Raw genomic sequence first — 72,089 nt, forward strand, 5'->3', positions numbered from 1 at the left:
TTTTAGGTTTACTGCTATTTTATGGACTTTTTTCTTTTTTTTTTTTTTTAATTGATCTATTTGCTTCTCCTCATGTCAACACTCTCCATAAACTCAGCTTTTACAAGCCTTAAATTTTTTTTTTTTAAAAAGCTAGGATTCTGATGAGACTCTGTTTAATCTCTATACTAATTTAGGTAGACTAGATACCTCAATCATAATGAATCCTCCTGTCCTGACACAAAACCTAGCTCTCTATCTGTGTGTCTCTCCATTTGTCTCAGCATTTTAAATCTCTTCTCTGCACTGTTTTTGTAGTTGCAGGAATAGTGGGTTTGTTCATCGATTAAAGTTTTGCCCTTAGGTATTTGATACATTTTGATGTTATTATGGATGTTACTTAAAATTTTCTTCCCTTTGTATATCTTTTTTTTTTTTTTTTTTTTTTTTTTTTTTTTTTTTTTTTTTTTTTTTGGTTTTTCGAGACAGGGTTTCTCTGAAGCTTTTTTAGAGCCTGTCCTGGAACTAGCTCTTGTAGACCAGGCTGGCCTCGAACTCACAGAGATCCGCCTGCCTCTGCCTCCCGAGTGCTGGGATTAAAGGCGTGCGCCACCACCGCCCGGCTCCCTTTGTATATCTTTGTCTTTGTCTCTGTCTCTCTTTCTCTATCACTCTCCTCTGTCTCTTATCTGTCGGTTGTTGATAGAAGGGAGAAGCACACGTTGATTTCTCGCAAATTGCCATTGTATTTCATTGTGTTTTCATGGTTCAAATCCATTCACACATTTTTATACATTCTGGTTTCATTGCTACTGAGAACAAAATATTTTATTAAGTTTACAGTTACTTCTTGCTCTTTTTTCATGGCACATCCTAGGCAATTTCCTATGCCAAGATTAAGCTGAATATCTCCTTCCCAGCCACCGGCTGTCAGAAACTCTCTGAAATGGATGATGAATGCAGACTTCATACTTTCTGTGAGAAGTGCATGGCCACACTCATGCTCTGAGTGACGAGTGGAAGGGTAGTGTGGTCCCAGTCAAGGGTGGGAATGGCACATGAGGTTTCCTCATGAAGCAAAGTGTCTTGATCTTTGGCAGAGTTCGCCTGCTCTTGAATAAGGGGCACTCTTGTTATAGAACAAGAACTGGGGGGAGAAAGTGCAGTTCTGTTTATTGGATGCATTGCGCATGCCAATCTGAGTGTTCTCAACTTGACTATTGTTTTTTAATCTCTCTCAAGAAGATGACGTCCACCACTATGTTGTCAGACAGCCCTTAAAAAAGAAGGTAAGAAGCCCAGGACCGAAAACAGCCAAGAATCAGCTTCTTGTTATTCTGTGTGTCCTGCAACACAAATGCCAACACATTGCTCTAAAGAAACAATCCCCTAAGAAAACCAAGGAAGATGCTACAGAATATGCTAAGCTTTGGGCCAACGGAGTGAAGGAAGTCAGAAAAACACCAGGAACAGACTGCCAAGAGACACAGGCTGTCCTTGCTGAGAGCCTCTACTTCTGAGTCCAGTCAAGAACAAGTCTTTAACAAATAAATGGTCAGACCTTTTTAAAAAAAAGTTTGTCATTTCTTCTTTAACTTATATCTATTTAGAAGTGTGAGATTTACTGCCTAAATATCAGATGTCCTTGAGGTTATCATTTTAATATCAACTTCTAATAGATTAGAGTTTGGAGAAAATACACTAGTGGTTTCAATTACACATATATAATTACATATATATAGGGCATCATTTTCTGTTAACTCATTTGTCCCTGATAGTATATTTTGCATTTTGAGCTCCTTTTTTTCTTTTAATACTTCAAATTGGCTATTTGTATTGATCTCTCCTTGCATTTTTGTTCTCTCTTTTGTTTCTTGTTTGTTTCATATTTTTGTTGTTTCAGGCATCGTGTTTTTCTGTTCTAGAATATTTCTCTAGATTTTCTTTAGAACTTTATTTTTTGATGAAATTCTTCTCTGTTCCTCTGTTCATTGCTATTTCTAAACCTCTAAACATATTTACAATGGTTACTTCAGAAACGGCTTCTAGATTCCAAGCGCTGTCATCGAGGAGTCTGTCTCTATTGACTGTTTACTTTTTGATTATAGGTTACATTTCCATTCTTCTTTGTGCATCTCATAGATTTCATTTTCATAATATTTTAGACATTTCTACCAAGTTGCCAGTAGAAAGTAAACCAGATTTTTTATAACAAGAGATACAAATACAATTATATTTTTGTTGTGTTCTTCCCAGAAAAGAATTTCCTATTTTTCTTTTCCAAAAACTTGGGGAGCAGACTTTTGTTTGTTTGTTTGGTTTTGGTTTCTCTGTGTAGCCCTGGCTATCTTGGAACTAGCTTTGTAAGACCAAGCTGGCCTGGAACTCATAGAGATCAGCCTGCCTCTGGCACCCAAGTACTGGGATTAAAGGCGTGTGCCACCAAAACCCATCTGGGAAGCAGATTTTTTTCTGAGAGCCTACCTGATCTGGGAACAAGATGCAACTTTAGTTAGTCTCAGCTTCCTCCTTGCCAGTGGGATGCTGGTGACTGTCCTTGTCTGGAAGGAGCTTACCCCAGACTTTTTGTTGGGGGTGTGGAATTCTGAACCTTTTGTCTTTTCAAGTTTTGAGCTAGAGGACATTCAGTGGCAGCTCCCTTACTTAGATTTGTCTTCAGATAGCACAGCAAAGGGCTCTGGGAGTTGATGCATGTGAGGGAGAAGGAGTGGCAGAGAACTCCCCGCTTTCTCACTCTGCCCCAACTGCTGCTGAGCTGGCAGATTTCCCAGGGTGGAGAATTGTTCTGAGAAATTTATTTTTGTGTTTGGGATTCTTCCAGATTCCAGTATTTCGTGGAGTCCACACTGCTGTTAAAAGGTCAGCTGACTTTTCTGCATCCCAACAAAGTTTTATCCACGCTTATGGGCTGATTGACTACCTGACCCATGCTCGGTAAGTTGTCCCAAGTCTGAAAAGAGCTTCCATTTTACCCTCTTCCTTGATGTATTTATCTCCATAGTTGGGTTATTTAAGTGTGCATATATGTATGGCGTGTTTTTTGTGGCTTTAAAGAATAATGTAATTTTCAGCTTCTCTATTATTTTCTCTTGTTATATTGAAGGCGACCATCTTTATGCTTATGTCTTAACAGAAAAATAGAGCTTCATAGCTTTCTATTTTCTAGTTTCCAAGAGTTTTGTTATAGATTAATTCTAAAAGTCCAGTGTCAGGCCTCTGAGCAGCAAGCATAAACTGTTCAGAATTTTGGATTCAGGCTCCGAATGCCACTCGCCTGAGTCATGAGCAGTGCTTGGCACTGGAAGTGTTGTTGTTTGGCCCCTTCCATGCCAATCCAAAGCAGTTGCTTTTCATGCACAGGCCTGGTCTATAGATGCCCTTTTCGTTCTTCAAATCCAGTTCAGTTCCTGCTGGTTTTCCTGTGATCCGTCCCTATTGACTTCATCTTGATCCAAAGTTTCATCTGCGGCAGAGAAGGACATTTTGATTTCCCTCCTGTCCCTGGGTGGTCCTTCCAGTTGAGCCCCACGCTCATCAGCCGATGGTGACGAAACCATAATTCTGACCTTCTCACACTCCTCTTTCAACACTCCTGGTCACCTCCTGCTGCACAACCGTTAATAAGGTGCAGACAAGATAGAGCAGGGTGGTGTTCTCCAGCTCCGTCTTGCACACTCTGCCCTGCTCTTCGGTGTTTTGCTAGTGTTCTTTGGCTTTATACCTTCTCTGCTTTCTCCTGCCATGTAGGCTCCTCTCTCTACTGAGCGTCTCGCTCCTTCTTCTCACCTAGTTAGTGCCTTTCAAGTTGTACCTCAGCAATCACTTCTCAGTGAAGCCTTTCCTGACCCCCCCTGGCTGTGTCTCATACGCTCCCTCATATTTCCCCTCTTAGTTTTAGGCATTTGACTTAGTGATCAATTTTGTATTATTTGTAAGATTATCTACCTATTGTCAGTCTCTTTCATTAGAGTAGAAGCTTTAGTGAGGGAAAGAAAAATAAATTGTTTCCTGTATCATTTTACCTCCCAGGTCTAAACTTTAGAAGATCCCCATGTGTATTATCTGTCTGTCTGTCTGTCTGTCTGTCTCCATCCATCCATCTATCCATCCATCCATCCATCCATCCATTATACATCTGTCTATTTATAATCTTCACATCCATCTACTTATTTAGTTTTCTAAAGCCCTTAGAAAAAGGCTTTTGGACTGTGTAGCCTTGTCTTAAATCAACTTGTAAACTTAGAACCATACGCCAAGCAGGAAATAAACTTACTTTTGAGCTCCAAGTTGACCATGGTAAGTGTGTCATTTGGTGTACCACAGCAAAGAAATACGCTCCGCAGAGCCATAGAGGGTGTCTCTGATTCTTCCTATGCTGACTGCATTGATGTGTTTACTTTTCTTGACCTAGATAACTGAACTGGATGGGGACTGAACATTTGCCAATTAATTAGTGGCTTAAATCACTTGTGAAAATGGCTGTAAAAATCACTTCAAGCTGACTCCCCAGACGCCGTGTAAACATAAATTGTGTTTTCTTTTTCTGTGGTGGTGTCCAAGGAGTTGTGGTCAAGACTCAAGATCATTTGAGACCTCCCCTAGAGAGTTTGTCTTCAAAGACTGGGTCCAGTTACCTAAGCTATTCTTAAATTATCTCCAGGTTTTCAATTCCATTCTCCATCAGTCTTCTGATTCAGTGTACAATTACTGGTATTGAAAATGGTGGGATTATAAGGGACTCCTCCCTCCTTCAAAAGTCAAGACGATCAAGTTTCACACTCACATGGGAGTAATTTCGATGTTTTGGTTTTTGATAATTCTTTGGCACAACATCCCAAATGCTACTGACATCCCCAAGATGACTCAGGGTTGAGAGAGTCACAAGTGTCTAAATGACCTAAAATGTACAAGCTCGGGGAAACGATTATACACAGTCATCCGTTTTACCCTCTAAGTTAAATTCTTTGCTATCTCATTTCGTAACTTTTACTTTTGCTTTCTTATGCTTTACTTATTTACTTATTTTTGCGCAAATGATGGGCAATGTTGCTTGAGTCTAAGCAAGAAGACACAATCAGACTGTCTGGTGGAGGGAAGGGAGCTCTCCACTGCTCCTTGTTCCATCTTTACTTTATAAAAGAATAAGTAACTAAGTTCCAAAAGACCAGATTGGGTCTTTAATACTTAATTTATTGACATTTCAATATGATAGTTGGGAATGAGCCTATTTGGGATAGTTTGAAAGGTCAGGAAATGTCTGTTTGTGGTTTGTGTGTATGAGCATGTACACGCATGTTTGCATGTGAATGTGTGTTACATATGTTATTAAAGAGAATTATTGTGCGGTGGTAGATTGTATTATTGTTTGAATGGACTGCTAATTCTAAAGCATTTCTCCCTTTTCTAACATGTATATAAATATGCAATTATTGCAAGAAAAGGAAATACCAAAAACGTGAATGAGAAACTCAAAACCTCTTCGTTAACTTAGAGTGAAGTCTTTTTTTATTTATTTATTTATTTTTTTCGAGACAGGGTTTCCCTGTAGTTTCTAGAGCCTGTCCTGGACCTAGCTCTTGTAGACCAGGCTGGTCTCGAACTCACAGAGATCCGCCTGCCTCTGCCTCCCGAGTGCTGGGATTAAAGGCGTGCGCCACCACCGCCCAGCTTAGAGTGAAGTCTTTATTCCAATATTTGCTTTGAGTGAAATCCTCAGTGGTATACAGACCGAAAGACAGTATGTGTTCTTTATCCCTCTAGTTCAACTTTGTTTGAGAAGCCTGTTAGCCTGGTGTACTGTACCTGCCTTCCATTCCAATACAGGGGAGGCAAAGGGAAAAAAGGATCTCCGTGAGTTCAAGACCATCCTGGGTTACACAGTGAGACTCTGTTTCCAGAACAAACAAACCCTCAAGTGATGTTGTATTACCTACTATTAATTATCTATTAACATGGAAATATTTATAACTTTACTAGAAAAATACCTTTATCCTCTTTTTCCTTTATTTTCTTTGTTTCATATATATATATATATAATATATAATATATAATATATAATATATAGTTGTTTGTTCAGCCCATTAATGATGGTCTTATGGACTTATGGCATTATAAAGGTAACAATAACATCTAAAGGTAATAATAAAACATCATGACCAATAGCCAGTTGAGGACTGTGTTTGCCATGTGCTCTGATTTGAATGTGCAGCATCTCCCACAGACTCATGTATTGAGTGTTTGGCTTCTCTTGGTAACTCTATTGTAAGAGATGCTGAAATTCAGGGTATGGGGTCTGTTCGTGGTACAGATCATAGGAACAGGTTCTTAGAGAGATCTTTGCCTCTGAGCCCCTTTCTGTTTCACTCCTTGCTTCCTGACCTTCCTCAAGTGCAGAAGCTGCTCTGTCACTTGCTCTCACTTTCGTGATAATTTGCTCAAGTGCACGGGGTCAAGCAACCACTGACTGAATTCTCTGTATCCAAAATCCAAGACTAATCCTTCCTCCTGGGGATGGTTAACATCTGCTGTTTAGTTAATGGGACATAAAAGTAACTCAAATACAATGCTAAGTGCTTTACATACATTATTTTAGGTATTCTTTGCAGCAGCCCTGTGAAATTCTAACTATAGGCACCCCACTTTGCAAAGGGAGTGACTAAGGCAGAGAGTTTAGAAAACTATCCCAAGGTTACAGTTAATAAGAAGGAGGGCTTGAGACTGGACAAACTGGAGAATCTTCCATAGGGCTGGGGGAGGAGACCTAATTTTTACAAAACAGACATGAAACATGCAGGAAAGAAATGACTTTTAAATACTTTCAGGAATAAGAAATCACGGCATTATAAGAAGTCACTTGCTCATTTATACAAACTTTAAAAAAAATAAACAGAGAGATAAAAAGTAAACAGACTGAGAAGAAGGCAAAAAATTCCGGAAATAGATATACATATAGATAAGTATCTAGGAGCTGTAAAGAAGCGAAAAGTCAATAAATAGTAGAAGCAATGCCTAACATGTGCTATGCTTCGGGCAATATTCTAATTCTTTTTTCCTTAATGCACTTCACCTCTGGGTTCCCCTATAAAATAAGCACCTTTATTTTCTTCTCTGTTTTGTAGTCATGGAAACGATGCCCCAACTGTCAAAGGTACACACTCGCCAGCATGTTCCAGAGCTTTAGCTGCCAGGGTTATTGTAAAACCCACAGCTCTTGTCTCAAAGGGAGAAAAGACAGTTTATTCTGGGGCCAAATATGAACGACCATGGGCTGGCATCACAGGTTTGTTACCCCAAATTCCATATTCCAACACGGTAATGATTTCACGAAGTTTTCACAGGAACAGAACAAAGCAAGGCTTAAATCAAAAGCGCTTCTTCATTAGAGTCTTGGAAACATTAGTTAAGTTGGTATAGGTTAATCTTGGTTGTCAGGTTGATTGGATCTGGAATCAGCTGACAAGCCATTGGGCACACCCAGTTCTTCTCAGTTTTGAGAATACCCTGAGTTTGTTGGAATCAGGTATTATGCCCCATCTTAGACTTCTCAGAGCATGAGTCCACTAATTCCCCTCTGTTCTGATTCCCACCTACCAACCTCCATACTGGGGAATGAACCCAAGGCCTCCAGAACACTTGGTAAATGCCCTTAGCTACATTCCCAGCTCCTCTAGACTTTGTTAAAGCCAGCTTGGGTTGGAGTATCTTTCCCATATAGATGAAGGCACAAATAAACATTTCTCAGTTTTAAACACAATGAATATACATCCAGGACTTCATTGAGTTCTGAATAAAATGTAAATGGCTAAAGATTAAAATATATATTTGCCAAAGAAGAGGCTACAGTAAAATACCATAATCATTGAAATTATTCCTGGAGCAGAGGCTAAGCAGGAAATTTTATGCAAATGTTCAAATAGTTAGAGTTCGTTGTTAATATTTTAAAGGGAAAATCAGGGCCTGGAAAGGTGGCCTAGCGTTTAAGGGAACTGGCTGTTCTTCAAGAGGACCTGGGTTTGAGTCCCAGACCTGGCCTCTGTTCACACTGCATCACATGCTATATAGACACACAAGCAGGCAAACACTCATGCATATAAGACAAAAGAAATTTGAAAATAATAATTAGGCGAAAATCAAATATTCTTTTTTTTTTTTGTAGTAAAGGAGCAGCTTGGTAGCTTCTGTCAACTGCTAGGCAGTCCTTGCTGGCCCTGTTTTACACATTTCCGTAGTAAGAGGTGGAGTTCTTTGGGGACATTCACTCATCTCTGCAATCGTTTGTCTACAAGAGAATGTCAAAGGGTTCTTAAAAATATGTTTTCCAATAGGAACTCCAAACCCCAGCTTCACAGCTTTAGCAAATTTAAAAATCATTTGTCTTCAGCGGGCAAAAGTGACAAGCTGCAATGGAGATAAATGTAATTTAATTTTATTTTTTATAAAAGTATGACGTTATTTTTATAAAAAGATAATTTTTTTATTATTTTAAATGATAGTCTCTGTAATGTTAAAGGCTGTCGAACCTTGCCATTGTCGAGAGTTCCCTTGACGCTGGTAACTTTAAAATTAGGGTGGTGCAAAAATATGTATGCCTTTTTTTTGCTAGTGTGTGCTCTTGTTTATACTCTATATTTCTTATTATTTCTGGCTAAAATGTAGTGACTATGGATAGGATGGTCAAGATCTGTTAACTATTTTTCTCTTTGCAAGCGTTTAATGTGATAGTTTGCATAATTATATAATTTCACTTTTGAAAAAGGGAAAAATTCAAAAACAACTTTTTCTTTAATAATTCATAGCCAAGTAGAATAAAATAGGTGAATAAAAGTCTGCCCTATCATTTAAACTTTTATAAATGTACTTTGGTTTGAAAAGGATATGATGATCATAAATTATCTAGCTACTTTATTATTTATTAACATTATCTTAATAGTTTGATATTGGCAGACTGTTCTTAATTTAATCTTTTTAAGGTTTATAAGAACATTTTAATACATAAAATTAACAATTAAAAAGTAATTCCTAGTTGTAGCATTTTGCTCTCATATATATATATATATACTTACAATATTTATATGTTAGACTTTTAATATATAAAGAAGTCAAGGTTAATTTTACTCCAAATTCTATATACAATGCTCACACATAGTTGTATGCTATTATTCAGAGATCTCCACTTATACAATTGCTAAGCAAGTTCAAGGTGACCAAACAGAGATGAAGCTACCATTCAATGCCTCTCGCCAAGGCCAATATTAGAGATGGAACCCAAGGGCAGACTTGAAGCAAACACCCAAGTCAAGACCAGTGCTGGTTCATCAGGTGCTATCATCCTTAGTAGCTACGTTTTATGACTGGAAAAGACCAGGCCACACATACCCAGTCTCCCAGAGATGAAATGTCTGAAAGCCCAGCCCCATGAGATAAGCAGTAGCTAACTCTGGGGGCTACAGTTACAAATCATTGCTTTTCCTTATTGTTTACCATTAGTTCCCCTTTTCTGTGACACATTATTTGGATAACAAAGACAAGACACAAAACTCTAGAAGTTCTATAATCTAAGAGTGACAGCACAGCAACAGAACCCCACATTTATAAAAGCAACACCACATCAAAGTTTTTAGAGTAGTGTGCTGGGCGATTCCATCTGGCAAGCCAGCAAGCCCCTCCCGGAACGGGCTCTCAATTCCTTGTGCAGTTAGTTAAGCCCCTTCATCAAAGGAGTCAGGCTCCTGCTAATCCTGTCTTCAACCAGACTGCAACTTTATTTCCTTCCCTCAGACTGCTCAGGGGAGGTAAACAAGCTTTCCTTGTGTTCATCCCCCTCCCATGCCCCTTATCTGAACACTTGGGAAACTGGATGTGAGAGAGGAAGTTCCTCTTTCAAGGCTGAACTTGCAAGCTGCTTTGTGGCTTCAAATGTCATTGGCAGGATAAGATTAAAAACGTGGGATGTCCTTCTGGGTATGTGTTGCTCTTATTAGTTAATGAATAAAACTGCTTTTGCCTATGACAGGGCAGAATATAGCCCTGCTGGAAGAAATAGAGAGAGAGATAGTAGACAGAAGCAAGGAGATGCCGTGTAGTTGCCAATGGAGAAAGACATCTGAATGCCAGAACCTTACTGGTAGGCCACCTCCTCATGGTGAAACACAGATTAATAGAAATGGGTTAATTTAAGAGGTAAGAGTTAATCAATAAGAAGCATGAGCTAATAGGTCAAGCAGTGTTGTAATAAAAAAAAGTTTCTGTGTGATTATTTGAGTCTGGGTGGCCGGGAACAAATGAGCAGTCTCTATTTACAAATGACCCCTGATAAATAAATCTTTGTTATACTTCATTCTGGGCTATTTTGGAACTGTAAATCATATACCAACAGATTTTCTTTTTTCCCCCCCAAATCTGTTAGTTAGAGACATGGCTAGGAACTCTTATTGCAGAAGAATTCTAGGATCAAGACATAAATGGAAAGCCAGGTTGATTTGTGTTTTCCTATCCCAATGTATCTTGGAAAGCTCAAAGATAGAAAAATTATTTGAGAGGAAAGGGGGGAATCTCAACACACACACACACACACACACACACACACGATTTCCACATATATCATGTTTCATATTCCCCTCCAAAAATGCATGAAAAGTCATTGCCAAATCAATTGGTCTGGTCCCCACCTCTTTCTCAGGGTGGCGGCAGATAGGGAATGAGGATTTGGGGTCTGGCATATACTTTGCAGTTAAAACAGTTAGTTCCTCATGGTCTACTCTACACAATGTGGGTTCAACTTCTGGCCACGTTTGTATAATCTGGGGGGAAAAAGCCAAGCAAACTGCAAACAAATTTTCCAAAGAAAAATGACCGCCTCCTCATTTGTCAGTGTTGTCTCCTTTGGTGTGTGGTTGAATATCAGGGAAGTTCTGCCAATCCCTGACCTGGTTTGGCCTGCCAGACCACTGCTGTAGGGAGTGTCTATCATGACTTTTGAATATATAAAGCCTATGAGGAACTTGAACCAACGCCTGTGCGTTTACCTCAGTTCTGGGAAGGAGGCTGGGGCTGACCAAGGCATGTCAGTACATTCTTAGCCTAATTAACCAGTGGACAAGACGATGTAGCGAGTGCCTATAGGAAAGAGCTGACTCACTTACCCCACAACTGTGAGAGGACATTGAACGATGATGAACACGGGCCTCCACAGAGGGGGTTGGGATGTTTGCAGATTGAAATAAAACTTGAAACTGTGTTTGGTACATTAGAAGAAATGATTCTAATTGGGAGAATCCAAGGCACAAATACAACTCAGAATCCAGCGAGTTTGCTTGGCATAGACTGTTGTCTGAGATTCCTGCCTTCTCCAAAATTAGACCCAAGAACCTTTGGGCACAATTTAAAAGAACAAACCTCCTTTCCAGTTCTTCAATGCATTGTTGTTTCTCTTACTTTATGGGGCAAATATAAAATGTATTAATTTAAAGCTGCACTTTCATAGATCTAAGCCAGCTGTTCCATCATGGAAAATATCATGTCCCAAGCTTTCTTCCCTTCGGTGCGGAAGCATGTGGGGTGGGAAGAAAGATGGTTCATCCAATTCGTCAAGACGTGATTATCATCTTGCTCAGAACCCCCCAGCCAAATGGCTGCACCAGGTTGTCATCAGCCAATGGGTTTGGTCCCAAGATGGACCATGCCCATAGATGGAGCTGTGCCACGAAGGGCTTCTGTCCAAGAAAACAGTGGGACTGTGGCCAGAAGCTGAGCTCCCAGTGCCCCGTGAGCTGGCACTGAGACAGTTATGTGGTGATTGTTGCTGTCTAGGACCCTTGGCTTCTTCTTACAACAGGGGCAGAGAACAGCAAAGTGTTTGTGTTTGTGCCAAGCGCAAGGCGGGGGCTGTGGGAGAGGTAGTCTGAGCGGGGCTCCTGGGGCAGGCTTCTGCAGAATCTTGAGCAGGGAGGCTGATTAGAGCTGACATACCATTGTCCTCTAGAAACCTAAATAGGACACACATTTTTTTCCAGTAAGTGAGACAACTGAAAAATCCATATTTCTTAAATGCTCAAAAAGGGGATCTCATACACATCAGAGAGTAAGCTCATAACTACATCCCTTTGGGGGGGGGGGAAATCCTATTTTCAATCACTATACTCACATGCTCTTTCACTTAGTCTTGAACACTATTGTCGGAACTGGGATGGAAGCCAGTTCTCAAAATAGCATAAATGGGAAATATTTAGGCAAGCCCTGTGATATACACTAGGTATGTTTGGTTATTGTAACACATTTCCTTTTAGTGCTTTTGAAGGATGTGTGATGGATTACGGGGATTGGGGTTATTAAAGTAGGTGTCACTTCCCTTACGTGACACTGCCAGGCTAGAGGTCACAGGGTCAGAATTTAATACGAAAAAATCAGGCTAAACTTGCTTTACACGGAAACTGGGCTCAGAAGCCGGCAAAACTTCGAAGTGGGGGAGGGACACCGAAAGGTAGTTACTACATCTGTGACCTGGGGAACTGTGGAGTTGGAAGGCGGTTTGCAGCCCTAACACTGCAGACAAATGCATTTCTAGCTCGCTAACTTCAGATTGGCTGTGAAACAGGGCAGACAACCATTACTTCCTTGGGCCTCAACCTCCGTTCTGACATGGAGATTAAATGAGTTGATACATGAAAATCACCTACACGGTGCCTGGCCCGTGGGAAGAGTTTAAGAGGAGCCAGGAGCTGTGGCTGCTGTTTTTGCTTCTGCTTTGAGAAACTTTGAAGCGGGCCAGAGCTTCTGCTCCAAGGCCCCATGCTCAGCCTCACAGAAAGTATGTGTCCCCTGCTGCGCTGTTGCCATGGCTCACAAAACCCCAAGTTTTGAGTCTAAAGTTAAAACAAGTCACCAGTAGGTTGAAAATTCCTGAGAGGAGCCATGAGAGATGGTTTACTGGTTAAGAGCCGATGTCACTCTTGCGGAGGACCAGAGTTTGGTTCTCAGCACCTTTGTTAGGTGGTGTAGTTCCAGGGAATCCAATACCCTCTTCCTCCATGGGCACCTGTACACTGTACACACACACACACACACACACACACACACACACACACACACACTTTTAAAAATCTTTCAAACAATTAAGAAAATGTTTATATATCAATGTAAACACATATGGGCTGTTTGGGACTGGCTATCATTAGTGTAGATATCCCTACATAGAATTCTCCACAATATCCATTTGATTTTATCATTCTGGTATGGTAAGCCCAACAGTCCAAATGGCAGCTGATATTAATGATTTGTAACAATTCCCAAGAAGTGAGGGCGTACCATTCCACCCAGGCCCATATGAGGAAGCATCAGGGTAAGTCTAGCAGTAGAAAGCATGAGGGTCAAGCACAGACAAGAGCTTCTGTGGTGCCATTGTCTGTATGGATGCCTTACCGTCTCTGGGAAAAAGTGGTCAAGACAGAGTAAGTTAGTCTGGGCTGATTTGGGGTTGGTCACTGGAGATGGTCCCTAGTTCCCTAGTGCCTGGCCCTGGGTGGTCGGCACAATAGGATGGAGCCTTACCCATAAAGCCTTGCCAAGTAGACAGTAGATACAGGCTCTGTATTGTTGCCAACAGTGTACTTACTTACAGAGGAGTTATTGCTATCTATGGGAACTGGTTATGGGCAGGCAGCTTCTCCAGGACTGGGAAAGCCTCAGTTCCACAGTAGCAGAGAAGAAGACAACAAAGAAACCCAGGAATGAACAGCAAAACTTAGAAATTGTGAAAAGCAAACCTTAAAAAATGCAGTGATCGTGACCTTCCATATTCTTTAGGCTTTTTTGGCTGCAGAGGCCCCAGAGAGTTTGCAAGGGGATGAAAATAGAAAAGCTTAACTGGGGGTGAAAGGCAGCTGTCTCTAGCAGTCCCCTGGGTCTGTTCTGAGCGCCATGTGAATCCCAGGACTGACTGGCACTCCGATGAAGCTTGGCCAAGTCGGCACGGCCTTATGGAGTAGAGAGGAACCTGGCTTCACCTCCTCTACCTCCCAAGATTTTGGCTTGCTTGGCAGGTGTCAGAGGACAGGGAGCAGCTTGGAGTGCATCTGTGCCACACTGTGGGGCACTGGTGTCCCTAGGGTTCATGATGACGCAATGACAGTCATGGGCTTCCTCCCTTGACTACATCAGTAGGTGTGAAGAAGAGGAAGACATGCTCATGAGCATCTGGGCAACACGAATTGGACGCACTAAGAAACTGTAGATAATAGAAGAAGATGCGAATCTGAGGGGGTGTCTAGAGGGGCTGTAGTGAGGGAGAAAGTAGTCGATATGACCAAAAGGCACTCACCTATGAAATTATACAAAGAAGAGAAAGAAAACAAAGTAATGGGAGGCATAAAATGAGAATAAAACAGACTCCAGGACTAGCCTGGTTCACCCCTAGGGATAAGTAGCCATCCATAAGTTCCTGACATCCCCCGCCCCCGAACCTAGGCGTTTAAACCATTTACGGAGCATCATTTTATTTCAGGACAGTATTCACTAATGCAGTACTTAGCCCATATTTAATAAGCACTTTTTATCAATTGCAGAAAAAAAGCACATCTTGCTTTTTTGTTTTGTTTTGAGACAGGGTTTCTCTGTGTAGCTTTGGAGCCTGTCCTGGCACTTGCTCTGTATCCAGGCTGACCTCGAACTCACAAAGATCTGCCTACCTCTGCCTTCTGCCTCTTGAGTTCTGGGATTAAAGGTGTGAGCCACCACCATCCGTGGTTCTTTCCTAAGTCTGAATTGAACAAACAGGCCAGCCTTCTCTTCGGCAGACCTAGCTCTGTACTCTGGATCCGATGAGATGACCCCAAGATAGGATGCGATATTCAAGGTGAAAGGGGAAAGCAAGAAAAGCAGGAAGTCTTCAGACTGTCTCCTAGATCTGCACCTGAGACAGGAAAGAGAAAGACCAGAGATAGCCAAGGAGATCCTCATACTGCAGCACAGTTCCAGTAACTTCTATCTAGGCCAATAGAAAGTCCTTCAGTTACGTGTTTTCTAAATGGGACCTGCCTTCACATTATGATCAGTCATGGGCTGGAGGGTGCATGGTGGAAGTGTGGTAAAGGGATAACAGTGCGGGGGTTGGGGCGGGAGGCTGGGCATCGGCTAATTATGTTCCTGGAAACAGATTTGAATGATGCTTTTTCCCTGCCATTACATCTGGAATCAAAACAGTTTTGGCTGTTGTGATAGCTATTCCTAGTTGTCAACTTGACTGTATCTGGAAGGAACTACAATCCAGAAACGGAGGGCACACTTGTGGTCCAGACCTTAAGATAAGAAGACAACATGCCTTTGATCCGGATCTTGAGGCTAGATGAAACGTACCTTTAATCCAGACATTAAGGCTGGAAGACACATCTTTAATCTGGGAGGACAATGGAAGAAGGAAGGGGGTGTGTTTATCCTTTGCCTGCTTACTTCTGTCAGAACTTCCATTTCTTTACTGGCATTGGCACCTACTTCTTGGGGATTCCAGCAAATACAGAAAACCAGCTGAGACATCCAGCCTCATGGGACTGAGCAGCTACTAGATTCTTGCTTTCCATTCACAGCTAACTATTGTTGGACTACAGCCTAAAGAATCACTGTATCTATATGTCCATATCTATCTATCTATCTATCTGTCTGTCTGTCTGTCTGTCTATCATCTATCTATCTATCTATCTATCTATCTATCTATCTATCTATCTATCTATCATCTATCTATCTATCTATCTAATCTCTTTCTATATAGAGAGAAATCTCTCTATAGAGATTTATATAGAGAGAGATAGAGAGATCTCTGCATCTATCAGACAATTGGGACCTATCTATATTGGCTAGCCCCCCACCCCCCCGGTCAGATAACTGACAGCAAATGTAAGAGCAAGTGTCAAGCCACACCAAACACAGCAGAACTTCCCAGTCAATCTAGAGAAGAAGAAGGAAGAGGAGGAGGAGGAGGAGGAGGAGGAGGAGCGAGGGAGGAGCAGGGAGGAGCAGGAGGAGGAGGAGGGGATGAGGATCGTCTTCTTATGGCTCATCGTCCCTTTCCGTCTCCCGCCGTTCTAGAACCTCATCCTTCGCAAATAAGACTGACGAAGACAGACGACGCCCGGAACGGCATCAGACACCTGAAGCGCTCCCGCAATCAAGAATAACTACTACTCACTTTTTTTCGCCACTGACTTTGGCAAGTGATACCCTTGTTCTAGTGATGTAGTCCTGTAAAAAGATTAAGCGATCCATAGTCAACTGTCTTTGCTTTGAGGCCAAGTCTGTGTCTACTGACGGAGGTTTAGGGTCACACCTTCCGTTCTCCAACTTCCTTGGTAGCTGGGTAGATCCAGTTCTCACAGATGTACTATGGGGCTAGCTGGATAGAGGTGGGTGTGGTGCTAAGGTAAGGTGGGACTTCTGAAGGACATTTTCTTCCTGAAGAGAAGTGGGATAGAATACTCCTTTCCTCCCTCTGCCTTGGGCACCATCATTCAGGAGCACATGAAAACCATCATCCACCTTGTGGCCGTGGAGCAGCTGGTCTTGAGAACAGCAACATAACATTAGGAACAGCAACACAGGAAGCTGGAAAGAGCCTCGGTTCCTACCACATCACTCTGTGGTGGGAGCAATTCCAGAACACCTTCATCTTCTAGCTTGGGTACCATTTAAGCTATTGTGTGTCGGTTAACCTTGATGCCACAAGACAAGAACCAGAGTCCTATCCTGGCCAGTCTAGTTTGTCGTCGCTGGACTATGCTCATGGGTCAGTGAGTCCTGGCAGGAGAAACAGAGCTTGGATCCAAAGCCCTACTGTGCGAGGCTGAGTGGTGGTAGCACTGGGTAGAAGACCCACTGACAATGCATGAGCTGCTGTGGTCTCTGATATAAATCTTCAGTGCCTTTTGCAGTAGCAGCACTGAGGTCAGGCCATGAGCCCCAAAGGGGAGTGGGAAGGTTCCCCTTGAAAGAAGCAGAGCAGTAGCATGGAGGGGCAGCCAGAAGCCCTGCTTGTCCACTTGCCCTGTCCTGCCCTGACCCATGAGCCTGATGTCCCACCATCTATATATCTGACTTAAATTCAATTTAAAATCCCTTCATATTTTCCAGGTTTGTTCAATTATCCTTTCCTGAAATTATGAAAAACAGATTTCCCATACACAGAGAAGCCTATACCAGACTTGGAACTTGGGCCCTGGTTACTAATCACATCCTTTGAAAGTACGAGTGGAAGGAGGGAGAGAAGAAAGGGGAGAGGGAGAGAGAAACAGACTGGACCCTGCTGTGGACTTTTGAAACTGCAAAGCTCATCCTCAATGATACACACAACAAGGCCACACCTCCCGATCCCTCCAAACAGTTCATCAGCTGGGGACTAATGATGCAAAAATATGATGCTCTAAGGGCCATGCTCATTCAAACCATGACTACCTACGTGGAAGAGATGCTGAGAGTTTCTCTAGGACAAGAAAACAAACGAGGTACAATGCCAAGGTCACCTATTGCGACCAATCACATTTTCAAGAGGATCTTGCCAAAGGAGCCAGACAACTCCAAGGACATAAACAGAAAGAACTTCTCCTTGGACATTTGCTGTGTCTTTTGCATAACCCTGGCGACTTGGCCATACTGGGACGGGGAAGGAATGAAGAAAAGACAAGTCCGGAGATATCTAGAAAAGCTGGGATTGGATGGACTGGGTTCTCTGCTGGGGGAACCGGAACACCCCAGGTGCTCAGCATGTTTATTACATGTAGTTGAAAATTAACTTAAGAAAGGAGTATCTATTTTCTGTCTGCTTTCTTCTTTCCAATCCCCTTTGGTTGGTCTCTCATCCCATTGTTCTTCCAGGCTTGAGCAGAGAAAAGAGAGGAGAGGAAGGAACTAATCTTCATGGTGTGCCTAGGGAAGGCTCTGTAAGAGCCACAAAGTTCAGTATATAAACAAATTTACAAAGAACAAGGACCGAAAGATCTGCTGAGCAGGTAGTAGTGAGCGAACGAGGGAGAGAATATGGTTAGCAAGTTTACAGCCGTCCTCAGCACCGACCTGAGGTACACATTGCAGTTTACAAGAGGAGAAGCTTCATTTGCTACAGAAAACACATACTAGTGAAAATTACGTTCATAATAAACATCATGTGGCCAGATACAATTTTCACAGCAGCCATGGCGAGGAAGCCCCACAGTTATCGTGGCTTTGTAGGTAAGGTTTACATTCCTGGGGAGATAACTATAAAACTTAACGTGGTTAGAAACAGAAAATCACAGGAGAGCTTCTTGCTTTATTCAATAAACAATTCAGTTTTATGATGACAAGGTACAGGGTATGTATGGATTTAACTTAAACAGGAACTTTCCGACACCTGCCTAATACTTCTTATTAGTTACGCCTGGCAGTAACTGACATGTAAAACGCTTTGACTGCCTTCCTCATTTTTACAGCCAAAGATGATTCCAAGGCGGGACCTTAAGCTCTTTAAAGCACTTGTATCAACAGTCTTTCTCTGTTCAAATCCTTCCTTCTTTCGTAGTTCCTACTAGTTATCTTACAAACAGGCTCAAGGGGGTCCAACTTTCAAACAGGGAAAGGCTTGTATATTAACCCCTGCTTCCTCTGGAGTTAGCACCTAGGCCTGCTTCCCTTAAAATCCGTGAGGTCAAGGCTACACTGTTTGCCTTCACTGCAGAGTTTCTCATTAACAATACTGCCCATGACACAGGGATTTAAACAATTTTAAATGAGCCCGAGTCAACGTCTCAGGGCCTTATGTAACTTTTCATTTCCCTTGACCTGACTTCTTTAGCACCCGCTACCCAGCAGACACTGTGTGCAGTGTAGAGGGTCTTATAAATAATCAGAATGATGCTGAGGCAGGGACCAGATTTTAAAATCTAATTTGGTGAAAGTTGAGGGGAAAGATGTTTTATTTTATTTAAATATTGTTTGGGAATTTCATACACACAGGCCATGTGTTTTATCAAATCTGTTCTCCCACAGCCCCTCTTCCAATGCCTCTCATATTCCTTCAGTCACTTTTTCCTCCCAACTTCACATTTGCTTTCTAAAGCCCACCCAGGCTTCTTACTGATCCCATTGAATGCACAGACGTAGGGCCATCTGCTGGAACACAGTCTACCTCTAAGGAGCCATGTCCAAATACAAAACTGACAATGGTCATTGTCATCCAATGTTAGGATTGTCGAGACTGAATTTTGCTTCATGACATCAGTTTGTAAGCAGTGGAGTTAAGGCTGACTGCTTTAATCGTAGATATAAGATAATAATGTTTTCTCCCTCAATTTGTTTGCTTGGCAGTAAGCTTTCTTGCTTCATTTTATTTAATCATCCTGACTCTGGACCATTGCTTCATTGTCTTCTGAGTGAGGCTCAGAGAACTTGTAAATAATTTCCCTTTGAATTGCAGTTGTTTTGCATATATATTAGTACCTTATCTTTTTTGTACTAAACATGTTGTATATAGTGTGTCTGGTGTATGTGTGCTGTGTTGTGGTATCTGGTATTTGGAGTGTATGTGCTGTATGTGATATGTAGGGTATGCATGGTATTGTATGTGGTATGTATGGTGTGTAAGGTATGCAACATTTCTGTGTGGGTGTAATGTGATAATTGATTGGTATATGATACGGCACATGTGTATGTGTGTATAGAGTATATGGTATATGTGTACTATGTGTTTGGAATAAGTAGTTTTGTCTTGTGTAGTATATGTGATGTGTGTTTTGCATGGTGTTTACATATAGTACATGTGAGGTATAGATGCAAGCATGGTGTGTAATATGTGGTATGTGTAGTGTGTATACTACACATACCACATATTACACATATATACTTACACATAATATATATGGTATACATGTAGAATGTGGTATTTATAGTGTGCCATATGTGGTGTACATGGTCTCTATATATTGTGTGGTATGATATATGTACGGCATGTGTGTGGTGAGTATGGATGTTTTCCATGCTATTAATTTTTGCGTTGCTCATCCATCCTGCTGGTCAGATCTATCTAAATAGTCTTTTGAGGTTGATTCAGTGATGTTAAATAGAATGCTCACTTCCACTATGTTCCAACACTGTCTATGACTTTCCATTTGTACAGTTAGTGTCTCAGTAAACTATGCTCTCAATTAGAGATGTTTATATAGTATCTCTGTATCTGGCTAGTGTACCTCCTGTAGCTTCTGGAAGAGGAGATAGAGTTAGGAGCTTTTCCATGACGAACTGTGTCACTTCTGTGGAATTTTCTTAATCTTCCACCAGGCAATAGTTTTGTTTTGTTTTGTTTTTTTGAAGACCATGGCATAAGGCCTTGTCCTTGACTGTAAAAATTGGTAGCATGTTTTCTTAATACACCATTTTATTGATTTTAAGATGTACTGGGGATGGTTGCATTCTACTGGGAAACCTGGAAGTCCTGCCTCTTTTTCCTCTCTTGGATTCCTTAAAAGCTGATTTCCCGGTCCACTGCTCTGCCCCACTGCCCTCCTCACCGCCCTCCCTCACCACACTCACTCACTGCCCTCCCTTATGGCCCTCCTCTTTGCCCTCCCTCACCGCCATTCCCCACCACCCTCCCCCACCACCCTCCCTCACTGCCCCCACTGTTATGCTTCCTTGGTCATACCCCTCTAAGTGAAACATTTTCAAAGAGCATGTCGAAACCCTCCCTTCTTGTTCTCATCCCTTCATGTTCCTTTCCTCCCATCTACTCTCATTGTGTAGGTCTAAACCTCCAGTGCAGTCACAGGTCCCATTAGTATTATCTAGACAGGTATTTTCCATATTGATGACCCGCCTGTCTTATGAGCAGGTCTCATTTTCAGATGTCTGCTGTCTGTCATCCTGTGTGACAGCATTTCTAGAACTGAAGCACCCCAAGGCACAGTGGGAACATTCTCTTCTGGACTGGTGACCCTGCAGTCTTGTTCTTTCCACTCTTCCAAGCACCAATGCTTGGAGTCATTCTTGGTACTTTCGTTTCTTGGCCTGTCTCTATTTAATCAGGTACTGAATGCCTTCAAGTGGCTTTTCCTCTCCTCCTTGTTTCCACTGCCATTGTCCTAGAATGTCTGGATCTGTAACATACCCTTATCTGGTTCCTTGTCCTCCGCCCCATTTCTTCATCCAATTTGGTTCCACATGGTTTTAGCTCCAATAGTACTTTGCTCTAAAACCCTCTAAGGAAACCTGATGCTCTGTACTGTATTCACCGAACCTTATGATTAGAGCTCACTGTATTATATGATACTCATTTGCCATTCTATTTACAGGCTCTAAATGCCAGCAAAACATCATTACAAAGCATGATCTGTTCTTTTCAGTGTTGGAGATGCTTTGCGGAGCACCTGTCTTCCGTCTTCATCTCTCAAATCTACGCTAAGTGTAGATTTCCCTATACAAATGTATGTACACTGAAATAAACTTTACAATAACCTTTTTAAATGTCCCACGGCATCAAGCCTGTCTGTTTGCACGTGGGATTTCAATACATGTTCCTATGCAGCTGAATTTCCGTATGCCTACGGAACACCGAGGTAATGCTAATCAGTAGGAATAAACATGGTGGAAGCTGATGACTTGTGTGGTTATGCCAGACGTTTGTCAAGTCGCAGACGTTTGTGTAAGGGCCCCATCTAGGATTTCGTGTGTGGTGACTAGGACCTGCCTAAATGGAAGCAAGTGAATTAGACGGTTTGTCCTGGACTCTTCAGGCCCTTGATGTCTAGACTACCACAGAAGAAAACATAATAGATTTCATATGTAAAATCAAGCGTTTGTTTATCGGTAGCTAGTCTAGATACACGCACATATATACGTTTCACATGTGAGTTCATGCTAAATATAGCTCGTGTAAATCCAGGCATTTATCTTCTCCTTGAAAGCTTCCTTATATAATCTGTGATGCCTGTCAATCACCACCAGGGAGCTTTTCCAGTCTCCCAGCTTTCCAGTAGGCCTCTGATTAGAATCAGAAGCACCAAAATGATGTCTGCACATCCAAGTTTAGTAAAGTGACAAGACAGGTAGCAGAGAATGGTCACTTAGCAATTCCCTTAATAGCTGAGATCATCTGGAACAAATCCTGTGTTTGTGCAGATTTTCTATGCTGGCTTCTTCTCCTTTGGAGCCACACGCTCAATGACTTTGCAATATTCTACTCTGTAGGTTTTTGATTTTAAAGAAAATCATAGTTTAGATAAAACTGTCCTTTTGGCAAGGTATTCACAAAAGCCATATATATTTCAAGGCTGCTTTGGGATGTGGCAAGTTTGAGTTTGTGTTTGCAGTGTCAAGATGGATGGTCCCATCTACAATTCACTGGGTCAGACAAAATGTGTGTAGCATTTCTTGTCCCAGGCTTCATGTTTTGGACAGTGATTCTGATGGCACATTTGCAGGCTCCTGTGTGCATGGGGAAGGGAAATGACATTGGGGAAGATTTTTTTTAAGGGAGAAACATGGACCACAAATATGGTCATTAAGAAAATATGGCCCTTCTAAGGCTAGGGATGGGGATGGTGAAGTCTGAGCAGTGAGAGAAACATGTTTTTAAAATATTCATGCTTTTGAAAAGTACCCGCAACGTGCAACATGTGTATAAATATTTATTCATGGACAGATGGACAGAGCCATTACCAATCTTTAAAGAAGTTTATCAAAGGCTTACCAATTTCCATTCTGTGAACTCTTTTCCAAAAAGTACTTTCTGAAAGTAGTGAGTGTCAAGTAAGGCGCAGTGCGAATCTTTTTGTTATGGTTACCCAGTACATCCCAGTCTGTTGAGTAGTTTCAAGGGAAATGTCAAACCAGGGAGACATCCTGACTTTCAACCTTACAAGTAAAAAGAAATTTTGTTTACCAAGTCGCCATTAATGACATCTTAAATGATACTAAGTTATAAAGAAAAAAATTCTTACTGTTCATATAAATGATCAGATTATAGTGAGAGCATCCTACCAGAAATGAGGACAGGGGCAGAACTTAGGAGGCAAACAGAAGAGAAAGTAAAAATGAAGCAGGACAAATATTGCCAAGAGCTGGGGAGATGACAAAGAGGAGGGGTACTTCCCAGAGTTCCTCAGTGCAGCCTTCAGCCAACTGTTTTCTGCCTAGGATCCTCTATCTCAGTCACCATGACTGATAGAGAACCCCTGTTCACAGCTGTTACATTAATCAGCTCTAGATCATTAAGGGGAGAGGCTTAATCACCTGCATTCTGGCTCACAGCACAGAGGGTGTAGACAGGCTAGGTGTGCAAGGGACAGGGTGACCGAGGAAGACACAGGATAATGGTATTGTTAGAGCTGGGAGGTCATCAAGTGTCTGAAGGCAGCCTGACTGCTACAAAGTAAATGATCTCTAGCTAGGAAAGTGGTAATCTAACCAGGAGTAGCAAGGCACCCTGTGTTGGTCAAGCATGTGTGGAGGCAGAGGCTGCTTGTTCGTTCCCAGCTGCCCAGACCACGAAATAATCACTCAGAAACTTTATTATTTGCAATACAGTTTGGCAAATAGCATAAGCATATTTCTGTCTTACTCTTAAATCTTAAATTAACACATTTTTATTATTTTATATTTTACCACGAGGCTCATGGCTTACCAGCCACATTCTGGCTGGTAGCTCATGTCTTTCTCTTCTGGTGGTTCCATGGCTTCTTTTTGACTCTTCCTACTCTCTCCTCCTCTATCTGTTTGGAACTCCCAACTTGCCCTATTCTGCTAAGCCACTGGCCAAAACAGATTTATTCATTAACCAATAAAAGCAACACGTAGACAGAAGGACTTCCCATATCATTTCTTCTCTTCTGTTAAAATAAAAAAAGAAGGTTTTAACTTTAACATAGTAAAATTACATATACAAAACAGGTATCAAACAAGAATTACAGTTACAATATTGATATCTACTTTATCTTTTATAATAACTAAGGAAAACTACTATAACTATCTATTCTTCAACTCCATCAAAGACCCAAAAAGGATATAATGTTACCTAAGTAAACAGGAAGTGTATTGTAAGAAGCTTCTAAAACTCTAGAATTGATAGACATCTCACTGCCTGAACAGTCACCCAAATTTCTTCTGTATTGTTGCAGGCACCCATATTCAGCCTACTGGCCCATTGTATCTGACAGACTTTTCCATGAAGCAGGAAATTTCAAAGACAGTCCCACCTATATTGGCAGTTTGTCAGTCACTTTCTTCTGTGTCCTGCAAAACATATGGCAGACTCATTAATGAAGCAGGAACCCCGAAGGACTGTTTCACCTTCTTTAGGCGCTTCAGCAGTCATTTTTATGTGGGTCCTGCAAGTCCAGTCAAACAGTTCAGGCAAGAGCAGTTTCTTGCTGAAATGACTAACAAATTCCATGAGGAACCTCTTCAATGCCCATCATATTCTTGAAGTATATTGGTGCTGCCAGGAGCAGACATGTCTCATGTCATGAAACGTCCTTAGTTCTTAAAACATTTTAAATTCCATATTCTGAAGGTCTCTGAAAGATTTGAAGAATACCTATCTAACTGAAATATATCTCTATATATCTAGAAAACATAACTAACATGACTACAAGCTTGACTATTATAGATTACCTATTAACCTATATTTCTTAATTATACATTACATTTTAAAATGAGCTGTACAAACACAATACCTTGATCAAGAGCAGAAATATATATATAACAAAATTGATCTTAAATTTATATCAATAGACCAAGATCTATACCAATGCAAAGTATTGATCTCTATATCATATCTCCCTTTAAATATAAACAAACATTTATAAACAATATTTAGGAATTTGGGTATCGTTCTCTCCAAACTGCTTTCTGCTTACTGTTGGGTGAAGAATTTTCTTTTCAGAGGTTCAAAGAGACATTTTGGGGGGTTTTGGTTCATTAAACCACATTATTCTGGAAGAAATCCATAGGTTCTTATCTTCTGTGGAAACAAAAGCAGAACCTCTTTTCCAATGCAACTTATCTTTAGGCCTAAATTTTGAAATCAAGATACCTTTAAAACATATATTGGTTTAGCTTAGCAGCCCATACAATAAAATGTCTCTCTGTACTTAGCTCCTTCACAGTCAAAAAAATTCAAAGAAAACACAATAAAATACATAATCCAGACTCTATTTATTTTCTATCTTTATGTGACTTATTTTTCTTTACTTCTTAATCTATGACTGTCTGTACTCTATCTGTTTAAAGACTTTGTTTTTTTTAAATTATTTGCTTCTTTTTATAACTCTCTATACTTTTTCTTCTCTCTCCCAAGCCTATGTACATTTATCTAACACTGTGACCTACATAGAGGTCTTTTTAATCTGAATCTGTCTTTATTGTGCATCTGTAATTATTTTCTGACCAGAAGTGCCTTTTTTAATAATCTGCTAAGTGGGTATGGATAGGGCCAACATGGCCCTGTCTGTTGGCTCTGCTCTGCCCAGTCCAACATGGTGGGGGCATGTTGCTGCCTCTGAGAGCCATGTACATTGCCCCATTTTTAGGCACACAGCAGGTCTATGTTGCCATTAAGCAAGCTGTAGAACTCTACTCACAGACCCCATTTAAATTTATGAGTAAGCCAGAAGTATGCTTAAGCTATTGACAAAACATTATTGCAAATAATATAGTTTCTGTGTGATTATTTTGAGTCTGAGTGGCCAGGAATCAATGAGAAGCCTCCACCAACAGATTGGTGCGTCAGTGTGGGGCAAGAATTTCCACATAAAGTCTAAGCAATCTTAAAAAAAAAGAATTCTAGACCCACAAAAACAGGAACCAAGAGCAGCTTCTTGGTAACACAGTATTTTTTTTTTCAGATAGTCTCTTTTTCAAGTGAGGTGCAGTAAAAACTGCATGACTTCTTTAAAAATGGTGGCATCATGGTGCCAGCACAAACAGATCCGACTCTTGCAGGAGGTCTAGCTAGGAGCATTTAAACGGGGTCTGTGTCAGCTGCAGTGTGGTTTACCAAAGGACAAAGCAAAACCGCATTTACTTTATGTAGCCAAGTGACACAGCTCTGTAAGAGCCACCAAGTAAAATAAGTTAATAAATAAAGGAAACACCACTTTCTGAATACTTTTGGACCATATATGTGGTGGGGAGAGGTGAGACTGAATCAGGAAATTAAATTAAAAAGTAAATAATAGCGGTCCCTGATCCCATCATCATTTCTCACCAGACCCAATATGACTTTGAAAGGAGACTCTGTGGAATTCATTTTAAGTTTTGGAGAAACAATACGCAATTTAAATATGTGCACATAAAAATGCTAGGAGTTAGACAGGTGGGTCAGGACATGTCAGACAGCACTGGGATCATGGCCTCACTTCCAGACCTTTCTGCACTAAATACAATTATATGTGGTCAACCGTGATGGTGACAAAGCCGCGATTGGCTGTTCCTGGAACTACCTTATTGGGGGGAGATTTTTTTTCTCATGGAAGTGGCAAACCAGACTTGTCAGTATTTTTCAAAATTTATTTACCAACCACAGGAAATCATATAGAATTTCACCTTGACTACAAGTTTAGAGACCTTCAAGTTAAGAGTTCTCTTGTTTGAGAATCAGCTGTGTGTGTGTGTGTGTGTGTGTGTGTGTGTGTGTGTGTGGCAAGTGCCCCACTAATTAATCCACCAATAAGGAATAGATTGAAAGAAGATGAAAATGCTGGGTCTAACTGGTTCGTTTGTTCTTTCTCTTTCTCTCTCTCTTGTCACCTTTCTTTCTCTTCCTTCCTTCCTTCCTTCCTTCCTTCCTTCCTTCCTTCCTTTCTTTCCTTTCTCTCTCTCTTTCTCTCTCTTTCTCTCTCTCTCTTTCCCCTCTCTGTCTCTATCTTTGCCTTTCTGTCTCTCTCTGTCTTTTTTCCCTCTAGCTCCTATAAATATTTATCCAGCTCCTGTATTATGGAAGGCACTTTACAAACCCTGTGGGGGTAACAGAGCTAAAAATAAGGCTCTTCAAGATGCCTCCAATAAAGATAAGTAGATAAGTAAACTATCCAAGGCAGAATGGGATTAGTTCCCTCCCTTTGAGCGAAATAACTTATTGTAGAGCCTAACAGAAGGAAAGACAACAGGCCAGTGAGTGGGAAGGCTTTGGGGAGAACCTAGAAAGAAGTCAGAGATTTAAAGGTAAATAGAGGGGAGCAAGAGCTGAGCAACAGCTCAGAAGTGTGGAAGCCGTGAGTCTTCTCAGGTCGGCCAGGCCAGCGAGTAGTGTGGGATGAGGCCTGCTGTGATGGATTCATGCCAGGTAGTGTTGTTTGCTTACCAATCAGTAGCTAATGAGAAACTACTGAAACCTCTGAAATGCTTGAATGACTTCAAGACTGGATGGAGAAGAGAACAGGTCCAAGTCTACACAGAGACCATGAAGAAATGGACTAGGCCTTGACAATGGGCACTGAACCTGAAAAGAAAAATTATCATGGAAATAAATGAGTGGATAGGGGAATTAGCTAAGTCAATTAGTAGAGGGAGACAATAGAAGAAGACTTCTGAATGTTCTTGTGGGTTGCTATGACAACGGAGTTCCTGGGCAGAAGCATTTGTGTGGATTTGATTTTCTACAGCGAGACTTGACAGTTCAGGAAGAGGAATGGAAAATGGAGACTCTCAGGGAGACCAAAAGTCAGGAATTACAACAAATCTATGGAAGATTCTAGAGAGCTGGGCAAGATACTGCAGAAATAAACTAGTCGGGGATGCAGACCTGGTCGGGAGGGAAAGGAAAATTGAGGAGCTGAAGGACAAGAATAGGAGAATAGTCTGGTGAATCATAACTGCCCATCAACCACGCCCCTTCAGGGTGGAGGTGCCCTGATGGTAGGAGCAAAAAAAAGCTCACCAGGCTTTGTTATGAGCTGCAGCCTTTTCAGATAAGGGAGGTAAGAGGAAGCCAGCCATCTTAGAAGGGGAAGCCACCTATCTGGGAAGTTGGCCATCTTTATTACCTAGTCATGGCCCCTCTTTCATCTTCCTATGTCAATCTAACTTCTAGTCCCTTGGTTCCTTTTATGGGGAAGACGGTGGTGTCATAGGTCAAGTCCTGGGAAATGAGAAACCTGCACAGAGCCTCTTCCCTTGCACATGGCCCTTTGTGCACACAACATGCCTTCTTGGGTTTTTCTGCTTTGGGGAACTGACCACTTACATGGTCTCCCACCACGGGTCCAGCTGAACAAGCACAGCTAACAGAATAGATAGATGTGGTCCAGACCAAGAAAGAGAGTACCAGGAACTACTCAGCTGCCACATTTGCTGTGGAAAGGAAATTAGAATGACCCTTTGATCCTGTTCATTTATTCCAGGCTCTGTGCTGGCCTCCCTGGAAAGATGAAAAATCTCTCTCTCTCTCTCTCTCTCTCTCTCTCTCTCTCTCTCTCTCTCTCTCTCTCTCCTCATGTCTGACACTGAAGGCTTCCCTCCCAGAGTACTGGGGGAAACGCTGCCCTGCCCGGAGCTGGCTGGACACAGCTGTCATCAAGTGGGTGAACCACGGGCTGAAAGCAGAAAGACAAATTAATGAGAGATAGAAGTTTCTAGCAGAGACACTGGCAGAGGAAGATCTCGCTGGGTCGTGGCTCTTACTCTTGAAGGGCATTTGCTAGCTTTCCAGCTAAAATTCTTCGCTTTGAATTCACATCCACAGTGCCAACTTTGCTTTCTTTGGACTGTAGAGGTACAAAGAGCTTCCAAAGCGTGCAAGAGTGCCCTGATTTTACATTTCATTGTCAAGATTCTTGCAGCAGAGTTTCCTCCCTGCTGAATCCAGGAGCAGCAGGTTTCTTTCGTTTTGGAGCTCCACGCTAACAAGCGATTTTTCTATGCAGCGTCTCATCACTGATAAAGAGGATTTGCTTTGGTCCGATGAGTTTGTGTAAGTAGCTAACCCTTGAGACGCAGAGGAAGGGAGACTTTTGAAGCCAAGTGGGAAACCTATCCTTACATACACTCTTCTTTCTTTTCACCTGGAGACCACCAAGATCGTGCAGATGACAAAGGGCTGCTCTGGTTTTTGTTTGGATTGGATATTTTTTATATTTAATATTTGTCTTTTGAGTCAGAGTGGTTATCTCTTAAAAGAAAAATTTGAGGGCTTGAAAGCTGGGTGTTTGTGCTTTCCCCTCTGAAATGTTAACAGTTAAGCAGCCTTCAGTGTGCTTCAAAGTTAGCAAACCCCTAAGATGAATTAGTGACCTGCCCTGGCCCCACCCCCACCCCCACCCCCACGCTAGCTGTTCCGTCCTGGTGGTAGGCTCTAAACCCCCGTGGGCTGAAACAGGCAGTTCTGGAGGAGACTTGGTCAAGCTGGGTGGCAGGAATGCCTGGCCGGGACAATGGTGGCTTGTCAAGCAGATGCAGTCATCTGAAGAATGTGGCAGCCTGTCCTTGAGAGGAACCTGCTTCTGTGGATGGTGTTTGTGTGCTTTCTGCAAGCCCAGGGGGCAGGGGGTCAAGGCTGAGAGTTGGGGGTGATGTGTGAATTGCCTAGAAATTTACAAGTCAGTTGAAACCTGATTTATTGAAACTTTATGAAAAGTTAAAAAAAAAAAAACAACCAAAAGTCACCTATCCAGTTTCCTGACACATTAAGTTAAAGATTGATGAAAACGGGCTTTTCCCTTGCAAACACTGACCCTGAAATAAAGACCCTGCTGCTCTCACAGAGTGTGTTTCCTGGTATGTAAAGCATCTTGCAAAACTCTCTCCCCTTTGTCTTAGCTGTCATAGCTTTAGACACCCTGATGATAAACATCTTGTCCTTTTGGTGCTGGTGGCTAGTGCAGTCAGTTCTAGCATATCGAGCCATATCGTATGGCTCGGACTGAGCGTCTGCGAAGCTGCTCTCCCCACCACCATGGGGGGGGGGGGTAGAGCTGTGCTTCACAGCATCTTGCCAGTGCTCTCAGTTCTGGGCACAGCTACCCCGGCTGCCTGAGGTCACATTCAAATCACCTGTTACAGGTGACTATGGTAGGTAGCATCTCTCTACATATGTGACAACCCTTGCCTGCGATTCTGGAACAGAACAATGCGATGAGTCCTTTGTCCCAGCTACTAGTAGGTAACACTGCAGGAGAGAGTTGTGGGTCTTCCCACAGAACTCTGGTGCACACACACACACACACACACACACACACACACACACACACACAATTGGACCCAAGAGAGCTCGGGTATCAGTTCGGCTAGTTATTCTGAACCTCAGTAACTAGGCTGGTGGCTCACACTGTCATCCAAGTGTTACGAGTGGCAACTGGTTATCAGTGGGCGTCTCTGGAGGGCGTCCAGGCTCCTCTGTCCCACAGCAAGGAGTTTAAGGAGATCAGACGGACAACAGAAGCAGAGACAATTTATTAAGTAAGAGACTTTCAAGCAGGTGAACTTAGTACCCCAGACAGTCACTGTTAAGAGATGGAGACTTAATGTTACATTTTTCATGGGCTGTCTGGCTTTTTTTTTTAAATAGGGAAGCTTTCTCAAATGCCTTTTGTTGCATGTAGTTCTACATACAACTCTACTCATGCCTCCTCAGCAGCTAATTCTCCAGCTGGGGCAGAAGGTCTGTTTTAATATTATAACGAGTCACAGGTCACCTTCGAACCCCAGAATGCCTTTGAGCTGTGACAGTAATTCTAGCTGGCAGGGGTTACTAGGCTTCTTCTTTGCCAACAGTTTGGGTTGGGTTTTTTGTTGTTTGGTTTTTTTGTTTGTTTGTTTGTTTGTTTTGGTTTAGTTTAGTTTTCTGCTAATTTGCACCTTTTGTGTATGGCTTTCCAGACCTCTTCTCTGTACTATTACTCTACTATTGCCTTGGCAAGTTCAAGGCCAGCCTGGTCTGTAAGGGGTTCCCAGCCAACTAACACCTTAGTATAAACTGAGGCAGAAAATTTTCCCCTCCCACATACATATACTGGCTATAATTTACTCTCAGGGAAATATTAGCCTATGGCAGTGATACACCAATATGACACATTAGCAGTGACATTTGCTATTTCTAAATGTCATTGTCAGAGTTAAAAAAAAAAACAAAAGCAAACAAATAAACAAACCTCCTTTTGATCACAGGAATAAAATCTCTGTGTTGGGTAGAAACCTGACATTCCAGTTGGGCTGGCTCAATCTCCAGGCCTAAAGCCTACCTAGGAAGTCATGCTAAAGGATTAGGCAGGATATCTAGTCCTGTGATGAGATACTATGCTTTTCCTTCCTATCCCCAAACCAGTAGCTAACCTGGTCTCAGGACTGACATGCATGATGTAGCCACTCACTTTTTTTGAATTACAAAATGATAATAATAACATCAAACACACAATGATGGAAAAGAGCATTGCTGGGCTTCCCTTCAGTTGTCTGGCTTTACTTTTACATTGACTAGAACATCTTAAATCCTTTTGGGTTCTGAGTGCCTGAGAAAGTTCTAGATTTCAGGGTCCTTCTTGGGTACGTTGGACTTCAACAGGAGTTTGCTGCAGGATGGCCAGACCCCGTTCTGGACATCAGCCCTCCTGGGTGTTCTTTTCCTCTGTCCTTCATCTGGCCAGCTGGCCACCAAGCAGAAGATGTCTGTTGTGTGGTAAAGACAGTGCTGTGCCCCTATGAGTCACATCCTTGCTGGTCCCTGTGATGCCTTAGGTGCACACCTGGGCATCCTGGAAGAGTAACCAGGGCTCTTAACCACTGAGCCATCTCTCCAGCTCCTGAGCTGTGATTTTCACACTGCTTCTCATTTATGATCATTTAACGTGTAATTACTCAAAATCTAAGTACTATAATTTTCTATGCTTGATCTCAGCCAAAAGTTATCAGTCATTACAATTCTAGAACTTTGGGTTGCTCACAGAGGTTTGGTTTATCTGACCCGTGTGACAGTTAATAACGTTCATTGTCAACTTGACTCGATTTGGAGTCAGTTTGCCATCAGCAAGGGCACAATGCTTTCTCCTCTAGGCTCTGACTTACGGAGCACAGCTCAGGCCTAGCAGTGGCAGGCCAAGGTTTAAAGGCACAAGTGACGTGGTTCTTGGTTGGACCCCACAGCATGACTGTGCACGCACTACCTCTGTTTCCTCATCTCTAAACTGGGGAAGTGCACACAGAATGCCACCCAAGCGCAGAGAGTTTGTGTGAGCACGCAGCAAGGGGAGGCATATTCAGGAAGTGGCTGAGCGCTTGGCACATAAGGACACACTGAACCATCAGTAGCTGTTAACCCAGGATGCGCTGGAAGGGTACCTTGTCCCTCCCATGGGACACTGGGTTCTGGAACCTTTCTTTCATAACTTTCCCGAAATGACTCACCCGGTGAAGTCGCTTGAAAGTTCTGTGTACAGTCGTTCCTTTGACTTTCCAAAGCTGCCTTCATCTTCTGTAACATATATCTTCCACAACTCCCTTAGGTAACTGAGGCAGCTGGAGTACACACATGTAATGTCAAACCCTAGCACTGCCTGAACCAACAATGTCTACCTGAAGAGGCTACTTACACCTCTGTGCACCTAGTGGCTCATTTGTAAAGTGGGGATCATAGTGTTGCTTCATAGGATGCTGGAAAATCTGATGAGTTAGTATATGCAAGAGTGTAAAACAGCTCCCAGCACATGATAGATACTAGAGCTCCTTGTTTGAAGGAAATGTATACTCTGAGGAGATCTTGTAACTGCTAACAAAAAATTTAAATTGTTGAAACAATTATCTTTATAGCTAGTAATTTCTTAAGTAGCACTTTGGGTTGGTTGCTTTTGTCGTGGTGAGAAATACCCAACAAAAGCTACTCAAGGAGGGATGTTTGGGCTCCTCGCGTAGGTGGATATGGTTCATTATGGTGATCAAGGATGGCAGGGGTGGGAGGCGGCCATCTGCATTGCACCCGCAGGCAGAAAGCAGAGGAAGCAGTGCTGACAACCAGATTCTCTCCTTCACCTGCCACTGAGTCCAGAACCCATCCCTTGTCTAGCGGGCCAAGCCTTTCAGAAATGGTTGGTCTCCTAGGTGACTCCAAATTGACTCAAGTTGACAATGAAGGTTATTAACTGTCACACAGATAAAACCAAATCTCTGCGAGCAATCCAGAATTTTAGAATTATAATAGCTGATAACTTTTGACTGAGATCAAGTATAGAAAATTATAATAGTTAAACTTTGAGTAATTAAATATTAAATGATAATAACTGGTAAGTAGTGCGAAAATCACAGTTAAAAGGCTGGAGAGATGGCTCAGTGATTAAGAGCACTGGTTACTCTTCCAAACCACCCAGGTTTAATTCTCAGAACTCACATTAATGTTCACAACCATCTATCTGTAACTACAGTTCTAGGGCATCCAATGCCCTCTTCTGGTCTCTGTTGGCACTTGCACACTTGTGGTACACAGACATACATGCAGGCAGACACACACACACATGCTCACATACATATGTGCACACACAATGCATACATCCACATATGCACATATATACAAACACACATGCATACACATTCACACATATATGTGTACATTCACACATATACACATGCATACACACATGCATGCACATTCACACACATATACATTTACACACAGAAATCACAGTTGAGATAGGAAGCCCTGCTCCTTATAGCTATCTGGTTCTAAATTTTCTGGTTGAAAGCCTTTAAGCCTTCAATAAAAGTTTGTTTCTTCTTTCTTCAGATCAATGACATCAGAGGTTCTTCTTGAAACTCTTCTAATTTTTTATTTTAATGTTACTTTTCAAATCACTAATATTTTCTATGGGATTCCCTTCTGTATGCTGTGAATATGTTTTATTACCATTGGTTAATAAAGAAGCTGCTTTGGCCTACGGCAGAGCAGAATAACTCTAGGTGAAAAAACTAAACTGAATTCTGGGAGAAAGAAGGCAGAGTCATGCAGATGCCATGTAGCTGCGAAAGGAGACATTGGAACTGTACCAGCAGGCCACAGCCTCATGGTGATACATAAATTAATAGAAATGTGTTAATTCAAGATGCAAGAGCTAGCTATAAATATGCCTGAGCCATCAGCCAGTGTTGTAATTAATATAGTTTGGTGTGATTATTCAGGCTTTGGCAAAGAGGAAATGAATGTGCAGAATCTGAATACAAATATTTTAAGTTTGGAGGTGATGGAAAATTTCAACATCATTTGGTTGTACTACCCTACAAAAGGGGGTTATAGAGGTCATCAAAGATTTCCACTTTAAAGCAAAACTAAACAGCTGAAAACTGAAATGTTTTGCCTAGTTAGACTTCTTCTCTGTGTGAACCCTTAGTCCACACAGTTCTAATAGGCCCAGAGTTAAGTCAATTAAATTTGCAATTAAGTTTGTGTGTACTTGGACTCTACAGCCTGAGTTTGCAGTGGTGCCATAGCTGACAGTGGTGAATATGATGGGATGGATCCCCTCCAACCAGCTCAAACGCCCATGAGCAGTACAAACGAATGTATTCCCATCCCTCTTCACAACAGTCATTGATAGGATTTGGATAATGATGGATAGGATTTTAATAAGCTTAAATGTACCTTTTTTTGCACAAGATTAAACATTTTAAATCAAGTCTTTGACCATTTAGTTTTCCTGCCATAGAATTTATAGTTTCATGGTCTTTGATCATTTTAACTTTTCAGTTTTTCTTGTTGATTTATAAAGCTCTTTAGAGACTAAAGAATTAAAGATTCTCAAACATGTTGAAAATATTCTTCCTAGACTTTATCTTTAAAATTTCTTTACTTTTATTTCTGTTCATATGCATATGACTTGGAAGTGTATGCCACATTAGCACAGGGACCCTCAGAAGCCAGGAGAGAGCATCAGATCCTTGGAACTGAGGTTATAAGTGATCGTAGGCTTTCTGAAACAGGAGCTGGGAACTGAACCCACTCTTAACTGCTAAGTCATCTCTCCAGCCCCTTTATCTTTTAAAATATTCTTTATGTAGCAAATATCTTCTGAAGTATTAGATTTATTTTTGGAAATTTAAAAACAGAATTATTTTTAGCTAACACTTTCCTTTAGGGTTTTTCCTTTCTTTTATCATAAACTTAGTAATCTCAAGTTTTCACAAATATCATTTTAAATTTTACTTTCCTTTTTCAAGTAGTTAAGCTTGGGGCCAGGTACAAATCATCCTAAGAAGATTGCCCAGCACATTGTAGAACAATTAAAATTGGGCTGGAGAGATGGCTCAGTGGTTAAGAGCATTGCCTGCTCTTCCAAAGGTCCTGAGTTCAATTCCCAGCCACCACATCATGGCTCACAACCATCTGTAATGAGGTCGGGTGCCCTCTTCTGGCCTGAAGGCATATATTGTATACTAAATAAATAAATATTTTTAAAAAGTCTAAAAAATTAAAATCATGAGTAATTATATACTTCGTCTGAGATTCTTGTGTGGGAAATATTTTGAGTTAAATTATCATTTCCTTATATTTAGCGAATGAAGGATATACTGAAATAATCATTTTCAATGCATGAGGCACAAACTTTGCAGAAATTGGAGATACACAAAGGAGACACTCTAAGTGGATACATGGATATCAGAGACCTCTTTCTTTATGTGACCAGTTCCCTCTGCGTCATCATCTCTAACACAAGCTTGTACACGGATGGCAGTGTCTGTTGCCTGCCTACCCCATGGCTACTCCTATGTTCCTTCTTAGTAACAAGAATTCTGCTTTGATCTAGGTGGGCATCCGCAACATGCTTGGGAAAGTGGTTCAGAACAACAGAATGTGTGCATCATTCACCTATGTAATGATAAAACATTGTTTTCTCCCGGCATTTAGTTTATAAATGGACATGTGACCAATGATGACCAATGGGAAGAGGATAGCTACGAAAGCATCTCTCTTCTCTCCCTCCCATTCAAACTCTCCCTGCCTATGGAGCACCTCTGTAAGGAAGGGGAACTCTGGGATACGAGAAGCCAACATCCCAACATGAAGGAGGGAGGGCTCTCTATCTTAACAACACTGACTTTAAAAAATAATCCATACACTATACTTCTTATTTGAGATGATTAACCTTTATTTTCATAAGCAATTTTTTTATGATTTTGAGATTTTACTCTTTTTTAATTATGCATCTAGCACTGTTCTCCTGGGTTAGTTCCTTCGCCTTGTACATCTTACGTGCCTGTCAAACAGTGAACTACATGTTATCATATGTGGGGCGCCCTCCAGTTTGAAACTTCAGTTAATGTCTGCTTATCTTTTGGGAGTCCTGTTTTGCTTTATTTTAAGAAAAGAAAAACCTTAAAAATCTTGACATTCAGAATGTTCTCATCACGTCTATTATCTTGTTAATGACTCTGAGAAGGTGTACCCATCTTCCAGATAAGGAAGTCGAGCCTCGGAGGAGCTGGTGGCGTACCACAGTCCCTCTGGTACATTGGCTAAGCTAACAGTTTGACTCTGCTTCTCTGGCTTTAAGCCCATTCTGACTTCCCCTGTGTGTTCCTGCCATTATCTGCCTTTAGTTTATAGCAGCAGACAGAGCCCCCAGTGTGGTTAGCTTCCCCCCCTGCTGTCTACATGACCACTGATCACTCCAAGAACAACTCCAGGAACAGCCAGAATCCAAGAGGAATTTACCACCCACCACTGGCTTATTTTTTTGTAATGAACCTACGGGGTCAGGCTCTGATGTTTATATGGACAGAGACAGGGAGCACCTGTTCTTCTGGGTATATACTTTAAGGGAAGGGGAATATATGACTTATTTTGGATAAGATATTTATAACCTACTAATCTATAAACTAAATGATGAATTACTTGAAGCCGGAGGTCTGTAGGTCCTAGACTGTGCAGCCCCGGTGACGGGGTGGAAGAGGAGAGCCATGCTCGTGACGAGGCCCAGCTCTGAGCTCATCTTGACCTGTTGCTGACAAGTAACTGCTGCAGAGGCTCAAGGACGGCGTTTATCTGCTGCCCTCAACCCTACGAGGCAGGTTCATCCCACCTAGGCCTTCAGTTCACCTTACTGGCCAGGAACTTACTTACCTAGGTCCTAGCCTGAGCATCTTCCAGAGAATCTGCCCCGTAACACACATATACTAAGAAGTGCCAGCACCCCGCTGCTGATTAATGGAGTCAGACACTGAGGAGGTAAAGGGACTTACTCGTTCAAAGCAAAATAACCAATAAATGCCGGAGCATAGACGTTGGCGCTCATTAGTCTCCTCTGACATTTTTAACTCTGGTAGAGCTAGAAGTATGGACTTTGCTGGGAGGTCGAAGATGTCATTACACACAGAAAAATCACTTTAAATTTTACCCAGGCTCCAACATAAATACACAATTCACTTATAAAGAGGTTAAATATGTCTTCCTGGATAAGCAGGCTAGAGTAACTGGTGCAGCTCTTGTGAGGGTTCCGTTTTTAAAATGTGCCTGTCCCTAGCACCATTCAGAGGGCCCATGCCAGTCTGTGATCAAACTCAGGCATCCTTTCTGAGTAGGTGGCGTGAGCTTCACCAGTTAGAAAGATGCCCTCGGAACACGGGTGTAACTCCCTTACCAGTACTTTGGTCTGCACACGTGTGTTGATGACTTAAATGTGATCTGATAAACTAATGTTAGGAGGAGCACAGAAGTTTTCTGGGAACACATGTTCTTAAGAGCTGTATTGAAGAGTTCGGCATTTTGGTAATGAACAGGGACATAAGAAAGAAAAGGGACTATTGGCTCCTGCTGAGCAGAAACTAAATACTGTCCCCTGTGATGCAGCAGGCAAATTAGCCTTATACATTACAGCCGTGGGTGTGTGTTTGTATATGAATTTGCATGTGTGTGCACACTGTCAGTCCACAGAGCACACGCCACCTTCTGAACACTGAGTATGTAAGTCATTCTGCTCTACACAGTAATTCAGGATCTTCCAATCATTAAGCCCCCCCGTGTTTGGTTTAGTTGGCTGTGCTCAGTCAACATAGAGAGGCTGCCATCTGCACATGTAATAAGATCTTTTATTGAGGGACAACTGATGAAAATAGTTCGTATTTCTTCTGTGGGCCTCACTCAGGGAGATTTCTGCCTATCTGGGGAAAGAGCCATGTCCTTGCCAACAGCCATGGGCCACTATTTGAGTCGGATGTAACTCAGTTTAATGAATGGTGTATCCTGGAGAGCTGCACTGTGGTAGGCTTGCTGGGCAGTGTGAATACAGAGCTACACATTTTATCAGAAGCTTCTGGCAGCAATCATATGACCAACAGGGACATCTACCTTAGGCTTCAACCTAGCATGAGGACAACAGAGGGGTCTGGGATGGGACTGTACCTTCAGTGGCGTTGTTGGGCCCAAGGAAAAACTTGTTGAAGGTTTCTCATCCATTGACAGTTGGCACAGTATTTCCTCCATTGTCCAAATCTGTTGGCAGCAGGTTTTATAGAACTTGTAACCGAAAAGTTCTGAGTGGGTACACACAGAGCAGCGGGTGTCTTAGATCAACACCATTAGTCTCTGCAGGGTAGACTCCTAGGTCAGACCACTTGGATCTCAAAGAGTCTGTTTGGTCCCAAGTGTCCAATTTCACACCCTATTTATAGTTCCCAGATAATTACCCCGAGTCTGTTTCAGCCTGGAATAGACAAGAGAGCATCTATCCATGTTTCACAGTTAGTTCTCTTCAATAAACTCTGACCAAACTTCCTTGACTTCAGACATTTTGTTAATGGATCAGGGTCATAAAATAAAACAATATAAAAAGGCTCGATTTGAAAAACATGAACAAAGATCCCACCCTTTACAAACATAGCTACTTGAAGCAGCTGGGGCTCTAAGGGGTGGTAGAGCAAAGGAGGCTAGCAATGCTTCCTGGGATATACGGTTCAATTGTCCAATGTTGAAAGTAAAGACCAAATAACTCCCATGGGAAGGAAGACGTAGTACAAGTTGGGACATGGGGAAAACGGTTAATAAATTTTGTCTTTGAGCTGGAAGAGTCAGAGAATTCCCACAGCCAGCCATTGGGGTAAACAGATCCTACACAACAAAGAGTGAGCAAAGGCCAGGAGACAGGAAGTTACAGATGAGCAATCCAGAGAGGCCAAAGGTTAGCTGAGGTGCTTGGCCTGGAGGACCTTCTGAAGGGGCTGGACTTTATTTAATTATAGAAAGATGTCAACACAAATTTTATATATATTGCCTGGAACTGCTCTGAGAAATTCCTGCCTATTAACTTGCTCATCTTTACCACCACGTGATAAAGTAAATACCATAATTGTTGTTCCCATCTGCAGATGAGGAAAATCAAAGCATAACAGGGTGAGGTAACTTGTCCAGGGTCATGCAGGTAGAAAGTGGGGTAGGGAGAGTCAAAGCCAGATTGGTTGGTACGAGGTCTGTGCACACAAAGGTGTCAGCATAGCTGCCACGTGGCTCATGATGATTTGTCACCATTGTCAGGAGCAAATGGGGGACACCCATGCCACAGGTCAGGGGAGAAACAAGTGACAGAAAGAACAAAGCAGAGAAGATGGGGTTAAGAGACAGAAGCAAAGGTAGACATCATACACAGGGACAAACCAGAGCCTTGGGTGGTGGAGTTTGCCCTGCACTATTTGAAAATTTCAAATTTAAAAATGATTTTACTACATTTACTTATCCTATTTATCATTGTTCATTGTGTGTATGCATGTGTATGCATGTGAATGTGCACTTAAAACACAACACAGGTGTAGCGGTCAGATGACAACTTGCAGGAGATGCTTCATCCTTCTGTCATGTGGGGGCTGGGGACCAAACTCAGATCATCCAACTGGGCAATCCTCTCCCCACTGGTCCATCTCACTGACCCCTGTTCTGCTTTTGAACGCACTGATTCTCCAAGGTCAAACCCAGAAATGTCTGCATGTCCCTTGCAAGCCTGACTTATGACAACTTGCAAATATATTAACCCTGATGGAAAGTCTTAGATATGAGGGATAACTAGAATGAGTTATCATTATCAATCTGCAGCTGGGATTTAGCATGGACATAGACTACTGTTATGCCACAAAGCCCAGGAAAGAACAAGAAGAGAGAGTCAGATTGACTTGGAGACGGCCTTCAGAAATACAAGATGGAGCTTGGTGTAAACCTCCCAGAAATTATAATTAAGGGGTAGAGTGCTTGAAATGGCTGAGCCTCTGCTACAGATGGCAAGCCATTTTTTCCATCAGTTTATTCTTTATGTCACAGTCCACCACAGGCCACAGGCGTCCGTCACATAGATTTAATCCATGGAAATCCTAGATACTGGCTGGGACCTGGGCTGTACTTAAAATCCCCTAGGGATCTTTAAAAATGCCCAACCTAGGTTTCCTCCTCCCTGCCCTTGAGCTAAATTAGACTCACCTGGACTTGGCTGTCATTTTAATGTTCCCAATAGCCTGACTAGCAATCTGACAGGTAAGCTGCACCTGGAAAATTTATCAAGCCCATAAGCTTGCCATAGGTCAGGAGAGAGGAAAGGAAATAGAGGAGGCAAACCAAGGAAAGGGTCTGATACCTTGGTTCATACCACAGAGAGGATGAGGTTTGATAAAGCAGAACAAAGCACATTCCTAAGGCTTTATGATGGTGATGTCTGAGATGATGGGAAAAAAACAGATTATTGCCCAGACCCTAAGCTGAATGGAGCAGAGTTCAGCCCATTGCTCTGAAGCCAAGACTAGCCCAGTACTAAAGCAGAACTGAGCTTGCAGGCTGCAAACTAAGTCCCTTGTGAGAGGAGATGGATTGGGATGCAACAATATATTGGGACATAAAAGTTAACGTTGCCAGTATAGTATTCAATCTGCTGTTGAATAAGAAGACCTGAGAACTAAGACCTCAGAAATTTCCCTTCTGGAGGAAAGAGACTTGTTGAACCAATAGAACAGTATTATGGAGGCCATGTGTGACTGAAGCCTCTCTTCACATCATGAGGAATAATGACATAAAAGTTTTTGCTGCTACTCAGAGACTGGAACAGTTTAAACATATCTCTGAAGGTTAGAAACAGCAATGAAATTGAATTATAGCTCACTAATCAAAGAAACATTTTCATGTTTTTTGATTAGAACGAAGTTATGAGAATTGTAATTTGACCAACTGTGTATTTATTGTTAATTTTCATACTAGGATTATGACATTGGCTTGTTAATGTTTATATTTACTTTGGTTCTCTATGAAGATGGTACTGGTTAGGAAAAGGTTAGAGCTTATCTGAGAAAAATTTGACATGATGCCAATGAGTCATTAGATTTGATAGGTCTAATAAGACAAATTTGGATTTTGATACAGTTGAGAACTGTTAAAGACATCCTACACCAATTTTAAAAAGCCATCCCATCTTAGTTATCCTCAACTCCTTTATTAGGAGATATTATGGCGATGGGAGCATGTGTATCGCAAACCATTATCTGCTTGCTTATGATTATCTAGTTAATTGTTAACTCTCTCAATGGAAAGTTGGCTCAGAAGTACATGGCATCCAGCTATGTGCTCTCCCTTAACCCTTTATAAACAGAGGCTGGTAGTCAATGATGGATTGATTCTAGAACCAGTCAAGATTATAAACATCACTGGCAAGGAGGTATGACTTGTTTTAAAAACAGTTGATAGAAATGATCAAATTTCTTGATAGGATGTTCCAATTTCACTTCCGTAGGTCTGTTTGTCTGGCGTTGGTTATTTTATAATTATTTATAATATGAAATCAAGTAATATGGATCTATAAAATGTATACAGATACATATTTTAACATATATACATATATGCACTCATTTCCTCAATAATTGGTAGATAAAAATATATCTCATGTTGTTATCCTAATTTTCTTTTAAAAGAAAAATTTAAGAGTTCACAGATATAATCTGATGAGACACTTAGCATTTGCCCTGTAGGAACTGAGCCTTTGATTCTTTCTCATTGATGGGGAAGGATCGTGGCAAGTAAGTGCACCCTTTCTACTTGGACACAGGCTAGCCTCACAGTAGGGTATGAACAGCTACCTGCTGCAGTGCTAGCATTTGCTTCCTGAGACAAGGTGAAGAGCTTCTGTTTACTCTGTGCAACTCAGCCACTCCATGCACCAAGGATTTGAATCTTATTCCATAAGAATGCTTAGGGAAAAAAGAAGAAGAGGAAAACAACAACCCTCAAGCTCTATGTACTGTACCCTAACCCTTCCCACTATTAAACGTAATTTAAAAGACTGTGATTTGTGAAGTATTAAACAGTCTCTTTGGCTTGTGGTGGGGAGTTGGGACACCATCTTTTACTAGTTGCTGGTTGTTTAGTACTTCGGAAAGAAAAATATTTCCTTCCTGTAGGCAAAGAAATAAACCTATCACAGAGAGACTCCCTATCAGAGTCCAAGACCAAGGAAGATAAAACATTATGAGGGTTTTTAATTATGATTAAGTAACTCTTGAAGTGCCAAGTCAGGAGGTCTTTAGTTTTATGTTTCTGGAAAAAGATAAAAATAAACATAATTTGAGGCAAAAAAGTTTTTAGACCCTTAAAATTTGATGTGATCATTTTAATAATCAGGGGAAAATATACAGAGATACAGCCCAAGCCATTAATAAGTATTTTATTATGGTTGCAAACAAAGTAAAAAAGGGGGAGGGCTTTAAGGACTAAATGACAATAAGACCAGGACCAGGGTCCCCCCCCCCCAGTCCACTCTAGTCACCATGCTTACTATTTCATATGTTTTCACGGCCAGTTTCTTCTAATTCTTGGTAATCGTCACAAATGTCTGTCCAGCAAGTCCAAAGGACTCCAATTTGTTCAGCCTGAGGTCTGAAAACATTGCCAGTGCTGTACCATGTTCTTAGAACCATGGCAAGTTTAGAAATGGGTCAACCTTCAGGGAGCATCGTGGAGACAGGCTCTGAAGTCTCATAGTCAGAGCCTCCAGCTTTCCAGGGTGGAGGCAGGAGAGAAAGCTTGGATCTGACTTTCCTTTGATGCCTGACCTACCTGGGCTGCTCTGGAAGATCTGGTGGGCCCAGAGTTGTTAAGTATTTTCCCAATCAGATCGAATCAGACCGAATTAAAAGACACCCATGTTTAATGGACTGCTCCCAGGTGGCCTGGGGAAAACATGGAGAGGGGAAGAGAGGGAGAAGGGAAGACCACGAGAAACCCAGAGATCACGTGTTCATTCTCTGGGGGTGGGGGTGGCAGCTTAAATAGTCTGTGGGTCTCGACCTTCCCTGGGGAGAGGTTACCATTTGGCGGGCTTTCTTGACTCTCCCTGGGGAGGGGTCACTGTTTGGCAGGCTTTCTCAGAGATAGAGTTTGGACTGAGGCAACTCCCAGGGGAGGGAGCTTATGCCAGGAGCTGGGGTGAAGCCCCCAGCCAAACAATCCAGATTTTTTTGTATAAAGGGGTGTTAGGGAGCTGAGATGATGCTTTCAGCCAAACAGGGGTGAGGGCAGCACTGTGAACATTTACAATGAACTAAACTATTTTGTCACATCATAGAAGGCTGAAACAGAAAGCAAAAACAAACAAACAAACAAACAACAACAAACAACAAAAACAAATCCGGGTAAGTTTGAGGACTGGGGATGGGGGTGGTGCGGGGCTGCCTCCTGCTGGGGACAAAATGTTGCATAACAACTCGGTGGATGTCTGACTTCCCCGAAGCTGTTCTATGAGGCACTGTAGTCAGAGCTGTGAAGCAGAGCCCTCCATCCTTGGAGAAAGACACTGGTTATTAGAACTGTTCTCAGTGTCCTGCCCACCTCCCACTCTCCCTTCACCCACCAGTTGTGGATAGGAATATATTCCTTGCCCCTCAACACGGTATTATGAGACCGTTTTGATTTTTCTCTTGAAGCTAGATAGTACTTAGTGGCATCTCACTCTTTGCTTCCAGACATAGAGATTTTGTTTGTTTCTGAAAACATGTCATTTTATAGATTTCTAGCTTTATTGTGCTATGGCCAGAGAACTTAGCCTAAATAATGTTGATGTCTTGAAGTATTTTGGATTATGTTTTTTTTTCTTTTGCGGTCAAGAATGTGTCCAGCTTTTTGTTTTCCTTAAAGATCTATTTATTTTCCTCTATATGTGTGTTCTGCCTGCATGCATGTATGCGTACCGTGTTCAACTTGATGCCTTTGGAAGCCAGAAGATGTCAGATGCCCTGGAACCAGAATGCAGGTGACTGTAAGAGTCCAGATGGTGCTCGGAACTGAACTGGGATCCTCCGCAATAACAGCCATGCTTTTAACCATGGAGCCCTCCATCCTGAGTCATATGTAGGAATTTGGTGGGGTTTTGAAGTCATGTTTTTAATAATGAGTACGTGCTGTGAAAATAGGCCCAGAAGAGGCCATTGAATCCCCTGGAGCTAGAGTTCCAGGTGATTGTGAGCCATCCATTGTGGGGGGTGGGGTGCCTGATAACCATCATTGTCAAGTTACCAGGACTGAGAACCAGCTAAGAGGCACCCGTAGGTGTATCTTTGAAGGCATTTCCAGAGAAGGGAGACTAAAGGGAGAGATGCACAGAGGTGGGTGTCACCCCTCCTGGGTTGGGGCGGATAGAGTGGGGGAAGAGCAGAAGCCAGCTCAGTGCTTGTGGGTCATCACCGTGTTAAGCTGCCCTGCAGCCTTCTCTTCCACACCACGATGGACTCACATTCTGAACTGTGAGCCAGAATGGACCCTTCTTCCCTTAGGTGGCTTCTTGTCATATTTATTACCGCAGTAACAAGAAAACTAGTATAAAATGATAGCATCTCCCATGCCATGGTAATAGATATTAGCAATCACTAATCACACCATTCAACTCTTCTGCGTGTGTGGTCGTCTGTTGCCTAAGAGGCCTACTGTGTTCTTCCCTCTATTTCCTCATTTTTTTTCTTCTAGGATCTTATTGGGAAGATGTTGATATTCCTATTTCTTTCTTTCATATTTCCTAATTTTTCTACTTTCCCCCTCCTCTATTTCTCTGCTTACCTCCTCCTTCCCCTCCCCCTTTCTCTCTCTGTCTCTCTCTGAACCAGCCTTTCTTACTGTCTTTCCCAGGCTAGCCTTGAACACTGCCGCAACCCACACAGCCTGGAGCTTAAGCTTCTCCTGCCTCCGCCTTCTAAATGCTGGGATTACAGGTGGGCACTACCGTGGTGACTTTCTTCCTCATTTTTTTTGGATGCCTACTAGTATAATTTTTTCAACCCAAACACGTAGCTTGAAAATTCAAACTTGTATCCTCTCAGCCCCTTTTCATACACAGATACTTTGAATTGTTTCTTGGTCCGCTGTGAAGATGGAGTAGGAAAGAGGCCAAGAGATGTGAGCAGGAGAAAATGAGGAAACTCTGAGCTCTCCTCTGGAGGCTGGCTCTGGCTTCAGCTGCGCCCAGGCTCTTTATAATACAAGGTTATCATTGAATTCCCTTCCTACCCACCCTTCCAGCCAACTGGGTCCCAATCCAGACATCCCTGAAGGTTTCTCACGATGTTTGTGTTACTTGGCGGGACACATCCGCTGCATTAACCTCACCATCTTTCCTATAGCTTCCATAGCCTGGACTCCATGTGGGAGCCAGCAACCTATGAACAGTCATCTCACGTCCCTCCTGGCTTATCTGTGGGCCCCAGTTCTCTGTTTTTATAGCCACTGCTTGTCTTAATTTTATTCTTTTCAAAACAATGCGAGGAAGAAAACACGAAGGAGTTTGGGATCGTTTTATTAGCAACAAATGTGTGTCAATATTAATTTGCCCCATATGTGATCTATAAGCGAGACGAACGCCAAACTATTAAATCGAACATAAATGGAGGGAACAGCAGAGAAGGAACTAAAATTCTTGGCCAGTAGAGGAGCTCTATTTCCCCCAACAGATTTGACCTGCTCAAGTTCCGAGGTCTGGGCTGAAAAAAGTTAACAGAGATTGAGACAAGGATTGACTCTGAGAGAACGAGTTTCTCATGGTGAGTCCCCCAGGGTTTTAGCGGGGTGGTTTCTCCATGGGGTTGCCAAATCTAGGAATTAAAACTGCAGGACACCTACTTAAGTTTGAAAACTAGTTTCAACTGCCCTAACTTTGTAATTTATTTTAAAATATTAAATAGTGTCAACATTAAATATTCAAAATACACAAATGGGGTGCTGGGAGTGTAGATCGCTTGATGGAGGGCTTGCACAAAGCCCTCGGTTCAAATCCTTTTACCTTATAAACTGTGGATGGTGTGTTATGATCCCAGAAATCCAGGGGTGGAGACAGGAGGATCATAAGTTGAAGGTTATTTTTGGCTACCTAGCAAGTTTAAGGCCAGCCTGGGCTACATCATGAGACACTCTCTAAAGGAAATATTAGCAAAATAGACTTGGGGAGGCTTGGAAAAAGGCATCAACGCAGAACAAAAATAAAACTTGGGGCATATCTTGTCTCTATATACCACCTGGCAGATGTATGTCTGGCTTTGCTAGACATTCTAGAGGCTACATAAGGTCATGATGGGAAGTATGAATCATATTTAGATTCAAATTGTTGTGTAGGTTCCAAGTAGTCTCTTCTCTGAGGAAAGGATATGGTGGGGCACTATGGAAAGCTAATATGTGCATTGCTTGTCTGTGTGCCTGTACGTATGTGTGTGTGTGTTCCTGTGTGCCTGTGTGCATGCATGTGTGTGTGTTGATAGAGTCCCGCCCATGAATTATACCTTTTCCCTCCTTGATCTTTAGAAGACCACCCAAGAGCTACTCACATGTCAATGCTGTTTAAATGTGACTACTTAGAAATACCATGCTGACCACTGCCAGAATTCTACCATGCCCCAGAGCCATCCTCAGAACACTGCAGAGAAATGGTCCCTATTCCTGCTCCCTCCACCCCCAGGATGTGGGCAACTTAGAAGAGTCTGATGCTTGAAGAATGAGTGGGTCTGCTTCACAATTCAGTTGTGATACCTAATGGCCTCATTATGGTTTTGTAATGTCAAGCAAGATGCTTGAATGGTCTCACCGCACTCTGTTCTATCTGGTTAGTAATAGTCAAAGCACTCTTGGGAGAGGGTTAAGGAAAGAAGATGCATGGCCACGCTGGTACTGTCCACACGTGCAGTGGCCTGCCCTCCTGGGAGAGATGCTGTTCCCCTCGCAACTCTGTGACCTTCTCTATAGTATTTATCCCTGACACTTGCTCTGTGGCAATGAAGGCAGCAGCAAGAGACAAAACTGCAGTTCAAAGTGCTCTGCAAAGCCATGTATCAGCTGCCCAGCTCGTGTTTATAAAGAATGGCATTTACAGCTGAGAACTTTCCAGGGCAGCATATTTCAACAACACAAAACAAATCAGACCCAAATACCAGCACACACACACACACACACACACACACACACACACACACACACACCATAAAGAAAGTATTTACTATTAATTTTATGAGAAGTTGAGTGAACTGTTGAAAGAACGTTGACATGCAAAGCCGCTTCTGAAACACCCCCTCACGCTTTGAAACATTTTGGCGTGTTACTGGAGTATTATTCTTTCCAATCGGAAGGCTCTTGGCCACCACCACCAGTGTCACTGAGAAAATGTGTCTTGATGGGTAGGAATAATCGCTGGTTAGGTCCTTTGTGAGCCTCCGTGGGTTCCAAAGGAATCAGCAGGTGTGACTATCAGGAGATGCCTTCAGGCTGAAGCTAAGTTACCACCAGGACATTGGAAATGATGCAGCAATTATTTACAAATCAGTTGTTTCAGAGGCTGGGTTTTAGTTCATAGTTGAAAAAGATCAGTTCAACTTTGGGTTTTCTTTTGTTTTATTTGTTTTCTGTTTTTTTTCTTTCTTCTCCTTTCTCTTCTTCTTCTTCTTCTTCTTCGTCTTCTTCTTCTTCTTCTTCTTCTTCTTCTTCTTCTTCTTCTTCTTCTTCTTCTTCTTCTTCTTCTTCTTCTTCTTCTTTGACAGTTTTTCACTGTGTAGTTCAGGTTGGGCTAGAACTGATAACTTTCCTATCTCAGCCTCCTGAGGGCTGAAATTCAACCTCATTCTTTAAAAGGTTCTAGAAGGAATTGAGGATGTAGCTTGGTTGGCAAAGTGCTTGCCTAGGATGCATTGAGACCCTGGGTTAGAGCACTAATATTGCACGAGCCAGGCAGGAAGATGCAGGCCTATAATCCCAGCAATAGGAAAATAGGCACAAGACAAAAATTCGAGGTCATCCTTAGCTATATATCAGTTTGAGACCAGCCTGGGCTACATGAGACCCTGTCTCCCCATTCTCTCTTCAAAGTAACAAACAGAGGAGAGAATTTTGTTTTCAGTTTGGTCACTGTGGTCAGCACTAGAGTGTGGTGGTTTGTGAATAATGATAAAAATATATATAGTACACCTTGTATATATTTCATTCTGTATATATATATATATATATATATATATATATATATACACACACACACACATTATACCTGAAAATACAGTATAAATTGCATGTATGTATTAAATGCATTGAGCCGGGCGGTGGTGGCACATGCCTTTAATCCCAGCACTCGGGAGGCAGAGGCAGGTGGATCTCTGAGCTCGAGGCCAGCCTGGTCTATAAGAGCTAGTTCCAGGACAGGCTCTAGAAACTACAGGGAAACCCTGTCTCTAAAAAACAAAAAAAAATTCATTTAGAATATATAATTGGCTTATATATGTTTGCGCATATGTGTGTATGTGTATTTTTGTAATAGTGACCTCCAAAATGAAAGCAATTAAAGATTGTTGCTAAACAAAGGAAAGTATTAAAATTTTAAATTGAAAAAAATGGTATAAAGCAGTAATATAGGATGATCCTATTTAGGGAAATTTATAAGTATATACATATACATAAAACACATGCAGAAAGAAGAATATGTAATGATGCTACCACTGGCTACACCTGAGTGGTTGGCTTACTAGTCATATGCGTTTCTGTAGTTTTTGTATTTCTTCAATAAACATGTATTATTTTTATAATCTGAAAGGATCCCACAACAAATGCTGTTTTTAAGAGGTGAAATCTAAATATCCTGCTTCTGAGTTGAAAGTATATCTTACGGACAAAGAGCCTGCCTAGCACCCGAGAGACTCTGGGTTTGGCTATCAATACTGCAAAACAAACGAATGGATAAAAACAAAAGCCTTGAAGCACAAAGAACTGATTTCTAGGCTTAGGAGCAAAGAAAAATAAGTGTGCTTGTAATCCCAGAGCTGGGGAGATAGAGCTGTATAGGCCCCTGAGCTCACTGACTAGCCAGCCAGGTCAACTTGTTAAGCACTAAGTAGCCAAGAGAGTGGGCAGAGCCTGAAGAGTGACATTCATGGCTGTCCTCTGGCCTCCACGTAGAGACAGTTATTGGTTACCAACAAGCTATGAGTGCCACTATTGCACCCTTATGGTTATCGTGCCAGGCTGGCCATTGCTGTCATTCATAGGAATGAAAATTGGGTAGGACCATTGCTTACTTCCCTCCCTTGGAATTTTGCATAGCACCTTCTGGTATTATGAAGGCTAGTGCTCAGTGAAGAGACTTTCAGGTCAAGTTCAACTCAGATCCTCCATCCACATCCTATGTATGAAATGCATGGTGTCTGCAGTAATGGGGACTTACCTTCAATCACTAGAAGGTAACCAAGGGCAACAACAATAGCCTATATTTTATTGGGTGTTCCTTGGATTCCCTTGACCCACAACTCAAGAGGAAATTTCTTATTACATGGGAGTTGTTAGGCTTTAGGGGGAGTATTGTCAGCCCACGTGGAATAACTTCATTTCAACTATATATGTATCTATAAGTGCACAGATTTATATGCATTATATGTACTTTTAGGTAAATAAAAATACAGCATTCCTTATGTCTTTTCAGGCATTTTTGGTATTATCTTTCTTTCTCCCATATCCTCAGTTTCTTACATTTATCAGGGACTGATTCTTTCTTTTTTAGATTTATTTATTTATTATGTATACAACATTCTGCCTCGATGTATGCCCCCACGCCAGAGGAGGGCACCAGGTCTCAGTACAGATGGTTGTGAGCCACCATGTGGTTGCTGGGAATTGAACTCAGGACCTCTGGAAGAGCAGCCGGTGCTCTTAACCTCTGAGCCATCTCTCCAGCCCCCTCTGGCCTGATTCCTGATCTCCTCCAGTTCTATCACAGGAATGTCTTTAGTCATTACAGAGTACCATCCCAGCTCAGCTGTTGAAACCCTATCATTTCACAGCTGCCTTAGTGAATCCCGGGTTTCCTGTGTATTCAATGAGCACCTTTCTTCATGCAACCACCCTGTCAATGCTCATGTGCAGACTTCCCAGCAGCCTTGGGAGAAGGCTGTTCTGAGAGCCTCTACTTCCATTGAGATTACTGGATACTGATTTTAATTCTGTCTGAACACTTGAAAGAATGTCATGGGCAGACACTCAAACAAGGTCTGCAGCCCATCCTCTTGTTCTTACCTGTGCCAGCCTGTGAATTCACAGCAGGCCCTATGTAAAATCGAACTTTTCCCTTATATTAAAGAAAGTAAAAGCTTTTCCTACCTACTCACCAACTGGGTATGTGTTAGTTTTCTCTTTGCAAACCACCACTTAAGTCCCACAATCCTCCTATGATGTGGGATTCCCTCTCCATGCTGTGAATATGTTTTATTAGCATTGGCTAATAAAGAAGCTGCTTAGGCCTATGGCAGGGCAGAATAGAACTAGGCAGGAAAACCAAACTGAGTGCAGAGAGAAAGAAGGCAGAGTCAGACATACGCCATGTAGCTGCCAAAGGAGAAAGACACCAGAACCTTACAATTAGGCCACAGTCTCATGATGATACAGAAATCAATAGAAATAGATTAATTTAAAATGTAAGAGCTGGCTAGAAATATGCCTGAGCCATTGGGCAAACAGTGTTTTAATTAATATAGTTTCTGTGTGTTTATTCTGGTCAGGGAAGCTGGGATATAAATGCACAGCCTCCATTTACATTCCTAAGGATTTTGTTTTAACTACCACTATTTGATGGAAATACCAAAATGCTAGGAGCTCCAGGGCACTTGTGGCCTGGTAGAACAGATTACACCCAGAAGTACTTCAGGTTTGGCAGGGGAAACTGACCCCTAGAGGTCACCAGCCCATACCAGATAGCTTTAGAGTCTGAACCTTCCCCAGCACAACTGAGGTCCACGCTGCTTTCATCCCTTTGTCTCTTACTGAAGACATCCTCTCCCAGCAGGTTTGATTTTGGGTTAAGGAAGCATTGAACCTGTATGTGGTCTAAAGTTACTGACTGTGGCTGTGTGAGTGCATGCGTGTGTGTGTCTGTCTGTCTGTCTGTCTGTCTGCCTGCCTGCCTGCCTGCCTGTCTGCCTGTCTGTTCAGTTTGAGAGTATGAGAAAATGTAAGAATCTGCTATACAATAAACCCTGCTGCTTGACTCTTGTTCCTCTAGCAGGAAATTAAGAAGGTAAACAGTAACACAATTCCATGCTTCTACTGACCCACAACCCACCTCTTGAAAGCTGTCAGAATGCCTTTCCTGCCTCTCACGTGCTGTTTTCAGCTGTGAGTTCCAGGACAGCCATGGCTACACAGAGGAACCCTATCTCAAAACAACAACAACAACAAAAACAAAGTGTTGTCTGTGTAGAACATACCAGGCCTGGGAAATTTTCAGTCCAGAGCATCTACTTGTCTTCCCTGTAAGGCCTGTCCTGGGTGCAAGGTTTGCCAGTCCAGAATGTCACACAGACACACACAGCACACACAGGCACACACATGCACACTCACATACATACACTTATAGGCACAGGCACACACACACATACATGCATACACACACACACACACACACACACACACACACACGAGTTCTTGCCTTCAGTGGTGGTCTCCATCCCTGTAGGGCAGAGCGTCCGCAGGGATATGTTTTATTCAGTATCCCAAGTTTCCCTCTAGTTCTGCCTCTTGGCTCTGTCCATTCAGCGTCCTACTTCTTGCTCTTGGAGGACTTGCCCTTCAGAGTTTCCACAGGTCCCCTGTGGGTTTTACCCAATTGCCTTCATCATGGGACTTCCTGGGGTACTTCAGCAGGAGGAGCCATTAAATGTCACTAGAATTCATGGGCAAGGAAGAATACTGTTGAACTACAGTGATGGACTCTGATGGCTGTAATTTTCTCCTGCTGCTGCCATTCCTGAAGTCTTCTTCCTACTTGGAGGCCTGACTTGAATCTTCAAAAAACTTTTGGGGGCTGGAGAGATGGCTCAGAGGTTAAGAGCACTGACTGCTCTTCCAGAGGTCCTGAGTTCAATTCCCAGCAACCACATGGTGGCTCACAACCATCTGTACTGAGATCTGGCGCCCTCCTCTGGCATGCGGGCATACATCGAGGCAGAATGTTGTATACATAATAAATAAATTAAATCTTTAAAAAAAACAACAACAACAAAAAAACTTTTGGGCTTGTTAGTCCTGCGACTTTGCAGAGAAGACACCAAGGGAAAGTGTTAGATAGTTAAGACATGGCTGCATTGATAATGAAATATTTACTCAGCATACAAAAATGATTGAGAATATTTTTTAAGTATATTTGGGGTTGTCTGACTGGAGGCATATAAAATGGGCACTTTAGAAGTCCCCAAAGAGGGACTATCAACGAGAAGCACGATCATCTTCCAGATCTGAGAAAACTACATGGAAGTGCCAGCAATTGGGAGAGATGTGTCGTTGTGTTTACATGTCATGGACAGTGTGCACAAGGACAAGCAATGGCTCAGGATACAAAGAAACTGATCTGATACAAAAATAAAGTGTGTTTGGATGTTGTAGAAACAGTTTGATAAGTTCTGAAAATGATAATTAGAGTCACCATAAAACTCTAAGCTGATGTTTCTACTCCTGGCTAGCCATCCAAGAAAATAAAAGGAGAACATTGATAAAGAATGTGAATATTCTTAGAATATTATTCATAACAGTCCCAAAGTAGAAACAACCTAAATGCTCTTTAACTAATGAATGGGGAATCAAAATGTGGTATATTTCCACCATGGATCATTATTTGACAATCAAAAGGAATGAAGTGTGATACATACTGTAATATGGGTGAGCCTTGAAAACATTGAGCTAATTAAAGAAGCCATCCACAAAAGACCTTATTTATGTTGTCTGATTTCATTGGTATGAAATGTCCAGATCAGGCAAGAGTATTAAAATAAAAAAAAAGAAAGACTAGTGGTTGCTTAGGGCTAGAGTTAGGGTGGATGGAGGATAGAGGGTGATGCTGTTAGGGTTTGCATGCGCGTGTGTGTGTGTGTGTGTGTGTGTGTGTGTGTTCTGCTGGTTATTGAACTTAGCCTTGCACATTTCAGTCAAGCATTTCCACCACTGAACTACATCCTCGGCCCAGTACCAAGTTTCTTCTGGAGGTAATAAAATGTCCTACAATTAGATTATAGTCTAGATTTCACAACTTTGGACTTATCACAATTATTGAATTGTGTATCTTGAATGGACACATCTTATAATATGTAAATGGTATAGCAATGAAGTTCTTTTAGTTGTCATTAAGACATTAGGAGTTGAGTGAGGTGTGCTTCTATGATCCTAGCACTGGGGAAGCTGAAGCTAAAAAGATCATAAATTTGATGTTGACCTGAGCTTCATAGCAAATTCCAGATCAGCTCGAGCTAAGTAGGAAGATGTCTCAAAAACAAAAGACAAAACAAAGAACAGCCAATTTTGTACAGAAGCGCATTTAACCACCTTCAGTCTGTGGTTTTAGAGGTCTTCCCATTTGCCAAGCATGAACCTGAGGCACAGCTGCTTCAGCCCAGCTCTGTGAAGTTTATTCCATGGTTTTCATTTAAAGATGCTTAAGGATTAAGTTCACAGCTGGTCCAGGGGAATAAGTTACCTCGTGACGGACAGCCTTGTCCCTGAGTGCTTGGCCACCACTGCAGGCCAGGCACAAGCTTCGGCAGGCAGCGTGCGTCTCTGGCATAGACAAGCCACGACCCACAGAGCCTGCTTGGGAAAACACGTCTCTAGTAAACGCCTTTCCATTCTGAGAACCTGTCCCGGTTCCACCTGCAGCTGTAACTCTATTTGGGTCCTTTGGCTGGGAAACGGATGGAATTTTTCAACATGACCATTTTACAGCTTGAAAGATAAACTTTTTTTTGTTCTGCTTCAAATATTCCACTTGTTGCTAAGATTCTGCCAGTGGAAGTCGAGTTTCACCTTCAGAATATTTACATTGTCTTCTGAGGCTCACTCTGGAGACTGTCAGGAACTGGGAAAGCGAAGCTCTAATTCAGCAGCTTCGGGCGCTCTGGGCTCTGTGACGTCTTACTTTTGTTCTTTTTCATGAAGTTGCCACTGCCTCGTCAAAGAATCTGGAGAAGTTGCCTGAGTTCTTGGCTTCTGCCTTATCAGTATGCTTTGCCTTCCATTAAGGAAATGCCATTAATTAAGCTAAACCCATTAGTTAAAAAGTGAAATATCTATGCTGGATGCGATGTTAGGGAACTCGTGAGTCACTACCTTTTTTTAGTTTTTAGTTCTTAATTTAACATTTTTAAGTGCTGGGGTTTGTGAAGGAAGGCCTTGTGAGTTCCAGGCAAGCATTCCATGGTCAAGCCACACCCACAACCTTCTCAATATCTTCATTTACGCTATAGACCAGAGCAAATTTTTTAGAGGGTTGTGACCATATTACAAAGCTAGTTCTTCTAAGCTTAGTTTGCTCATCTTTCAGGTGGGATGGCTAATCTTTCCCAGCAACTAATAATTATTGGCAATTGTATTTTATTAGAAGTATAGTATTTCTATTGTTTCCTCTCTCTCTTAGAATTGTTGCCAGGGTAAAGGAAGTGTGTGTGTGTGTGTGTGTGTGTGTGTGTGTGTGTGTGTGTGTGTGTGTGTGTTAAAAAGAAAGACCTTATAAAAGCTGGATAAATAACATTTTAATACAAACTCCGATGAAGTGTTAGTTTGGGAAAGTTGCTGTTCACTGAAAAACTTTGAGACCTGAAGGAAGGTTATGTCACTAAAGAAGCCATAGAAACACTGATGAGAACCCAAGAATGAAGTCAATTTCCTGCATGTGGGAGGGAGGCTCTATACAATGAACTGTATATACACATATCTTTTAAGTATTCATACTTTTATACTGAGGTTAGTTTGTAAAAATTAGAGCAATGAAGCACAGGTTTGACATGATCTCCTAAACAAGAAGAAGTCTGAGGATGAAACTGAGTTACGTTTGCCAGGTCGTTGTTTGCCTCAGACAAGGCGAAGAGTTGGCTCCAGGAAACAATACTGGAAAACTAGAAATAGATGCAAAGCATTGATCTGCAGATGGGAAGGTGGGGTGGTCGGATGGCGGGGGCTTTGATTTGAACCTACAGGATGTTCCTGTGGATGGAACGGGGCAGCAGCAAGGACAGGGGAGGAGTCAGGCTGAAGAATTCAGGTGAAAAGAGGGGTGAAGTTGACTGAGGAAATGCACACCTCATGACACGACCCTTAAAGAGAACATGTCGGCTGTTCCTGCTTTGTCATTCACATTATTACATACAAATATCAGTCTAGCCAAAGACGACATGTTTATATTACAGCATCGTAGCTGATCATCGAGTAGTCATTGAATGATTGTTTCTTTAGTGTATATTTACTAAACACAACGCTAGCATTGCAATAAGAAACATACAAAGTCTGCATTTCCTAAATTAATGATTAATGTTCTTGGAAGATTATTGTTCCTTTCATCAGACCATAAATTAAACATTTTTATGGATTTGCTAAAACACATGGCCTACATATGCCATGCAGTTATATCTGTATTATTTCCATATAAGAGATTTATTGCCTTATAATAGCAATTAGGAGACGAAAAAATTGGTGCCGGGCCTTTGAAGACATACTGTATGGAAAGAGCCAGTGGTTGAGTTTCCTACACGAGAAAATTTTACTGTAGAATGTGTTCATCTTCTCTGCTGAGATGATCTGTAGACATGTCAGGCAGGAACTCTACTGCTTCTTTTGGTCAAACCTGGAATCACACCCTCTTCAGAGTCTGGGGACAATATAATGCTCCCTGGAATTTCACGGCACGTTCTCAGAATTGCCTTGGAATTATCTTTAAGCTTTGCTGGATAAGAACGACCTTGTCTGCCCATGAGGAAGAAGAATGTTGATTTCTACCGGGGGGGGGGGGGGTTGTTAATTAAGAGTCATGTGAGGTTGACTTATAGGGGTGGGCTTCATCAACCACAACTGACTCTCCATATTGCTACAAGTAAATCACTAGTTGGGCTAAATGAAGTAATGGCAGCTTCCACATAACTGCTACACGCAGCCTTTGAAGCTTGGGAACTTGATAAGAGTTAATTGGCAAGAAATTTCCCCTGAAATAACTGTAGCAACCCAACTGGAATCCTAAATTGATAAGAAAATAATCCTTATTCTATGTGCAATATAAAATTATAAATGCCTATTATATATATTTTATAAGGATGCATGTCACGTATATAAAGCACAGGTCTTTTAATTAATTTATTATTTTGTTTTTATATCTCCTCTCTCTTCTCCTCCAAGCCTCCCCTCCCATCCACTCCTCCTCTTCTATTTCTCTTCAGAAATGGAAAGAACTCCCATGGATATCAGCCAACCATACTATATCAAGCTGCAGTGAAACTAGGCATCTCCTCTCCTATTAAGACTAAACAAGGCAAGTGGGTAGAAGGATGGGATCCCAAAAGCAGACAAAAGAGTCAGAGACAGCCCCTGCTCCCACTGTTAGGAGTCCCACAAGAAGATCAAGTCACACAATTATAATATGTATGCAGAAGGCCTAGGCCAGTCCCTTGTGGGCTTCCTGTTTGTCGGTTCAGACTCTGTGAGCCCCTAAGAGCCCGTTAGTTGAGTCTGTGGGTTTTGTTGTGTCCTTGATCCCTCTGGCTTCTACAATCCTTCTTGTCCTTGTTCTACAGGATTCCTTGAGGCCCACTTAATTTTTGCTTGTGGGTCTCCGTATCTTCTCCCATCAGTTGCTGGATGAAACCTCTCTAATGATGATGATGCTAGACTTTGGTCTACAAGTGTAACAGAATCTCATTAGGAATCAGTCTGTTGTTGACTTTATTGCCTCAGATGGTCCTGTTTGGGTCTATCCTAGGTCTCTGAACTATATAGCCTCTGGGAAGTAGCTGGTGTGGGCTCCCTCTCATGTCATGGATCTTAAGCTGAACTAGTCATTGTTGGCCACTCTCACAATTTCTGTGCCATCTTTGCCCCAGCACATCTAGTGGGAAGGACAAATTGTAGGCTGAAGGTTTTGTGTCTGAGCTAGTGTCTCAATCCCTTCACTGAAAGCCTTGCCTGGATATAGGAGATGGCTGGCTCAGACTCAGTATCCCCCAATGCTTGGAGTCTTAGCTAGGGTCACTCTTATGGATTCCTGGGAGTTTCCATTGTAGGCTTCTAGCTCTTTCCAGAGATGGACCCCTGATTCCAGTTGTCTCTCCCAGTACTCATCCTCAACCACACACACCTGATCCCTCCTGTTCATTTAATTAATGGGAGAATTTATATAAAAAATATGTGATCTTTTAAATTAGCAATTTTATTTCTGGCAACAAATGTTTTTAAATAATCAAAATAACACTAGAATAACAAGTCACCTCATGGATGTGTAGGAATTTCACAGACAAAGATAGCTTATTTTGCTTCTTCTTGAACATGCAAACCAACGTCTCATCTGATCCAGCCAACGCCTGGGAAAATTTATTTCTGTCTTATTGTTAGCTGTGGCACCAAAGATGTTTATGAGAAAGCACGGTAAACTACCTTGAAAACCATAGCAGAAAATATTTGGCCACAAGTAAAAAAATTCTAGTGTCTTGCTTGAGGGGCAACTGGTCCAGGCCCCTGATGTCTCTTGAGACCCATCAAAGGGACTTTTGCTCATATTCCATAGGACAAATTATGTCTACAGGAAGTGTTGTCATGTGTAGTAGACTTTCAACTGGGAATGCTGGATTTCCTCACAAAGTTAATGTTATTAAAACACATGGCCCAGTTGACCAGGAAGTCCTTGTCACCTAAAGGTGAGGACTGGGTCCTCTGTGACCCTCATGATGAAGCTTGTGTTACTCTGAGCATATTTTAAATCTCTTTGAATCCACTCCCACTTTCGGTCAGCATGCTTTTTGAAAGCTGCTGAGAGTGTCAAAAACAGGTAGAGCAAGTGTTTCCAACTTAGCCTTTCCAGTGAGCTTTAGGAGAATACAGCTGTCAATAGTGCTAAACCCTCACAGACTATGCGCCTTCTGCTCTTTCCAGAGAACTAGGGGGTTGTAGGTGCTGTGAGGGATTTCTTCCCACCCCCAGTCCTTATCCCAACACAGATACTCCGCTTACAGAAAGCGTGTTTCCATCAAGCCACCCTATGCACCAGGGATTGCATGAGAAGTGTAACTAGATTTGATGAATGCATGCATGGATATATCACAGTGATATTCATTTGTATAATGAATGTTATATAATAATCAGTTTAATAATTAGAATGATGACTTTAAAAGAGAAGCCTTTTTGGCTAGGAAGAGACTGCTAGCCTCCAGGTAGTCTTAGTGCCCACAAAGGACTGCATGGATGCTTGCTTCCTCTCTAGCCATGGAGGTAAACCTCCTCCCTCTGCCTTAATTACGCCGGGGCCTAGTACCACGTGACCAGAGACCTCCTGAACAGCTCAGTACCTGGAACTTTTTCTTCTTCACTGTGACCGCGCTGGTATCTGCCTGTGTGACTTTGCCTGGCCTGTTGTGAGCTTTGGACCTAGGACCATGAGTGAAGCTTTGCTTTCTGAAGCCCCTTGTGAGTCTCAAAAAAGAACAAGAATCTACTCTTTAGTCTGTTGGTGCTACATTAAAAAAAATTCCCTATTTGGAATCTTCTCCAAGATGCTCAAGGAGCAATAATTTGTGACAAAACTTTGCACCCTACCCTTGCAGGTACGAATTACTGTTCAGTAATTTTCAAAGTTTGATTCCATAACCACCTGCATCAAATTACTCAGAGTGCGTGATGTTTAATTTTCATTATCAACTGGCCTCCGTGTCTCTTCGCCTAGGACACAAACCTCTGTATAAGTCTATGAGAGTTAGCAGAGGAAAGAAGAGCCACCCTGAATGTTGACCATCTCAATGTCTGAGGTCCCAGACTAAACAGGATGGGGGTGGGGTGAGAAGGGAGCCGAGCACCAGCATTCGTCTCCCTCTTCTTCCTACTGTGGACACAACGTGAGCGGCCACCTCATGCTTCTATGGGAATTTCCAAGGTAATGTTTATTCCCTTTTAGTTAATTTGCACCATTGTCCTCTTCTCTACCCGTAATGTGCCAGGAAGTTAGCACTCAACAATATCTGTTAAATACGTTTGAACACTTACAGTACTTCTTATATATTTGGCACAGTTCAAAGGACTTTATATATATGAACTCTTCTCATTCACATGACACTATAAGTATAGTCGTCCCTCCTCCCCATGCCTAGATGCGTAAATTTAGGCACAGAAATTAAGAGGTCTATTCAAGATGCCAGTCTCTTACGGGTGGCTATAACAAAATACTGGGGGCTGAGTAACTTGGAAAGAGGCTAATCTGGCTCACAAGTATGATGGTTGGTAGTGCCAATGTCTTGATGAGGGTCTAAACATACCTAAGGATACAGAGATGAAGAAAGGACATGTTGACACAGGGAACTAGAGATAGGAGAGGACTCAAGCCCACTCTCTTCTAATAATCTGCTGTCTTGGGGACTAGTCTACCCCTATGGACTGGAGATACTCCTGTGCATCAACATTAGCATATTCATGGGTGTGGGATCCACGAAACAACCAGTCATGTAAGCAATCAGTAAGACCCTTTATTAAAACTTCCAACATGTTGGGGTGGCAAAGAGCGACAACGACAAGAGAAGCTTGCAGACGCCTTTTAAACAAGATTAGGGGAATTCCAGGGAGAGGAGGTCAGACTGGGGGCTGATTGGTGGGTTTACACACAGGTTTATGGGTTGCTATAGGATTGGTTGGTGGCTCAGTGGTTAGGGGCTTTCCAGCTGCAGGGTGGAAGAAGCTATCTCTAGTTGTCTTCAGTTTGCACAGGCCTGTGGAGTGCCTTCTGATTGGTTGCCCCTGGGTTGTGGCTTTCCCAAGAACTGCTTACCCAGCTACGGCTGGTTCCAGTAAACTAAAGCTAAGGCCTGGTCCCTGGCGGGAGCTGTTAGAAACATGTCATGGCTCTGGTCTGGCTCACTGGCCCTCTCAGAGACTCTTGACTTAATTATCTTCCACCAAACTCCATTCCTAAAGGCTCCACCATCCCAACAGACTAAACTCAGATCACACTTGCAGCCCACTTTAGAGACAAGCCATATCTAAACTACAGCATAAAGTCCAGTTGGGAGGTGGCATTGATATGATTTACCAAAGCAATCACAATCAAATTAGTGATTAACACTAAATCTGGAAATAGGAGAAAGAGGAGACATTTGTCACTAAATCACCTAGAGATAAGTGACAGTTTCAAGATGCATCTTTTGAGACTTTCAGGGGACAAGCAAGTCAAAGAAAAGAGACAGATAAGCTGAAAGGATGATTGCAGAACCAGGTGATGCTTGCTGGGAAAGATGCTGACACCTGTCCTGAGAACTTGTGGGAGCCCCAGGAAGGTTCGGTAAAAGCCGGGATGAGTTCCTGACTGAAAGAGACAGCAAGCACCAGAACACAGCTGGCTTTCCCAGTGCTTCTAAAAGGTGTGAAAATCAACCCAGAAGATGGATGCACACAATCACCCTATACCCTGTTACTGTGCTAAGTACTGAGAGGAGTCAGGGCCAACGATCACTATTGGCTGAGCCAGCTCGTCATACCTGTTCTCCAACAGTAGCCTGCTCTAGCCCTTCTGTTTTGAAGGCTCAATCTACCAGTCGAAACTTTTGACGCTGTGACACTATATCATCTACAATAACCCTTTATAAATGATAAGAGGTAACCAACTACAGTGAGCTTTAAATGGCTTCAGCGAGGCACAAATAGGTATGAATTTATAAGTGAACAGACTGTAATTAAACTTATAATATAGGAGTTACTAAGCTGAGGCATGTCTAGAAACACACTAGCCTGGAGACTTTACCTAGAACTCTGTTCACATATATCAACTAGAATTAAATTGGATGAAATTAAGTTAGTCGTGGTGCCACATGCTTGTCCTAGCACTGGGGAGCAGAGGTAGGAGAGTTTCAAGTTTGAGGCCAGGCTGGCCCACATAGTAAAATCTTGTCTGAAAAACAAAAACCACAATGAAACAAACAAAAACATCATTTGGATATTTTATAAGAAAAAAATCAAATGATACTAGCTAAAGACAGAGGAGTATTCTCTTTGGGGGAAGGGATAGGACATAGGGAGTTCATGTTTACCAGATCATTGATGTCTCTGGCTCCTCCTATCTTTTCTTCTTGATCAGCTTTAGGGCTGCCTTACCACTCCCACTGTTGGCCATGGCCTAGGATGCTTGTCAAAACTCTAGCGAGCACTTCTAGATGAAGGAAGAGAAACCGAGGAACAAGTATGTTTCAGCTTGCTGCCCCTTTATACTTTTCCTTGGAGCTTGATTTTGATTTACATATTATTGCTATTTTATGTGTATGGGTGTTTTGTCTGCATGTCTGTGTGTGCACCTTGTGCACGCTTGGGGCCCTCAGGTGTCAGAAGAGGGTGTTGAGGCACCCCTGGAAAGAGAGTTTCAGATGGGTGTGAGCCACCACACAGGTGCCAGGAATCGAATCTGGGTTTTCTGCAAGAGCAGCAAGTGCTCTTCACCACTAAGTGTTTCTCTAGTTCCCAGAGTCTGATGTTTCGATCATCACTTACATCTTGGAGTGCATTCCTAACTACAGATGAGCTGAAGTGAGTTTGGTAAAACAGAGATGATGGGTAAATAGGCTTAGCTATGTGACTGTGTGCATTCCTGATTCATTTCCTGAGACGCCAGGGCCCAGATTTTAAGTAAGGAGACACAGTGTCGCTCTCTGGGTTTTTTTTTTTTTTTTTTTTTTTTTTTTTTTTACAAAGACGACAAGCCCTATGTCACTGAACTAAAAGCAGAAAAAACCCAGAAGGCAACCACAGGTGTAACGCTGAAGAACCTTCCAACATGGGGCAAGTTGTTCTGGGGTTTGCCGTGCAAAGCTGGCTCAGAGGTCCCACTGGCCTTTATGTGGACATCAGCTGAGACTCTGTCACCCAAGACTAAGTGACATGGTAATAGACGACAAGAGAAAGGGTATTTGTAAACCTCAAGGGGACAGCCATGGGAAGATGTGCACTGGTTCCACATGGCCTTGCTGAGGGAAACTCAGAGGTGTCGTGCCTGTGGTTTGATGAAGACAAGCATGTTAAGGCTACAGCAGAGAATACTATGAGCCATGTGTGCTTCTGACTGAGTGGCTGTGCTGTGGATGAGGGGTGCTTTGCCAAAGCTCCCCCTACTCCAGGGAGGGAGCACCGTGGTGGCTAAAGGCACTCAGTACCTTGAGAGGCAGAGCCCTTCCGGAGGACATCACGCTGTGCCTCTACCTGAGTAGCTGTGGTTTGATTCCAACACTCACATCCACTGATTCAAAGCTCTCGGTCTCTGTTGTGACTGGCATTCTAAAAACCGTCTGTTTCTAGTAGGGACAGTCCCCTGAACACCGTGGCAAATAAGAACTTCATGTAGATAGAATGTATAGAATACATCTTGGTCATTTATGGGGCTTGTCTACCTCCTTCTCAGGGCTTTCTGTTTGTATCTTCTCTGACTTACCTACCTCCTCTCTTCTTTTTATCTCCTGAAACCATCTATTAGTTATTCTGATCTTCACTCTCTCCTCCAAGGTGCTCAATTGCCTAAACATTGATACAGTCTTTCTGTGATGATGGATCTTGTTCCCTGACTTGTAAATGATATTCATAGCTTGCCCCAAATAATGCCAAACAGTCTTTCAATTAAGAAACGTCTAGTCTCACAAAGGTAACTGGAGGGGGGCTGTACAAAGGGGTTGTGTGGGAGAACGTGCTCCTACAGAGGTAGGACCCTTGGTGCTGGAGTGGAGGGAGACAGAGAGAGGTCTGGGCTAGGAGCCTGGATGGTCTCTCAGTCAGAAGCTTAGGTGTTTGAGTAGGAACCGCCCTTCCCGATGGTTCCTGCAGGGACACCTGGATTCCTAGCCATTCAAGTTTGGGGACCTGCTCTTCTTGATGGTTCCTACAGGGTCACCTGGATTCCCAGCAGTCTCAGCTGCTTATGGAAGGACCTACAAGCCCTGTCACTGCTGTTGGAAGATCCACACTTGATGTTGCCACTTGTTTCTTTAGAACTGGAAGTTGCGGGGGAGGGGAGAGGGGTGAGAGGTACAAACAGTGGGAGGAGTAAAATGCAGCCCCACCACTTCTTACCGAGCTGGAAAACAGTGGAAGACTGTGCAATAGAAATGACATGTGACCCACATCTGTAATTCTATTCTTTTTTCTTGTACCCGTCTTAAGAAAGACACAGGTGTAACTAATTTTTACAGTGAATTTTACTTAACCTTACATAGCCAAGAGATGATCATTTCAGCATGTAATGAATATATAACTATGAAAGAGATATTTGCAGGTTTTTTTTTTTCCTGGTGCATCTGTTGTGTGTTTTGTACTTAACCGGATGTCCAGGTTCAACCTGGTACCTTGCAAGTATCCTTAGCCACACGTGACTGGCAGCCGTGGTACTGCTCTGCATTGCCCTAGGAAAGGCTCTTGCCTCCATCACCCCTGTTGCTAGTCTCTGCCTTCTCTGACCCTTCTGACGTCTCGCTCTTCCTTTCTTCTTTCCACTTCCTTCACTTCCCTGACTCCTTTCCTCGCTTGTTTTCCTCCTTCTAGCAACGTCTTTCTCATTAGAAGTGATAATGCAAGGTTCAGAAGGAAGAGGACAAAAGCAGAGTATTGTGGCAGAAGGAAAGGGACATTAAAAACAAGGGACATGCAATTCTTGCTCAAACCAAGTCAGGCTCCGGGAAGAAGAAAGAGAGGAAGTAATAGTGAATTTAGGGGAAAAATGTGAGTTTTGGATGGAAAGGAGGCTATTACATTAATTTCATTCATAATAAGAAAAGGACTCCTAACCCTTCTCTATGATTTAATTACTCTCTGGCCATGTGCGTCAGATTTCCCAACAGTAACCATGTTTCTTTCAGTGGATAGAATCTGCTTAATTGCTCCATTTTCGTGAATTAGCATCCCGGCTCATGCCGGTGTGTGGGAAGCATTTCTCAGAGACTGTGCGCCCCTTGGCCACCCGAAATCACCAGCACTCATGGGCCTGCGTTTAAAGAAACTGAATATTCAATTGCTTCTTTCTTACTCTTTCCTCTTCGATGCTGAAGAGCAGCTGGGCAGAATCAGAGGCCATGTAAGGGAGAGGTTGACTCAGACCCAGCGCTGTGGCTTCCGTGGGACTGACAGCTCATCTTCTGGGCCTTCAACAAGTACTCATCCAGGTTGGTTCCAAGTGGCCTTGTGGTTTGCCACCTCCCCCGACCTTACTTTCTCTTTTCCCTCTGGTTCCATGACATTCACAGTGTTGTTGCTGAGTTTTGATTGGTGTTGGCCATCCTTCTGGGTCATGCCCATGTGCCTGTCTGATAGGAACGAGATAGAGAGAAGTAGAGTGTTTGTGTTCCTGAAGTCTTGCTTTTCTGCTCTGTCACGACTCCCTGAAACAGACGACCCATTGTGTTGGAATACGACAAGTCCAAGTCCACCTTCTGAAATGGAATTCCTCGGTTGGTTGAATAGTTTGACTGCTCCTTCCTGCCTCTTTGCTATGGCTTTAATTAGTGTGCCTTTTCCCACCATGGACTAATTCCACACGAAAATACTTCATTCATTAACTCTAGTCTCTCTGGCTAAACTAAGCCAAAGCTTTTGTTGTTTTCTGTCTGGCATACCCACCACCCACTTTATCTGACCTTATAAACATGTTTAAATAGATTTCCCGGATAATGACCGTTTCAGTTGGCAACTTCCCGTTTAGATATTACAGAAGGCACGGCACAAATTAGAGGGCAGAGCAAACGCACTAAGAATCATGAGACCCCAGATAAATATAGTAGAACCGCTTGCTCCCGTGAGGACAAGGCTGAGTACTAAGCCCAGTTCACCCACTGACTCAGTGGATGACTCTGGGAAACGAGAGGGAAACAATGATTGACTTCATCCACTGGTGACTCAGTCAATTGATTTTGATAAATGGGGGCCAAAGAAGGAGTCTGCTGTCCCAGAGACACCTCATTTCCAGCCCGGGTGTTTCACTGTTCCGTGGGCTTGGGCTGAGTTCTCTCGGAGGGAAACAAAGCTGCCCTTTATGTATGGCAGAAGGGAAAAAGGGTGCTCACAGGGCAAGTGGCCTTATCAACAATGACAAGAATCTAAAGGTTAGCAGATGGCAAACAGAAAGGACTGTCTAACCTGATGTCAAAAGGTAGCCTTTCAAAGATGGCTTTGTTCAGTTCAATCCTTTCCTGCTTGAATGTGTTTTATGCTCTGCTATGTCAGCAGTAGTGCATCTAGCAATGATGGGGCGTGCAGCAGGAGCCAGAGCTGCACTTGGCACAGTCTCTTGAGCGCTGAGTACGTGAATGCTGGGGAGCTGAGGGCATTGTAAATATCTTCTCTGGCAACCTGATTTGTTCCCTTGCTTCCCCAAGTATTAAAACCAACAAATATTCAAGACCTCTTTCTTTTCTTGGTTTTTAGAGTAAGGTTTGATTTAGTAAGCAGTTACTCTAGCTGTCTGATGTCTTTAATGTCTTTAGAATCAGCATTTTGCAGGATAGCACACTATTGCGACCTAGAGGGTAAGTATTTCAGAAAGCTTTTCACTAGTCCTTATGAAATAAGCTGAGCCTATGCCCCTTCTTATTCCATGGAAGTATGTATCCATGTTTGCCAAGTCCAATACATAAAAAGTATGGTTTGTAAATATATACAGCAATTTGCTATACAAGTACCTTGATTATCTCTTCAAGATTCAGAACATAAGCTTGCGTACTACAGGAAAAAAAGCCATTTGACAACTTGGAAAGAAGTTAACGAATTCATATATTTCTTTCTGAGGGTGAAGAAACTTCAAGTCCATGAGCGTTGTTATTACCAAGTTGTTAACAAACCATCACAGTACGATACAGTTTCATGTGCCCCCTCCTCTTTCTTATTTTTTGAGGCACAGTCTCATACAATGAGGTTGGGCTGCAGTTCAGTGTGTGGTTGAGAATGGCCTTGCATTCTGGCTGCTTGGTCAGCACCTACTCGATGTGTCGATTACAGGTGTGTTCCACCACGCGTGGTCATCATGCCACGGTCACCACGGTTTTGTGCAGTGTTAGAGATCGAAACCAGGGTTTCATGCGTGGTAGTCAAGCACTCTGCTGACTGAGTTACATGCCTACCTTGTCATGTATGTATTTTTGCCCTCACCCCCAGGACATTAATGTCCTCATAAACGTTGGAAGCTGGGCAGAGCTGCAACACTCTGAGTAGAGGTGGCAGCTTTGTCGCTTGGCTGCGTTATTTAAGATCATACAGTTTTATAACTGAGCCAAAACTGAGGGTCGTGAAGGCTTCACTGAGTACAATGCTTTCTCTTGGAAAAGAACAACAAAAAGACAAGCTGGCTTCTCAGACGATGGATGGGAAAAATCAACGATCATGAGACACTTAGAGTAGGGTCTACTTCATTGAAAATCAAAATTACCTCCCATGTTTTCCCCTTGACTGACTATAATGCTGCTGAAAGGAATCTCTGACCTCTATAACATGAAGGATTCTGCCGCCCCAGATGCCCTGTCTAGGTCCTCACACGTAGTCATTCCTTAGTACATCCTCAGTGAACAAATGGACCATTTTTCATGATCTCTGTCATTATCCTTTCTCTCATCTGTTAATAATCCTTCCATACATTTTTTTTTCTCCCTCTGCCTGAGACATAAGCCAGTTTGGGCTTACATGTAGGGTACGAAATTAGTGTGAACATCTGTTGGTCAAGCATAGTGAAGAAGCACAGGTTCCATTCATCTTCTTGGGTTCTAGCTCTTCCCAAAGGATGAAAACAATTAATAGAACTTTTAGAGTTGACGGGACTTTAGCATCTAGTATCCCTCCTTCGAATGGAGTACAAACCTGTCATGGAGAGGTAGGGACAGACCTGATATGGAGATTGGCATCTCTTGACATCCTCCAGTATTTTCTCCACCTCTTTCCTGCCTGGTGTACATGTATATGTAAATACATTGTTTATGTGCGTATGTCTCTGTAGATGGAGTTATATCCATGTCCAGAGTCACATCCATCCTTTGTTCAAATGGGTTGTCATTCTTATCAAATTTTAGTAATGTCAAGGTCACTTGAAACTCAACAAGAAGGGGTGACATCATTTTCAAATTGTCTTTTATCCGTGAAATATGTTTCTGATTATATATGATCAAAAATCATCATAGAGAGCACAATAAAAATAATTGAGATTATTGTGAAGTGATAGGTGGACATTCAGTTTGACCATAAGCCAATAAGTGATTATGAATGCCCTACAGCGGGTTATGAAAAGTCCACTCGGTGCTAGAGGAGGACGACTGAAAAATTACGAGACTATATTGAAAATTATGAGACTATATTGCCGCCTTCAGGATCTTGAACTTTAGAAGTGAGTAGGATGGGATAGAGCTGAGTTCCTATTAATTGGTGACAATTCAAGCCATGCTGTCGCCAGCACGTGACATCAAGAAAAGCTGTGTCAGAATGCATATTGGCTTATATTGAAAGGATGGATGAGGATAAGGTGAGACTCTGCCTTTAATGACCAAGGGACACAAGGAAAGGAGAAAGATCAACTACTAGAGATTGTAGTGGTTTTGAGATTCCTTAATATGCCATGCCAGATTTGATTTGAAGTACACAATACAACTTGCTCTATGCTTGGACTGGTTCTATGGATTTTCTGTATGATGTTCACAGAATTACATTCTGAAAGATCCTAGACAGGCACCGACAGCTACAGATCCGCCTGAAGGAATAGCCTCTCTGCCCAGGAGTATCCTAGCCACCGTGCTGCTCAGATCCTTTCTGATCCATGTGACCATTTTCGTCTACCATCCCTTGCTTTTGGGTGCTTTTGCTGCTAAGATCATGACTGAAAGCCTTTTTGCCCAGAAGCCTGGAGATCAGGCGTGAGGGCTGACATCTCCCTAGGAGGCAAAAGAGCTGAAAGTTCAGGCCTATTAGCCAATGTCTCACAACAAAATTCATAGAGTTCTACAGGCTTGAGGAGCATTTGGGAAACATCCCCTAAGTCTCTCTCTCCCTTGTCACTCCCCTTTCTCTACCCATCACCCATTTTCTGCTACTCCTTTATGAAACCAATCTTCATTTCATAACGCATATTTGGAAAAACTGTCTCCTAACATAAAGCACCACATCTGTCTTCTAAGTTGAGCTGAATTCTGCAAAGAAAAGGCAGGAGAGAGAGGTGAGGATACAACCGGGCCAGAATCCAGTCTTTTATTTTCCAGTCAGAGAAGGCTCCGGGCCACATCTTTTTTCTCTCCCATTTCCAAGGTAAAATTGTAGCAGTCCAGAGGTAGCAAGCCCAGATCAACTCTTCCCCGAATAGAAATAATAAGTGTCCCAATACAATATGCAATTTGAGACAGCGATGAGCAAAAGCACAATCATAATCACAGTCCTCTATCGGTGATCTGTACCCACACATCCTCTTGCTCACCCTGGCGATGTTTACCAGAGGCAGCTGGCCAGAGAGGAAGTCAGCCGTGGGGGCTGCGCAGTGCCAGGGGCCAGCCCATCAAGAAGGCATTTGTGACTTTTCAGGGCGTGGGGGGTGAAATGGAACAAAAGTAGTGTCTGTCTGCTGGCGTCATGGAAGCAGCGTTGGGAGAAATTGCTCCTGACCAACGCATCCCAGTTGGTGGAACCCAGCTTCTTCAAACAAACTAGCTGCGGGTCAGAGAGCTATCTGAGGATGTATCCCATGCCTGGGGCTCTCGGCCTCAGCTTGGCTCCTCCAGGAGTGCTGGTCTGTGATAGGCTCTGCTCCTGTGATGGCTGCTGTACCGTGCATCTGCTGACTAACGATGTGCAGACTTTCCAGAGTGCAACCGTTTTATAATGTTCCAAATGAATACCAAGCGTTTCTGGGAAGAGGGAGTGAACTACTGTGACATGTGGACCAAATCTGAAGATTTGTCTGAGACTGATTCGTTGACTCTGTGCCTCCTGTATACCCTCTAACCCCTTAGGAACTAAAAATCTATCACTGTCACATTGTCTAGTTACTTTGCTTTGCTTATACTATAAGATGGGTTTATATTTCATGAATTTTGGCTTTTTGAGAACAAAGTGAATCTCAGTTCTCGTGAATTAACCACGACTGAGTGTTTTATACATAAATCATAGCAAAAGGAATGTCACCCTAAAATTCAGGTCAAATGCATTAATAAAATCAAAATACACTATGTAGCTCTGCCCTCGTCCACCATTCCAGGTAAACATATATTAAGCAGTTATTTTGACATGATTTCTTTTTAGCGTTCCTTATAGTTTCTTGAGGACAAGTAGAGAGGACCTTGTGGTTACAGCAGACAGTAGCATCAGATGGAAGAACGAACGGGCATGCTGTCGTCTATCCATCCCCATACTTAGATGCTTAGAACCTGTATTTGGAACGATGCCCCTTAAAGCGCTACTTACATTGTGAATTTGTTTTATTAGATTCTCTTCAAAGAGAGATGGAATTCAGGTTGTCCACTAGCTATTCCCCCATCTGTCCATCTGTCCTTGTGCCGTACCTGTCTCTTGGAAAACTCGAAGGCTTTAACTTAAATCATTTCTTGTTGGTACATCCACTGCTAACCGTGTACCATCATGGTGATTTCGTGTGTACACTAAATTGAAGAACAAAGAAGAAATGGACCAAAATCTAAGAGTGTGTTCAGAGGCTTTTTTTCCTTTCATGTACTTCATTCCTTTCAACAAGACAGCTTGGTACAACGAGGTAAGTTTTAGGAAGAAAAGCAATACTGAGGTGCTGCAATGAATTTACATAAACTTGATGACTTTAAACCAATTTATCAACCCTTGGCCCTACAAGTCAGACGCCTGAGTCAGGACAAAGGCAGGCTGCATTTCTTCTAGGGATTCTACTATAGAATATGCTTCCTTCCCTTCTCTGTTTTTAGCCTTGCTTATATTTCTGTTCTCATACCCCAGTTCAATAGTTCACACCAGGAATGGTCAGCCAAGTTGCTGCTACACGCCGTCATTCTGACAGGACCTGGTCTTGTCTTCCGAGATGCTATCGTGTCTGTCTTCCACACTTAAAATATATCACACCGTGTTTGGGAGTGGATGAAGTCATGAGTGAATAAAGTCTTGCGTGAATGTGTCCTGTTGACATGGTCATGTCAAGGGTCCCAGAGCCTCAGACCCATGGAGAAAATGGCAAAGCCTTTTCCCCGAGCATGAGGCTAAAAGGGAAATGGCAAAGCTTCCTTTGGTCCATGTGCCGATGTTGATGGTGTGTGCAAAAAAAAAAAAAAAAAAAAAAAAAAAAAAAAAAAAAAAAATCCACCCTAGCTTTCTTCCTCTAATATTTACTGCCTGAAGATGGCTGAACCGCAGAAACTGGCCTTACTAAGATCAGCTAAGCCTGCCTCCTTGTTGAGCTGCGTATCACAAGCCCGGCCTCTGTGGTGACCTGTCTGTAATAGCTCTGCCCCACTGTCCATCTGCAAACAACAATCCCGCTTCTCTGTTCAACTCTGTATAACAAACACGCTGAGCTTCTGGAGCACTGCAGTTTCTCCAGCAGAGAGCCCAGACACCCCCCCCATCCCTGCTTTGTCCACATGTCTGTCTTTTCTTCATTCCCTCGCCGCCCATATCAGGCTCAAGTCCCTGCATTCATGCATAGACACGGCACTTGGGGTTACAAAGGAATCATCTAAACAATCCTGGGTGGTACCCCCCCCATTTCAAGGTCTCTAACTTAATCACACTTACAATTTTCTTCCTGGGTTCTTGGAATTGAGATGCAGACTTCAAAGGGCCCTATTCTGACTAGCACCTCAGGGTTCTAAACCCCGTGTCACCACAATCATTCTTTGTGTTTGATTCTAGATCACATAGGGCGTCATCTCAAACCTTGCTTTCTCTATGAAGTTAGAGACTAAAATATTAGCTTGGTGTGTCAACAGGAATGTAGAAGATGGAAATAAATTGGAAGATGAAATGAATATGAAAAATTAAAAAGATGGAATAACGGAAGGAAGAAAAATATGAAAGATGGAACTGAATAAACCAGAATGCAAACCAGAAAAGTTTGTGTGGGCCGAGAATAAATATTTATTACTGACTTAATTTTAGAAGACGTTTTCCTGGTACTGGGGTTCCAATCCAGGGCCTTACGCACTCTAAACTCGTGCTCTACCACTTGGCTGCATGTCCCATTCTTCAAGAACTAGTTTTCAAATACGCTTTATGTTAAGGTTTATGGGCAATAAAACTTGAGGGAAACATGAGGCTTACTAGAGCTAAGGAGCTTCTTAGAGGCAAAACACATGTACAGATGACTGAAGGCTCCCAACTCATCCATCACAGGCCTGGAGAGATGGGTTTCCTCGTGGTCCCAGACAAACCGCCTTACTGATAGTCTAGTCTAGAGCATGTCTTGGAATCTTTTCGGGGTTTTGTTCACAGTGTGCTCTGAAGCCACAGGCATGCTCCCCCCCCCCCCCCCCACGAAACAATGAGTAAGCCGGTTTGGTTGGAGCCCAGGAAGCATACCTTCCTTCAAACGAGCCTGGTGGAGGCCCATATGTTTGCCGTTATCAGGAACAACTGGCATAGTGATAGTTTACTTAGAAATCTCTTGAGTTGAAGCATGCAGGAGCTGTGGCAGTTAAGTCTGGTTGTGACATTTCATGACTACCATGGAAGAATATCTGAGTTTTAT

This window comes from Arvicola amphibius, chromosome 3 (assembly GCF_903992535.2).
Source record: "Arvicola amphibius chromosome 3, mArvAmp1.2, whole genome shotgun sequence".
NCBI lineage: Eukaryota > Metazoa > Chordata > Mammalia > Rodentia > Cricetidae > Arvicola > Arvicola amphibius.